At 43.6% G+C, this 72,089-nt stretch overlaps 1 protein-coding gene across 1 annotated transcript; it reads left to right on the plus strand.

Annotated features, from left to right (window-relative positions):
* The first annotated feature begins 9,856 nt into the window (after positions 1-9,856).
* On the plus strand, positions 9,857-31,573 carry SLU7 (SLU7 homolog, splicing factor). The gene is made up of 16 exons (XM_066590695.1): positions 9,857-9,937; positions 12,086-12,261; positions 12,373-12,526; positions 13,354-13,434; positions 13,883-14,047; positions 16,187-16,255; positions 19,532-19,579; positions 21,747-21,878; positions 21,976-22,073; positions 25,772-25,839; positions 26,366-26,505; positions 27,738-27,899; positions 28,445-28,549; positions 29,035-29,103; positions 30,857-30,955; positions 31,231-31,573. Exons 2-16 carry the CDS (start codon positions 12,098-12,100, stop codon positions 31,408-31,410), a joined length of 1,734 nt encoding a protein of 577 aa, XP_066446792.1. The 5' UTR covers positions 9,857-9,937; positions 12,086-12,097; the 3' UTR covers positions 31,411-31,573.
* The last annotated feature ends 40,516 nt before the right edge of the window (positions 31,574-72,089 follow it).

A 72,089-nucleotide genomic window follows, 5' to 3' on the forward strand; every position in this document is an offset into this window, starting at 1 on the left:
CAGTGGATGTGTGAGGGCACACAAGGTGACCGGGCTCAGGATGCGCCCTGCAGACTACCAGTAGAGAGGAGCGTCTGACCAGACTGTTAGGAGGTGTTGGGACCAATGTATGTGTGGGGGCACACAAAGTAACCGGGCTCAGGACGCCCCCTACAGACCACCAGTAGAGAGGAGCGTCTGACCAGACTGTTAGGAGGTGTTGGGACCAGTGGATGTGTGAGGGCACACGAGGCGACCAGGCTCAGGACCTTCTTGACCTACCACTATCAGAAAGGTTCATCTGATCATCTGACAAACTTGAGCAGCTCCAAATGTTTTGTTATCTGCCATCCAGAGACAGGGGGCGCCATCACTTCAGGCACCTGTATCGGAACCATTTCCAGGCGCTTGGCTGAAGTACATTTGGTCTCATGGTGCCCATTACATGTACTGTCTATGATAACCACTATCACCTCCACTTTCAGTGGTGTCATGAATGACAAATCTGGACTACTGTGGAGTGGAACTGGGTTGTCTTCAACAATAGATCCAGGTTTAGTTTGGCCACTGACGATGCCCGTGTTCATGTCTAAAGATCTTGGGGTGAGCGCCTCAATCCTGCCTTTGCTGTGGAGCAGCACACTGCCCCCTGCTGGTGTGATGGCATGGGGGGATATCACATACGACAGTCAGTCCCCCCTAGTAGTAGTAAGATGTACAATGACAGCTCAGCGATATGTTCAGGACATCCCGCAGGCACATGTGTTCCTCTCATGGCGACTTCCAAGAGGCATTTTCCAGCAGGATAGCGCTTGGCTGTATACTGCAAAGGTGTCAGAGGAACGCCGTTACAACATTGCCATGCTTACGGAACCTACCCAGTCACTAGATTTATCACCAATAGAACATGTCTGGGACCATCTGGGATGCCAACTTCCACAGCCTACAAGTTTGCACAATTTAAATGCTCAGTCAGGACTCACACCCACTTGCGTTGTTTTAACGTTGTGATATCGCAGTGTTTATTTAACACATTTGTCAATGGGACTTTCTAATGTTAAAAACGCATTGTAAGTTGGTGCTTTGCAATTTTTGTGCAATGCGTTTTTAACATTAGAAAGTCCCATTGACAATCACGTGAAAAAAACGCAGCGATATCGTAGCATTAAAAAAAACACAAGTGGGTTCTCATGCTTAGGGCTGACACCCACTGGCGTTTTATTCTCTCTTGCCCTGCAAGAGCAAGTGAAAACGCTCGCCTCGCAGCGCAAGAAAAACGCTGGAAAAATGCAGGAATATCGCCAGTGTTTTCAATGGGGCCAGCAGCAGCGCTAGCCCAATTTAAAACATAGGGAGAATACCGCGGACTTCTGTCACAGCTGTCACAACTCTGGCAGCTGTGGCAGGAGTTTCCTTCATCCCCGCGGTGACCGCGGGGATGAAGGAATCCTCTGCCACAGCTGTCACAGCTGTGGCAGAAGTGCAGTATGCTATCCCATTGCTTTCAATGGGGTTGGCGCTGCTGCCGGCCCCATTGAAAGCAGTGGTTTGTGGCAACCCCCGCAAGTATGATTTTCGGTTAGGCCTTGAAATATAAGCCCTTCCCTGAAAATCATCATTAGCTGGATAAAAAAAAACAAAAAAAAATTTACTCACCTCTCCGCCGCTCAGATACGTCCTCTGGCTGGCTCCCCCGCACTGCTGTCCAGCACTTTCAGCAGGCGGGAATTTTAAAATCCCCACCTCCTAAAAGGGCTGTGCTGATTGGCTGAGCGCTCATTGAAAGCAATGGGATAGCATGCTGCACTTCTGCCACAGCTGTGGCAGAAGTCCGCGGTATTCTTCCTATGTTTTCAGTGAGGCTAGCGCTGCTGCCGCTGGCCCCATTAAGAACACTAGTGTTTTCACTTCCTCTCGCAGCGCTCGTGTCCACCCTTAGGCCACGTGCAGACAGCTGGGTCGGATCCTGCTGCGAGAATTCTCGCAGTGGGATGCGGACCCATGCCCCTGCACAGCCCTGTGGCTCACCTGCCCCTGGTGTCTCCTCTCTGCGCTGTGTGCCGGCTTTCGCCCAGCCGGCACATGTGCATAGAGGAGCGGACCTGTCACCACTGACATTTCTGTGCGGGGAGAAATAGAACATGCCGCGATTTGTTTTCACGCTGACAAATCGCGTCCGTCTGCCTAGGACTGCGTTTTGTAATGCAATTCTATGCCAGCGGGCACAGGCAGAACTTCTGCGGGAAATCCTGCCGCGGAATTTCCGCCCGTGTGTAGGGGGCCATATACAGCAACTGTGGAGCGAAGTGCCACGGTATACCATACAGAACATGCATACTTCCATGCCCAATCGTATCACATCTTTCATCCAAGCTAGGGGCGGCTCAACAGATTTCACGTTGCATGCAGTGCTTTTTCTTCCGTCCAAAAGCCAGACAGTTGGGCAGAAATCAGATGGACCCCATTATAGCCAATGGGGTCTATTTGTGGCTGTGCGGTTCAATCCTTAGATAGAGCCATTCGGCTGAGGGAGTTCTACTTTCCTGCTCCCTAAATGGAGCAAGAAAGTGGACTCCCCAATGCAGGTGTGAAGCCATCTTAAGAGGTGTCTTCTCTTCCCTATGATACCTGGAGCATAATCTTGAACATTATCCCTAATTGCACACGTCTTCTTAGACAGAACTGGTGCCAAACTAACAGCCCAATGTGTGAGGTGTCCAGAATCACCAGTTCACCTACTCCATGTTCTTGTGTATGCCCCGTGCGTGGAGATTTGTGGAGGGAAGTGTTGGAATTCATAAGGGTAACCATTCCAAATAAGCCTTTGACCTGCAATTTAAGCTATTTGGATGATATTTCTTTAAATGGACAACAAAATGAACAGAGTCCAAGGTTCTGTACCAAGAAATGAAGCATAGAGCCTTATACTGGTTTAGTTCTACTGCATTTTCTATGGTTGAATTGAAAGGTGTTTTTCCAATATTCTTTGAATAGATAATCAATAAAAGATTGGTGGGGGTCCATCACTGGGATCTCCAGGGGTCAGCTGTTTACTGGGGCCACAGTGCTAATGAACAAGCTGCTGTGTTCTGAATACATTGTGCAGCATGTCGGAACAGTATTGCAGGCGGTCTCCTATTAAAATGAATAGGAACAGTATTACAGAGAGTTTCTGTTCCATGCCAGGCCACTGCACAACCGATGGAGTTTCAAGTGTTTCGGTGCGCTGAACTCCTTCAGTTGATTGGCGGGGTTCCCTGCTGATCTGATATTGATGACCTATCAATGACACATCAATGGCACTGTGATTGGTTCATTGAGCGCTGGCTCTGATTGGCTGAGCTGTGGCGCTCAAGAATCAATCACAGCCAGTGCTTTCCGGAGGCGGGGAATTTAAACCTCCAATCCAGGAAGAGCTGCCTGAAGACTAAAAGTGTGTTGGAGCTGCAGAGGAGCCGCGTGCTGAGGCTAACAGCGCCTCTTAGGTGATGCTTTTTTTTTTAATGCAGATAGGGCTTATTTTCAAGGTACGGCTTATATTTCAAGCCCCCTTGAAAATCCTGGCAAAAGATTGCTACAAAGTCGCGTGACTTTGTAGCGACACAAAATTATGATCTTACCGCTAGAAAACACAGCGATATCGCACAGAACACACATGCGATATTGCTGCGATTTTCTCGTGGCAATATCACATCGCCCGAGTGAAAGCGGCCTAATGGGGTTGTCTGCCCTTTTTTTCACTGATGGCCTATCCTCTGGCACACGGGACAATCCCTGCTCGGACGTTCTATCAGGGCATATCGGTGTGCAATTGGTACCAATAGCTTGATGTGAGCCTTTCAGGCTATAGTGCCTAAAACCTATTTTGTTGAAGTGCGGACGGTTCCCCAATAAGGCTGCTTTCAGATGAGCATATTTCAGTTCCCTATTTGGTCCATGTTTTGCACACTGTAAGGCTGGGTTCACACGGGGCAGAATCACTTTCTGTGCATTCATTCTGCACGGAAGTTCTGCATGCATTTTTAAATGCAAGACTAAGCAGCAACGTGGATGAGATTTGCGGACAAGCCGCGCGGAAACTGACATATGGCACAGAATACAAATCCGCAACATGTCAATTGTATCGTCGTTTCCACTGTGGGCTTTCTTCTCTCTTTGGGGAGAGATTTCCACAGTGGAATACAGGTGGAGAAGCCGCTTCAAACAAGCACCAAATGTTGCGGGTTTTGAAGCAGCCTTTCCACTGCGGAAATCTTGCAGAATTTCCATGCAGTCCCACTGCAGACATTCCGTGAGATACTAGCCTAATACATAGCTAATTTAAATCTATGTATATATTCACATAACTAAGGTAACCAGATTTTCCCAAGGTCAGAGTGGGTGTGGTCAGGGGTGGGGCTTATCACAACGTATGATTTTACCTCAGTCATCATACATACGACAGGGCCATTTCAAAAAAGCCAGGGAGGAATACACCCGCAGATGATTTTATACAATGCGGCGCTCCCCCTCTCCACCTCCGAAGGCTTACTGCTGACAGCGCTAACCAGCTTCCGGTTCCGGTGGGAACCAGAAGCTGGAGAGCGCTAACTCCTCTTGCAGTTAGCGCTCTCCATCTTCTGGTTCCCACTACAGATAACTTGGAACCGGAAGCTGGTTAGCGCTGACAGCGGGAAGCCTTCGGAGGTGGAGAGGGGGAGCGCCGCATAGGATGAAATCAGCTGCGGATATGCGGCTGATTTCCGGTCAATATTTGCACCATTGGTGCGGATTTTGACTATTTTTGGATGCGGAGATGCTACGTTATTTGCCACAGAAATATCCGCTGTGGACATTCTGCAGCACTTTCACCATGTGTAAATATACCCTAGGTCAGCTTAAGGTACGCTGCCATGTGCAGAGCGGCCCCAGTAATAAAAGTGTCCCTAACAGTGGCCTCAGTAGTAATAGTGTCCCCCATATCAGCCCTAGTAGTAATAGTGACCCCCATAGTGGACTCAGTAGTGATAATGTCCCCTATTTAGCCACAGTAGTAAAAGTGACCCCCACAGTGGCTTTAGTAGTAATAGTGTCCCCTGTATCAGCCCCAGTGGCAATAGTGAAAGCCACAGTGACCTCAGCAGTAATAGTGACCCCCACAGTGGCCTCAGTGGTAATAGTGACCCCTATATTAACCCCAGTAGTAATAGCAACCCCCACAGTGGCCTCAGTAGTAATAGTGTCCCCTATATCAACCCTAGTATTAATAGTGACCCCTACAGTGGCCTCAGTAGTAATAGTGTCTCCTATATCAGCCACAATAGTAATGTTAGCCTCTACAGTGACCCCAGTATTAATAGTGACCCCCACAGTGGCCCTAGTATGAAATACTAGCCCCTATATCGGCCCCAAGAGTAATAGTGACCCCCAATATGACCTCAGTAGTAAAAGTGTCCCCTATATCAGCCCCAATAGTAATAGTGACCCCTCCCACAGTGGTCTCAGTAGTAATAGTAACCCCCACAGTAGACTCAGTAATAATACTGTCCCCTATATTGGCCCCCATAGTAATAGTGACCCCCCACAGTGGCTTTAGTAGTAATAGTGTCCCCTATATCAGCACCAGTAGTAATAGTGACCCCCACAGTGGCCTCAGTAGTAATAGTAACCCCCACAGTAGGCTCAGTAATAATACTGTCGCCTATATTGGCCCCCATAGTAATAGTGACCCCCACAGTGGCTTTAGTAGTAATAGTTTCCCCTATATCAGCACCAGTAGTAATAGTGACACCCACAGTGGCCTCAGTAGTAATAGTGGCCTCACTGGTAAGTGACCCCTATATTAACCCTAGTAGTAATAGTGACCCCCACAGTGGCTTCCGTAGTAATAGTATCCCCTGAATCAGCCACAGTAATAGTGACCCCCACAGAGGCCTCAGTAGTAATAGTGACCCCCACAGTGGCCTCAGTGGTAATAGTGTGCCCTGTATCAGCCGCAGTAGTAATAGTGACCCCTACATGGCCTCAGTAGTAATAGTAACCCCCACAGTAGCCTCAGTAATAATACTGTCCCTTATATTGGCCCCAGTAGAAATAGTGACCCCCACAGTGGCCCCAGTAGAAATAGTGACCCCCACAGTGGCCCCAGTAGTAATAGTGACCCCCACAGTAGCCCCAGTAATAATACTGTCCCCTATATTTGCCCCAGTAGTAATAGTGACCCCCACAGTGGCTTCAGTAGTAATAGTGTTCACTGTGTCAGCCACAGTAATAGTGACCCCCACAGTGGCCTTAATAGTAATAGTGACCCCCACAGTGGCCTCAGTGGTAATAGTGTCCCCTATATCAGCCGCAGTAGTAATAGTGACCCCCACAGTAGCCTCAGTAATAATACTGTCCTCTATATTGGCCCCAGTAATAATAATGTCCCCTATATCGGCCCCAAGAGTAATAGTGACCCCCACAGTGATCTCAGTAGTAAAAGTGTCCCCTGTATCAGCCCCAGTAGTAATAGTGACCCCTCAGTGGCCTCAGTAGTAATAGTGTCCCCTATTCAGCCGCAGTAGTAATAGTGACCCCCACAGTGGCCTCAGTAGTAATAATGTTCCCTATATCAGCCCCAGTAGTAATAGTGACCCCCACAGTGGCCTCAGTAGTAATAGTGACCCTTATATTAACCCCAGTAGTAATAGTGACCCCCACAGTGGCTTCAGTAGTAATAGTGACACCCACAGTTGCCTCAGTAGTGATAGTGTCCCCTTTATTGGCCCCAGTAGTAATCGTGACCCCCCACAGTGGCCTCAGTAGTAATAGTGTCTCCTATATCGGCCCCAGTAGTAATCGTGATGCCCACAGTGGCCTCAGTAGTAATACTGTTGCCTATATTAGTCCCAGTAGTAATACTATTATTACTTGGGCCGATATAAGGGACAATAATACTAATAGTGTTGCCTATATCAGTCCCAGTAGTAATAGCGCCCCTCTCGGACCAATATACTTACCTTCTTCTTGTCTTCAGAGCATCACTGCTCTTCTGCTCGATACTGCTGCAGGTGGAAGTGTGTGCAGCTGGACACCTCACTTCTCTTCTCCTCCTGCAAATGTAAAATCCCTGTTGATTTCAACGGGACTTATTTTATTTCAGTTTGTTTTCATTGCGTATGGTGTCACTATTTTTACGGAGACCTGTATACTGCTGACTGATGCTCTCTACAGTCCTGTATTCTGCTAACTGACGCTCTATACAGTCCTGTATTCTGCTGACACTCTCTACAGTCCTGTATTCTGCTGACACTCTCTACAGTCCTGTATTCTGCTGACACTCTATACAGTCCTGTATTCTGCTGACACTCTCTACAGTCCTGTATTCTGCTGACTGATGCTCTCTACAGTACTATATTCTGCTGACTGGCGCTCTCTACAGTACGATATTCTGCTGACTGGTGCTCTTTACAGTCCTGTATTCTGCTGACTGACGCTCTCTACAGTCCCGTATTCTGCTGACACTCTCTACAGTCCTTATATTCTGCTGACTGGCGCTCTCTACAGTCCTGTATTCTGCTCATACTCTCTACAGTCCTGTATTCTGCTCATACTCTCTACAGTCCTTATATTCTGCTGACACTCTCTACAGTCCTGTATTCTGCTGACGCTCTCTACAGTCCTGTATTCTACTGACTGGTGCACTCTCTACAGTCCTGTATTCTGCTGACGCTCTCTACAGTCCTGTATTCTGCTAACTGACGCTCTCTACAGTCCTGTATTCTGCTGATACTCTCTACAGTCCTGTATTCTGCTGACACTCTCTATAGCCCTGTATTCTGTTGACTAACACTCTCTACAGTCCTGTATTCTGCTGACTGGTGCACTCTCTACAATCCTGTATTCTGCTGACACTCTCTACAGTCCTGTATTCTGCTAACTGACGCTCTCTACAGTCCTGTATTCTGCTGATACTCTCTACAGCCCTGTATTCTGCGGACTAACACTCTCTACAGTCCTGTATTCTGCTGACTGATGCTCTCTACAGTACTATATTCTGCTGACTGGTGCTCTCTACAGTACGATATTCTGCTCACTTGTGCTCTCTACAGTCCTGTATTCTGCTGACTGACGCTCTCTACAGTCCTGTATTCTGCTGACACTCTCTACAGTCCTATATTCTGCTGACTGACGCTCTCTACAGTCCTGTATTCTGCTGACTGGTGCACTCTCTACAGTCCTGTATTCTGCTGGCTGATGCGCTCTCTACAGTCCTGTATTCTGCTGACACTCTCTACAGTCCTGTATTCTGCTGACTGGTGCACTCTCTACAGTCCTGTATTCTGCTGGCTGATGCGCTCTCTACAGTCCTGTATTCTGCTGACACTCTCTACAGTCCTGTATTCTGCTGACACTCTCTACAGTTCTGTACTCTGCTGACTGGTGCGCTCTTTACAGTCCTGTATTCTGCTGACACTCTCTACAGTCCTGTATACTGCTGACTGATGCTCTCTACAGTCCTGTATACTGCTGACTGATGCTCTCTACAGTCCTGTATACTGCTGACTGACGCTCCCTACAGTCCTGTATTCTGCTGATACTCTCTACAGTCCTGCATTCTGCTGACTGACGCTCTCTACAGTCCTGTATTCTGCTGACTGGTGCACTCTCTACAGTCCTGCATTCTGCTGACTGACGCTCTCTACGGTCCTGTATTCTGCTGACTGACACTCTCTACAGTCCTGTATTCTGTTGACTGGCGCTCTCTACAGTCCTGTATTCTGCTGACGCTCTCTACAGTCCTGTATTCTGCTGACTGGCGCTCTCTACAGTCCTGTATTCTGCTGATGCTCTCTACAGTCCTGTATTCTGCTGGCTGATGCTCTCCATAGTCCTGTATTCTGCTGGCTGATGCTCTCTACAGTCCTGTATTCTGCTGACTGGTGCACTCTCTACAGTCCTGTATTCTGCTGACTGACACTCTCTACAGTCCTGTATTCTTCTGACTGATGCTCTCTGCACTCCTGTATTCTGCTGACACTCTCTACAGTCCTGTATTCTCCTGACGCTCTCTACAGTCCTGTATTCTGCTGGCGCTCTCTACAGTCCTGTATTCTGCTGACGCTCTCTACAGTCCTGTATTCTGCTGACGTGCTCTCTACAGTCCTGTATTCTGCTGACACTCTCTACAGTCCTGTATTCTGCTGACACTCTCTACAGTCCTGTATTCTGCTGACACTCTCTACAGTCCTGTATTCTCCTGACGCTCTCTACAGTCCTGTATTCTGCTGACGCTCTCTACAGTCCTGTATTCTGCTGACTGGCGCTCTCTACAGTCCTGTATTCTGCTGACTGACGCTCTCTACGGTCCTGTATTCTGCTGACTGGCGCTCTCTACGGTCCTGTATTCTGCTGACTGGCGCTCTCTACGGTCCTGTATTCTGCTGACTGGCGCTCTCTACGGTCCTGTATTCTGCTGACTGGCGCTCTCTACAGTCCTGTATTCTGCTGACTGGCGCTCTCTACAGTCCTGTATTCTGCTGACTGGCGCTCTCTACAGTCCTGTATTCTGCTGACTGGCGCTCTCTACAGTCCTGTATTCTGCTGACTGGCGCTCTCTAGTCCTGTGTTGTTGTGAGGACATTTGGAAGGAAGGTCATTTCCTAGACAATGACTAAAACTAGGACTGGTCACCTCTGTGTAGTCTGTCAACAGAAAGCACCAAGAACCATGAGAACAACACAGTATCAATAAAGTTTTCACGTTTATAATCTTTTTTTTTTACACATTTGACATAACTCAGCACAGACATTGAGTGGTTGCTATGGGCAACTGTCGTAATCCGCAGCATTCGCACTACGATTTACAGATAACGCCGCACCCACCGCTGCAACCGGAACTGGGCTTGTGACGTCACTTCCGGGGTCAGTTGTTTACTTCCGCTTTGAGCTTCGTTCGGCCGCGATTCGGTTTTCTCCGCTTATTACCCCGGCTGCAGGTGAGTAGTGGACGGGGCGCCCGGCTGGCGTGGGTTTTGGCCCCGAATATATCAGACTGGTAGGCGGGCGGCAGAGAAGCGGTTCCCGGCCTGCGGACACTCGTGCCCTGCGGATGTAGGAGCTTCTAATGTGAAGGGCAGCCGGCATCAGGCTGGAGCCCCAGATACTGCGGTACAGGGCCGGAGGGAGGGAGCGGCAGCTGTGCCTCATGCTGGCCGTGTCCTTGTAGGCAGCAGCAGACTGACTCCTGTACATCTCCCATACGGATGAGTATGCGGCGCAGGCAGTCAGGCACACGTGGAACATCTCCCTGGACCCCTGACCTCTAACCCCCATAATGTAGTTGACCCTCTAACCCTGTCCCCGTTCAGTGGGAGCTGTGCCTGCAATACCAGCCACAACCATTGCACTATGGTTGGCGCTTGCTCCGCTGACCATAGCAACAGGAATCAGCTGATCGTCAGGGATGCCGAGACTCGGTACATAGCAGTGAGCTGTGGTAGGGCTCCTTCACACGGGTGTATGCCTGCAATTACATTGTGGCATCGCAGTCTATTCGCTCTGCCAGCAGGGATCGCATACGGGCTGCGGTTGGCACTGTGCATGCCCGGGACTCTGACGTTATGGAAATGCGCAATGTGACTTTTTTTTTAAATTCCCGGTTCTGTGCAGAGCGGTGCTGCGTATTGTAACGCTGCACAATGCCTGCGTCTGGACAGGGTTTACTACACAGGGCTTAGTTTGATGCACGGAGAATTAGAGCATACTGCGCTGTATTTCTCATGCGTATTACACTCCGTGTCCACTCACAGTTCATACGCAGGTGTGAGGTTAAGTATGAACGTCCATAGACTTTCATTGCTTCGGTTCACCACGTGATACGCATGAGAAATAGGTGATAAATGTCCTAATGAGAAAACCCCTTAACACTTGCATAGGGATCAGTCGTTGAATTCAGTGGGAACAGTGCCCCCAATACCAACCTGGGTCACTGCAAAGTGTATGGAGGTGTCTGCTTCCAGGGGTCAAGTGCAGCGACCCCTGCCGACCTATCCTGAGGATGTAGCATTGGTAGTTCCAAGCTGGACAACTCCTTTGAGCAGCACAACTTTCTCTTGTCTTGATAGTTGAATAGGTTTTATCACCTCGGATACAGTCCAGGGTGCTTCTACTTTTTGATGCATTCACATCTCCACTGCTCAGTACTGCTGTATAATGTCCTTCAATCTGCTGCAGCTTCTGAGTGTATTGAGGAGCAGAATCTCCTCTTCTGTGTGTAGTTTATGGAGATGTCCTAGCAGCTAGTTTCTGCTGCTTTTGCATAAGAGTTCGTGGTTAAACAGACGATTAGCAATACTCTGCATGGGCTAAGGCGATTGGAAATGCGTACACCCAGCTGTGTTATGTAAGCAAATGGCAACTTATTCTGGAAATTCACATGGAATGATAGTGCTGCTCTTCATGGCTTGTGCGAGTTGTGCCATTTCTAGACAGCCCCTTCCCCGCTTACTAACATAGCAAACTGTCATATACTCGCCACTCCCGCTGTGTCCTGATGCTCTGCCCTCTGCTCCTGACAGCTGCAGTCCCGCCCGCTTTACTGGACATTACAGGGGCTGCAGCTAATAACAGAACTGGGCGATCGATCATGAGCTCTGCGATTGGCTGCAGCCCCTGTAATGTCCAGTGAAGCGGGCGGGACTGCAGCTGTCAGCAGAGACCGAAGCAGGGAATGAAGCATCATCAGGGGGCACAGCGGGCAAAGGCAAGAATAGGACTATTTTAGTGTACAGGAAATGGTACAACTCCAACAGCCCTTTAACCTTGCGTTATGTCGTCTTGAAAAATACCATTTTTTTTGTTCCCCCCCCCCCCCCCCACCTCCACAACAGTACTACCAGGAGGATATCCCTGCCTCCTCTGGAACGAGTAACAACATGAAAGTCCTTCAAATAACCCCTCTCTACATCTTCTCTACTAATTCTCCTCGTGTCTCAAGAACCTGAAACGATACTCGAAAGCAAAAATATGCAAAAGAAAAAAAACTCTACTTAAAAATTTGAATTTCAGATAGAGAATTAATGCTGGTCTGGAGGTTGATGCAAAATCTGATTACCAGTAAGAGTATTTTTTTCTTTTTTGCGTAGTTCGGCTTGAAAATGTCGGATGGTACAGATATCATGGCTAATAGCGGGGGAGGTGTCGATCCAACTGGCATGGATGAACCCAAAAAGATGACCCGGGAAGACTGGAGGAAGAAGAAGGAGTTGGAAGAACAGAGAAAACTGGGAAATGCTCCAGCTGAGGTGGATGAAGAAGGAAAGTAAGTGGTGTTAATCCAGGGAAGTGTCCGCTCTACGGGTAACAAGTGGTGGCCATTATCGGTCTACATATTAGAAAGCAGAACTAATATTGTGTTCTGTTCACTCTGCAGAGACATCAATCCTCACATCCCTCAGTACATTTCTTCTGTCCCATGGTACGTGGATCCATCTAAAAGGCCAACTTTAAAGCATCAGCGACCACAGGATGAGAAGCAGAGAGAATATACAATAATGGGAGACTGGTATAAGAAAGGAGTTAAAGAGGTAACTGCGTAGCATGTGGAATAAAGTTTCACTCTATCTTTTGTACAATTTGTCAATTGTTGCAAATGTGATTACATTGGTAGTTGCTATGTGCAAAAATGATTGCGGAACGTCTCGGCTTGTGGGAACAGTATAGCTTGCTATGCTACTGCTTTCTAGAACTTTCATTCACTTCTGTGGAAGTTGGGGGAACAGTGTAGAATAGCGGTTTGATTGTTTCTGTATTTCCAGCCAGCAGTCGCTGTGACTGGTTATGGCCACCCATTCTGGTGACAGATGTGGGTCATGTATCTATCAGACATGTAAGCTATATCTTGTGAATATTCAGTTGTTTGGGATGGAATACCCCTTCAAATGAGACTGTGCAATGCATGTAGTATGCCTGCCTAGCATCCTGCTGCTACAGGTCCCAGTTTTTGTTTCACTGCATGCTTGCCATAATATCCTGGATATTATACACAAGCAGTGATCTGCTAGTACCAATAGGTAACGGTAAGGTTCCCTGGTGCAACCACTGAGTCATGCCTGACTCTTAGTGACGTCACATCGTGGCAGACTGTTTTTTGCGGGGTGGTTTGTCATTGTCTTCCACAGTCATCTTTCACGCCCCAGCAAGCTGGGTACTCGCCTCAGAAGGGTAGAGCTCAACCTTGAGCCCCTACCTGAGCCATACGGGGATTGAACCCACAACCTTCAGATCATGAGCAAGCGCTTAGGACTACATTTCTGCTGCCTTAACACTCTGCGCCGCACCAATTACCAATAATGTAACCTTTTAGAATACTTACAGAACAGTAAAATAGCCTCTCTGTATTATTAACTTTTAGGGAACAATTGTAACAAAATATCGCCAAGGAGCTTGTGAAAACTGTGGCGCTATGACACATAAGAAAAAGGACTGTTTTGAGGTGAGTCGGCGCTATTTGGTATTTCTCGTCCGTATCATTGGGGGACACAGCTGTGACCTTGGGTATAGCTTCTGCCACTAGGAGGCGACACTAAGCATAAGTGTTAACGCCTCCCACTAGCTATACTCATCATGCTAGCTCAGTTTTGAGCTTGGTGTCGTAGGAGGCAGACTGTCTCTCCTACAGAGACTATTTTTTTTTTTTTCACGTTTTATTTTTCACGTCAACTTTTTTCCGAAGACCAGGGAATATCTGGCAGGCAGGACTCTCCCTGTTAACCCGCTCATCTGTTTCAATCGGTTTTAACAAAGTGTTGTCATTATTCCTGGCATCTACTACAGTCTTGTTCTTCATATATATTTACGACTGAAATCGGATGACTTTCCTGGCTTCCTCCACCATAATCGGATGTACATGCTTGGTTGCTTATTATCAATTCTCTTTCCAGAGACCTCGGAGAATCGGAGCAAAGTTTAGTGGAGCAAACATTGCTCAAGATGAGTTTGAGCAGCCCCAGCTTATGCTTGACTATGATGGCAAAAGAGATCGATGGAACGGTTACAATCCAGAAGAACACATGAAAATTGTTGAGGAACATGCCAAAGTTGACCTGGTATGTTTATGTTGTCTTACATTATTTAGGCCGTATGCACCCGGGCGGGTCGGATTCCGAATGTGGGAGCCCGCAGCGGCATCTAACCCTGTACCCAGCCAGCATCCGCGCATACCTGTATTTTCTTCTTCTTTTCTGTACTGCAGATGGTCCGCACGGTTCGCTGTCGGACATGCGCAGTACAGATTTTTTTTTTTAAACTGCTTTTCCTGCAGAATCCGCGGCCCATACGCAATGTCAACTGTGGACAGGTCGGATGGCTTCCATTGACTTCAATGGAAGCTGTCCATGCAGAATCCACAGGAAAATGGAGCATGCTGCTATTTTTCATCCGCGAGCGGAAACAGCATTTAGTTTCTGTTCGTGTGCAGGAAGAATCCTTTTTGCATTGAATGTTCTGGGTGGTATTTCCTGCGCGGTCCGAAATTCAAATCCGCTCGTGTGCATTCACCCTTATTGTCAGTTTGAGATCACTATAATAGCAATAATCAAATGTGTCCTGCAGCTGCTCTATTCCCTATGTCATGATTCTGATATAACACAGAGAAGGAATGGTGGGCACCACAAAAATCAGTTGTGGGGTGCAACAATAGTGTTAATGTAACCAGAACAAGAAAAAGTGACACAAAATGTTTGTTTGTACACCTTATATATAAATGTTAATAGACCTAAAGAAACAAAACGGTTAAAATCACTTAAAGGGGTTGTCCCGCGGCAGCAAGTGGGTCTATACACTTCTGTATGGCCATAATAATGCACTTTGTAATGTACATTGTGCATGAATTATGAGCCATACCGAAGTTATCAAAAGTTTTATACTTACCTGCTCCGTTGCTAGCGTCCTCGTCTCCATGGTGCCGACTAATTTTCGGCCTCTAATGGCCAAATTAGCTGCGCTTGCGCAGTCCGGGTCTTCTGCTGTCTTCAATGGGGCCGCTCGTGCAGAATGCCGGCTCCGTGTAGCTCCGCCCCGTCACGTGCCGATTCCAGCCAATCAGGAGGCTGGAATCGGCAATGGACCGCACAGAAGAGCTGCGGTCCACGGAGGGAGCAGACCCCGGCGGCCATCTTCAGCAGGTGAGTATGAAGACGCCGGACCGCCGGGATTCAGGTAAGCACTCTCCGGTTTGTTTTTTTAACCCCTGCATCGGGGTTGTCCCGCGCTGAACGGGGGGGGGGGGGGGGGTTAAAAAAAAACAAAAAAAAAAACGTTGCGGCGCGGGACAACCCCTTTAAACACAGGCAAAAAAATACGTGAAGCATCCATATAATAAAAGGACGGTTTATACTGCAGTCAATCCAGATATAACACACATAATTAATTTAACCCTCTCCAGGCTCAATTTAATTGGTATACTAATTCATAAAGTGCATTATAAACTCCAAATAAAAGGAGTTAACATAAAGTGCAGCAGATAAGTTATCAATAATCCATCAAAAATAAGCCAATAATGTAACATCTATTATATTATGGGGTCTCATAAAAAATAATATTGCTGCTAGAGAGCCAGATGAATAAAGGGCAGAGAGATAAGGCTGTAGAAAAATAATTCAAACCTCCAAAATAACCTAAACTTCGTGCGTAGGGTTTGGGTCATATTTGTACACCCTTATCGCTACCCTTTTTTTTTTTTTTTAAATCTGGCTTCCCAGCACGATTATTTTTTTTTTTCTGGGACTTCATAGTCAAATGTGAGGTAACCTACAATGGATCTGACATTATTGGCTATTGGAGCATTTTTCTGGCCACTCTTGATGGATTATTGATGAATTTGCTGATGCACTTTCTATCTCCTCCTTTTGCGGGTTAAACCTGCACATTATGAATTTAGCATTTTTTATACCAAATATATAATCGTTTTAGTCTCTGCGCTCTTGATGAAATGTTGTATTTATTGGCATTGAGCCTGTTTTTGAGGTTTACATGAATTCTATTTGTTGTATTTGTATTGGCTGTAGTTTGAACTGTCTTTATTTTATGCAGGTTTTGTGTGTTTTTCACTGTTTTTTTTTCTATTAATGTATATATTGGGTGTGCATAAAAGTGTTTTTGCTTCACCTTTCTTATGATGCTAATCTAAGCATAGCTCTGGTTTTAAAAGTGGAATAAAATTATCCCCTTTTCTACCTTTTTAAAAGGCAAAACGTACATTGAAGGCTCAAAAGCTTCAGGAGGAATTGGCATCAGGAAAGCTTTCAGAACAAGTGGTAAGAAAAGTACAATTGGCCTAATATAATGTCATGACTGTTTTGATCTGATATTTTTTTATATCTCACATGTCCAAGTTAGTGGTGTGTAATATAGTCTCTTTAGTTACACGTTGTGTTGTCATGTCACCAAACTGATGTGAGCATACACATACTAGTATCAGACCTCATGATGCCATGCATACAGAGGAATATTGCTGTACTGCCTGAAAGAGGTAGCCTAAATTTGAAGTTAGTTCAATGAACCCTTCTGCACTCATTGTCAAAAAAAATCAGGTACCTAGAAGGAGTTGCTGGAATTGATTGAAACTTTGTCATTTGAAAAATTGTATAAGTAAGTGATTATAATAGAGCAAAAGGATAATTTATGTAAAACTGAGCCCTTGAAGCGAGGCTCTAGTACCCAGTTGTACCGCCTCTAGCTTGGATACAAGAGGTGATAAAGGCTGGCATGGAGGCATATAGGTTCTGTATGGCATCCTGCTGCACATTGGGTCACATTCGCTGTGACCAAGCACCTAGATTATGAAAACTTTTAGGCTGTTGAAGATGGTCCCATACATGTTCTATTGGCGATTAAATCTAGCGACCTGGCAGCCATGGAAGTATTGTAATGTTGAGAGGAACCCATGTGGCTGCAGGATGTCCTGAACATATCGCTGAGCTGTCATTGTCCCTCGTACCACTACTAGGGGGGACTGTCCTATGCGATGGCCTCCAGAGGATCACACCAGCGGGGGGTAGTGTGCTGCTCCACAGTAAAGGCAGGATTAAGGCGCTCACCCCGCGCTCTCCAGACAAAAACACAACCATTATCCGTACCCAAACTAAACCTGGATTCGTTGGTGAAGACCACCTGGTTCCACTCGGTAGTTTATCCAGTTTCATTGTTCACGACATCACTGCAAATGGAAGCAACAGTGGGCGGCAGTGCTGTAGACGTAATGGGCACTGTGAGAACACATGTCCTTCGGCCAAACGTCTGGATATGTTTCAGACAGACACAGCGGCTTGTAACAAAGAAGCCACCTGTCTCTGAATGGTGGACAATGAAACAGTTGGAGCTCCTCGTGCTTGTCACATGATTCCCTCTACTAGTGGTCTGTCGGAGGGCCTGAGCCCGGTTGCCTTGTGTGCCCCTAACAGTCTGGTCAGACGCTCCTCTCTACTGATGCTCTGTAGGAGGCGTCCTGAGCCCGGTTGCCTTGTGCCCTCACACATCCACTTGTCCAAACGCCTCTTAACAGTCTGGACAGAACGGCCCGGTGGAGGACAATTCATCGATACGACCATCCAGCTTCTCACATCCCAATAATGCGCCCCTCTTGGACTCTGGTAACGGGGTGAAATCTCTTCTCTGTGTCGTAGAGGCGTCTAGTGGCCAACAAGCTCTACACAAGCGGAAGAAGACGTCACTATATACAAGGAGCCTCCGAGAGCCTCTTATAGGCCAAGGGGGGAACCACTTTTAGGTCCTCCGGTGGTAGAACCATTCATCTAATTATGCCACAATACTAATTATTTGCATATCTGCCTGAGATGGAACTGCCTGCCGGGTTTTTGCAGCATAACAACTTCTTTTAGGTGAATGATATTTATTCATTACAATATGTATGACTTTCACTGGAATATTTGGAAATCTGTTACAATATTGCACTCTTTCTACATGTACAAATACATGACAAATTTTATTTCATACACACAATACTCAAATGCTGCTGTTTGTGCAAAATGTCTGATTATCACAAGTATTACACAGATGAGTCATAGAAAATCCTACATAATGGAAAATATTCTTACTGCAGATAAATACCCGTATGTTAAGTCAACTGTATATATGTTATATGTATTTTATTTGTACCTTCCCAAGGGAGCTTTGATGGTTTCGATATTAGTGTATCTTGACGCCACCAGGAAGTCGTGGTGGAGTCAAGTTGGACGGGGGTGACGCCCACTGATGCTGATTGGCTGGAGAGCTGGGTTGTCTACAGGTCCTGGCAGCCCAGTAAGAAGGCTGTTTTATCTGCAATCCAGCCCGGCCTGCACCTCCATAGCCTCCCAGCCCGCGCTGCAAGCCCCTTCCCCTCCGGCGTGGCAGAAGGCGGCACCCCGCTGTGTGTGGAAGCGCACAGTGGGGTCGCCATGAGGGAGCGCTGAGTGCTGTGAAGCATCTTTGCATGTGGAGCCGCTGAAGCCGCTCTCCCCATCCCCCAGTAGTGTCTTGAACATACCGCTTGGCTGCAGGGAGGACACAGCGACGGCCTTCCAGAAAGTGACAGAGGACGTCCATCACCAGCAGCACTACAGCACCAAGCTACACGTGCTAATATGCGTCCCCGCACTGTACAAGCGCAGCGGTACGTTGGGAGCAGGGAGGGACAAGCAAAGTAACTCTGCTTTTCCGGGAGCGGCTGTGAGGGACCACTGCTGCCACCGGCGGAACACAGCTGATAGCCGCCCGGGATGGATCCGTGCAGTGGGGGCCGGGACGGAGGGGTGAGGCGTCGGCTGGCTAGGAGGCATGGCTTTTATAGCGTGCGGGACAGAGCACTGACGATGCAGCGTCTGCATTGATTTCTGGCAGCGGTGCTGGCTTAGGCTGAGGGTTACTATTCTTCTTAGCCTTACATTTACACCTAATTAAGTAAGCCTAAGAACAATAACCCTCAGCCTAAGCCAACACCGCTGCCAGAAAATCCATGCACTGTGCTGCTAGGACCTTCGTCCCTTGACCCTATTGGGAGCTAGGGGTGTGTGAAGGGCATTCCTCCTGTCAAACCCCTAGCTTCCAGTGGCATCAAGATACACTAATATCGATGGTTTCCCTATTAACCCCTTCATGCCTCAGGGTGTACAGTTAGGTCCTGAGCATGCGGGGTTTGAATAGAGCGGGGTTGTGAGCTGTACACAGCTGCTGTCTTTGACAGCTGACGCCGGCCTACAACAGCTGTGATCAGCGCTCACCCTTTAAATGCTGCCTTCGATTCTAAGAGCGGTATTTAAATGCCGCGACTTAGTGTTTGTTCACAAACTGTCCCCTTGTGATGAGATCGTGAGGTGCCGTTTGTTTCCGATAGCAGCCTGGAACATTCTGAAGGCATGCAAGGCTGCCATGACTGACTGACTTCCTGTGGCATGTCTTGATAGACTGCCTGTCAGGAGGCAGTATAATGCAATTTTATGGTACTGCATTATACTGTGAGCAATCCCCTATGTAGAAGAAAAAGGCTGTCACTAATGGGTAAACATGACTTTTCCTGTCTTTCTTAACTTCAGAGCTCCCCAAGACACCAGTGGGGAGAAGAGGATCAGAATGCTCAAACTGTAAGTTGTTCTGTTCTGCGGGAAGTCTGTTTGCAGACGGCTTTACTTGCTTGGTTCATGTGTTCAACATTCAGTTTTTGTTTGCTTAAAACCTGCTGCTGAGAAACCTACTGGCATTACTTGAAGCAGACATTTCACATGGCAATTAGAACCAGTCATGGTAACAATAAAGCCACAAGGTGTCCATTAACACCACAGACCTCATGTAGTGTTCATTAAGAGGACAGATCCAAGATTGTCCATGCATGTGGTAAAGAGGTTATGCAGCAGATACGGACATCTTTACACAGATTTTTTTTTTTTTTTTTTTTTTTCATTTCATTTATTTATTATTGGGCAATTAACTAAGCAACTTTTTTGAATAGTATTTTCTGAACGTTTACTACCACTATGCTGTTGTAGAGTTTGTGTAAATCCTTCACCTAGCTAATTGTCCTGCTACTGATTATATCAATCTGACAGCATACTGCCTCTCTGTGTTATGGCCTATTCACACGCAACAATCGTCACTCAAAATTCGTTCAAGTGGGTGAAAGTGAGCGATAATCGTTATGTGTAAACGCAAAGCCATCGTACACTATTAGTTCACTTGTCGGCGGTCGCTGAGTTTTAGCCTGCATAAAAATAGTCGCTAGTTTGCTTCACTTGTCCTTGGTTTTAAACAGCAGTTGTTCAGTCCTTCAATCTTACAAAGAACTGGAGGGGAGGGGTGATTGCCCAGCTAAACAAAATGACTCATTCAAAAGCCAATCCCCATACTGCCACACTAGACATGAATGGGTGAGTGAGAGCTGCCTCTGATTGGCTGAGGGCTGTGACCAATCAGAGGCAGCTCATTCAGCAGGCAGGGATTTTAAATCCCCGTCTGCTGAATACTACAGAGAGCAGTTCAGGAGAACTGCCGGCCGGACACGGCTAAGCTCCGGCTGCAGCAAAAAGGTGAGTATACTTTTTTTTTTTTTTTTTACACATTTTCAGGCTGCTTTTCAGGGAAGGGCTTATATTTTAAGCCCTTCCCCGAAAATTCATACAGCACTTGCCGGAAGCCCATTGCTTTCAATGGAGCCGGCTGTATTGCTGGCTCCATTGAATTCAATGGGCGAACATCGTTCTCCTCTGCCACAGCTGTTACAGCTGTGGCAGAGGATAGCGGGCAGCGCTCGGCCCTTTTGCCGAAAACGCTGCTAGGTGCAGATTTTTCAATGAATCGTCTGCCCCGGTCACGTGATTTGCGGATGCGCATCCGTCATGCGATCCGCAAATCGTGCGAAAAAACGCCCGTCTGACCGAGGCCTAAGGGTTCTTTTACACGGGATGATTTATCGTTCGCATTAGCGAAAAATGACAAAAGTCGCTCCTTTTGTTGTGCGTACAGGCAAATAGTTTGCTCACAAATCATTCAGTTCTAATTCACTTATACAGGGAATATGAACGACTTAATCAAGATTTAAATCGAACTGTTAGCAAAGAAGCAAACAATGATTTTCATGCTTGCATGGAATGAATGATGAACGAACGAATTATCGTTTGATCGTTTGCTGGGGTAACACTGAATGATGTTGTTACAATTCGAATGATTGTGTGTGTTATATATACTTTGGCGGAGGATAAGTGAATCACATAGGCTCCTATCACTGTGGAGAAGGAGTGTAGAAGCAGATATCTGTACAATTATCACAATTACCTGAAAACCCATGTTAATATAACCAGGATACTTCTGCTGTAAATGATGAACTTTTCATCTATGAAGACAACCCCCACTTTCTTAGAGCAGTGAAAATCTATTGTGACTGATGGAATTATTCTTGCATGCATACGTGTGCTGCATATTGTTCTCTGCCCCGGCTACACTAATAGGCTTTGTATCGTGAAGACAGATCCCTTTTGGTAAATGAAAACCAGCTGATTGCTGTTGGTCCAGTTTCTACCCCCACCACCCTGGTGATCAGCTGTTCCTGCAGGGGAAAGCCGTGCCTAGAGGACATTTGAATGTTATGCATGGACATGCTGGGCCTGTCAAAACACCTCATAGCTACAGGCGTCACTGCGGAACAGCTTGGAACTGCAAGGGATGTTATATTGGGGGAGCTAATTTGCACACCTAATGATTGTGTTAGAATGGAAACGCACAGGAGGGCATATTTTATGTTTCATATCTGCTTTTCAGGAGAGAGATCGCAACAGTGAAGATGAGGATGAAGACAAATATGCAGATGACATTGATATGCCGGGACAGAACTTTGATTCCAAGAGACGCATTACAGTCAGAAATCTTCGCATTCGAGAAGACACGGCCAAAGTAAGTGTCAGTGTGAGCAGTGTATGGATGGGGGAGAGGTGCGTTATTTGGGGAATCTGTTTCATATGTGTCTCTTGCATTTTATTTGTCTTCCTAGTACTTAAGGAACTTAAATCCAAATTCTGCATACTACGATCCAAAAACAAGAGCCATGAGGGAAAACCCATATGCTGATGCAGGCAAAAATGCCGATGAGTAAGTTTCAATTTTCTTTGGGTGTTATTTACAAGTTTTTGTTGGCTTTTGTTTTTTCCAGGACCTCCATGAGCGCTTAAGAAAGGGATCCTCTGAGAGAGGCATGCTTGTTCTGGGTTTGATATCTTGTATTCGACAGTTCTTTCTCTTTCCCTTCAATGTCTAATTCTATCATCATAAAATTGAGGCCAGAACTCCTTAAAACAACTATCTCCATCTGCAGCAGTAAATGCTTCTCTGAATTGGGCGATTTTATAAAATTAATCATTGGAAACTCAGCTTTTCCACCCTGATTATCAGAGATGCAAGCCTTTTGGGATTGGCGGTGGCTCAAGTGCATTATCAGTATTCCCTGCTTCCAAAGGGTTTGGCCTCTGAAAATTCGGTGACTCTTCCACCTGCAGAGAACTAAAGGGCGTTTGGAAGTCATTAAAGGCTGCTGATCCCCTCTCGGGAAAATACTCGCTTGAGGAGTGTCTCAGACAGTATGACAAAGTGTGATTGCTTCCCATCAAGGAGGGACAGGACACCATAATTTTCAGTCACTAGTCTCCTATTGGGCAGAGGTCTTGGTTCTCTGCATCTCAGCAGTCTATATAAGAGGATCACAGAATTAAACGGTGGAATTCCTAATCTGTCAAAACATAGATCTGGAGAAAATGGTTTCACAACTACACGGGGCTCTCATCGTGTAGACTTGTTTACCTCTAAAGAAGGGGAACGTCAGTGCCTTCTCCCTGGATCCAAGGGACAAGCTGTCAGCATTGGATGCTCTGTTTCAGACATGGGTTGTGGCTCATGCCCTACCCCAGTTTTTAAAGTGATCTTGATTCTATTGTTTTGAATCAAAAGAAATTGATCCCTAATTCTTTTTTTTTTTTAAAATTCTGGCTCTAGAGGAACACTTTTTTTTTTATTTTTTTTTATTTTTTTATTTTGCAAGTGAAGATTACTTTTATATAACAAATTATATAACAAAATTAACCTGGGAGTTCCAGACCTGGAACCTGAGAGGAACATCTTAAACATGGAATATCATGTGTTGTCATTTCTCTTAAAAAAACAGAGTTGCAAAGGCTTAATATCTTCCATTAATCACAAGGTTTGGAATAAATTAGATCTTTGCAGTGAAGTGGATGTTCCAGACCCCTTATATCTGGCATCCAAAGAAATCTGAATTTTCTATTAGTTAGTTGAAATCTACCATTCAAGAGACTTATGAAATTGAAGGATTTAGTCGTTTCTTTTTCAAATCGGTCTATTCTACCAGAGCCATGCCAGTATCCTAGGCTGAAGGTTTAGAGGCTTCTATTGAGCACATTTGCAGAGCACCTACATGGTCATACATTCCCTAAACAGTATAGATTTGATCTAATCTCACGTGTGCTTCTGGACGTAATAGCCTTCAGGCCTTTCTCACACCCCTGGTTGTATTTACATGGGCAAGAAACTTGGGCAAGTTCTATCCAATACGATATGGATGAAAATCGCCCATTACTATGGGGTGTGAAAAATTGCATCGCACTCACATGCCATGAGGTTTGTATGCGACTGCAATTCATTTTTCGTATCCATATCATCAGGGGATACAGCTGAAGACCGTGGATATAACTATTGCCACTAGGAGGTGGACACTAAGAAAAAAATTTTAGCTCTTCCTATCAGCTATACCCCTCCTGCAGACACTAGCTTAATCAGTTTTAGCTTTGTGTCAATAGGCTGACCTCACTGCCTGTTGTCAACTGTATCTTCTATGCAGCTGGGAATACGGGGCTGACATTAGACTCTCCCTGTTACTCCACCAAAGAGGGCGAACAGAATGTTATCTGCCCAACCCTCAAAAAGGAAGGAGGCACGGTCCTAGGACCCCCTGGCTCGAGCAGTGGATGCTGTCATAATTCCCTGGACCAATATCCAGTTCTCGTACATCTTCCCACTCATCCCACATCTTCTCAAGAAGATCAAACTGGAAGGCCTTTCAGTCCTTATCACTCTGAACTGGCCTCGCCGAACATTAAACATGATCTTGTAGACCTGCTTTTTGACACTCTGTGGTGCCTTCCTCTTTGGGAAGATCTGCTCTTACAGGGACCCGTCTTCCACCTGAATTTGCCCACACTTTGTTTAATGGCGTGGCAGTTAAAGCTGTGGTCTTGAGATCCTGTGGTTTTGCAGAACCTGTTATTGAAATCATCATTAAGGCTAGAAAACCTTCCTCTCTGTTCTACCATCGTGCCTGGGAAGCTTTCTTCCTCTGGTGCAAACAACGCAGCTTCCATCCTATATATTTTTTGCTATCCCAACTCCTGTCCTTCTTCCAGGAGGGGTCTGGGCATGGGTTTGAGACTTAGTTTCCTCAAGGCTCAATTGTTGGCACTGTCCATACTTTTCCAGCTCCCCCTGACTTTTAAATCAACCCTGGTCTTCAATCTGGTACTGGATGCACTTCAATCTCACCCCTTCGAGCTCTTGTGCGACATCCCAGCCTGTCTTTCCTGGTGGTCTTTCCAGTTGCGATCACCTTCATATGCTGGGTTTCTGAACTAGCAGCCTTATCTGCCAAAGCTCCGATCAGTGTTCCATCAGGACAAGGTTTTTCTGCATCTTGTACCCTCCTTCCTGCCTAAGGTGGTGTCGGCCTTCCACATTAATGAAGATATCGCCTTGCCTTCTCTTTGTCCCTCTGCTTCGCATCTAAGAGAACGTTTACTCTCCACAAATTGGATCTCATTCGAGCACTAAGGATGTATCTGACATTGGCTTTTCAGACACTGACTCTCTTTTTGTGACTCCTGATGGCCCACCGTGTGGCCTGACTGCTTTCAAGGCTATCAGGTCAGCGGTGGTGGAGGCTTTTCCCACACCGTTGCAACAGCTGGATTTTCTGGGTCTGTTATTTGACATGACTCAAGTCTGCGTACTATTGTCGATGCTAAAACTATAGATTTTTCAGAAAAACTTAAATCTCTGGAAACTCCAAATCCTGTGGCTTTTTGCCACTGCAGGGGTGCCGGGGCTGATGGTCTCCTGCTTCGAGGCACAGCCTCTCCATTCTATCGAAGTGAGACAATTCTGTGACCTCTCTCGATCAGAAGATCCGACTACCTCTGCATATTCAGAGCACTGTGTTTTGGTGGCTGTAGTTCCTACGGATTCATCTGGGACGTTCCTTTCTGACCCTGTAATGGCAAATACTCGCCATAGATGCAGCCATTCCAGCTGGGGGGTACGCTGAAGAATCTCTTGGGGCAAGGAACTTGGACCAGAAAGGAGACCAAACTACTGATAAACGTTTTGGAACTTCGGATTAGTGCTACAGCGAGTTAGTTTAATAGGTTTGTTGGCATGTTGTCATAAAGGCTGTTATTTGTGTATCCTACTTGTCTGCTCCTACTGTTTGCATACAAACTGGTTAGAATGGTGCCTGCAGGAGGGTATAGCTTGGAGGAGGAGCTAACACTTTTTCTGTTTAGTTACCGCCTCCTAGTGGCATTAGCTATACCCAAGGTCTTCAGCTGTGTCCCTCCCCCCCCCCCCCAACGAACGAAACAAGCTTTTACAGGGAGTACAAAAATCTTGTTATGGGGAATGCAATTATTTACTGAGGCAGGAGAGCCGACAGATCCTCTAAGTTCATATTGAAGACTCACAAATATGTGTTTTGATGCTTGCCTAACTATGGTGGTTCTTGTCTACAGGGTCTGCTACGCTGGAGATAATTTCGTCCGATATACCGGAGATACAATTTCAATGGCACAGACGCAGTGTAAGTCTAATGTTTTCTGCAGGTGGCTGCATGTATGTGGTAATTAATCATATACCGTGTTTCCCCGATAAGTCCTACCCTGACTTTTGGGGAGGGGTTGAAATATAAGCCCTCTCCCAAAAGTACGTCCTAGCTACACTACATGTAAAAAATAAATAAATAAAATTCATACCTAGCAGCCAGCGTTCGCGTACCTCGCGTTGAGCTGCGGCACTGCTGTAGGCTTCCGTGTCCTCCAGCATGCTGACAGAGCAGTACTTCTGGTAGCTAATGCTCTTATTGATGCAATGATCCAGCGCTCAATTAACCAATCACATCCATTCAATTATGTCATTCACTAAAGTTATTGCATGAACAGCCTAAGTTCGCTGGTGAAAGTCGTTACTAGTTAGTGGCTCTCTGCTCTGGCGTCTGCCTCAATAGGGCATATTGAAAGGTGGTGTCCTGATGGAACACAAACCTTTCACCAGTAACTAAAGCCAATTATTTATTGCCATGCATCTAATATATGTATGTATTTTTGCAGTGTTTGCCTGGGAAGCTTATGAAAAAGGTTCAGATGTACATCTTCAGGCGGATCCAACTAAACTGGAAGTTTTATGCAAATCATTCAAAGTTAAGAAAGAAGACTTCAAGGAAGAACAGAAGAAGAGTATTCTGGAAAAAGTTAGTCATTGTATTGTTAAAACGAAACTGTATATAATCTGTAAGCATGAGTAATCTAGTATTATGTACCTAGTAGCTTGATTTACCATTATTTGGGCTCTTTTAAATGGGTTACTTCACACCTTCAATGTTTCCCTGCATGGTACCGCAGGAAACACATCTCAGCATGTTCTACCTCTTTGCAATTAGCGCCCATTGATTTTAATGGGGCTGGTGGCAACTTTCTATCTCCAGCTGAGGCTACGACAGCCGCAGTGGAGTAAAGGGAACCCCGCAGCGATGCAAGTCTGTTTTCAAACGAAAACACCTTGCATCCAGAGGTTTGCACATGTTCTCAATGGGGCCGGCGGCAGCGGGGGTGGCCCCATTAGAAACCATGGAAGAACATTGCAATCTCCTGCCGTAGCTGCTATAGCCCTAGCGGAGATGAAGGGAACCCCCGCAGTGATGCAAGGCTGTTTTTGTGAAAATGCCTCGCATCTAGGGGTTTTCAGGACTGCGAGGGCGATATCGGGCTTTGAATCACGGCCTGATGTCAGACTCACCAGTGTGCAGGAGCCTATAAAGGGAAGGTTTTGTTTTAACAATCGGGTTACATTAACAGCCTTTTACGCGGGTCGAAGATCGTAAAGGAACATTCGTCCACCTGATCATATGCCCTTGTTAAGGTGCTGCTGTTCACAAGAGCATGCGATCGCATCTTTCATGTGGCATCAAAAATCCTCATTGTCCATAGCACATCTGCTCTGAGCAAACTGGGAATATGCTGCCATCGGCGATGAAGCAGAACAGTCATTCAACCCCCATTCAGTCTGAATCCGCTTTTGTGAAGACTAGTTAACTTGCAATGTGGCTCACAATGAGCCGTCTAAAAGGATCTCCGACAGGACATTATTAAAAATTTCCAAATTCGGCTGCAGCTCTCCAGGCTCCCTGACTGTGACTGATTACATTGCCGTGGGTATGTATGCAGCCTTCGGACAAGCTCAATAAACAGTGTGCACTTAGAGCTGATACATAGACGAGTCTGTGGAGGCAAATGTAGCCATACTCTCAGCTAATCTGCCCTGTGACCGTGCGCAGAAGTGTTACTATGTGTACTGCAGGTGCCCAGGCTACCGTGTGAAATGTAAAACCTCCCTTTTATTGTAAAAATTCAGATTAGTTCATATTTGTAAGGAAAAACTGACTTTGCGTAACTTACAGGTTGCTGGTTTTGCTGTGTTTTACAGTATGGAGGACAGGCGCATTTGGATGTCCCACCTGTGGAGCTGCTTCTGGCTCAAACAGAGGACTATGTGGAGTACTCCAGACATGGCACCGTCATTAAGGGACAGGAGAAAGCCGTTGCCCGCTCCAAGTATGAAGAAGATGTTCTCCTAAATAACCACACAGTAAGTGAGCGAACAACCAAAATATCTGCAAACCATTATACATAAAGATGTGGGCGCAGTCAACTATTCATTTGTAGATTATTGCAAGGTTGGCTGCCCCATGTCATTTATACTTAACAGGCATGTTAGATGCAAGCAGCGACTCTAAGCTTGTCTACTACTATAATGTATGCTTTGTAGCCACAGCTATTGACCATGTTAATGCAGAGACATAAATGCTAACACTATATGAATGGTGGTTGTAGAGCTGGTTTACACATGGCATCTGCACACCCCACTATCTGCATCCCTTTTTCTTACCTTTACTTAGACTGGCAGTAAAGGACAACGCCTGTTAGGAAGTGCATAAAGAGATATGGATGGACGTGGCGGACACTTCGCCAGTTTAGTGCACTTGTTTGCCTATTGCGTACCTGTGCTGTTGACATCTAATGTGGTTTCAAGTAGAAAATATAGTACCCTGAAGAGACCTTCGTACGAGTTTATCTTTATTTCAATCTAGAATGTTTTCAGAAATGCTTAATTTTTTTTCCTCTTTTGTCTAGTGTATTTGGGGTTCATATTGGAAAGATGGACGATGGGGCTACAAGTGTTGCCATTCCTTTGTCAAGATGTCTTATTGCACCGGGGAAGCTGGAAAAGACATGAGCGTGAGTTTCTAGCTTTCTAAGTATAATACTTTTCTGTTTTACGAAGGCCGGGCTCAGACAAACGTATGGTAAAACGCAGCTTTTTACTGGGTTGTGGAACGGCGTATCGTTGCTCATTGTCGCGATTTTGCTTGCGCCTCACACACGCTGTCATGCACTGGATAACTGGTGTCTTCTTTTTCTTTTACTTTCTTTCTATTCTCTCTTAGCAACGTTGCGTAAAAATGCCGCACATGTGTAAGAGAACAATTGGGTTCTATCGCACATAATTTGCGGAATACAACATGCTGCGCTCTTTTTTTTTTTACGCATGTATTATATGCAACGAATATACACCAGTGAGTGGAATCGCAAAAATCTATGTATTTGAATTACCGCTATTTTTTTCCAGCATATTTTACGCTATTCAAATCCGCTCGTGTGAGCCCGCCCAGACCGCATGAATTATGGTTATAAATGTTAACTATGTTCTTGTTTTTCACTAGAATACTGATCTTTGTGAAGAAGAACTGGCAGCAGTTGAAGAAATATCCAAGCCAAAGACATTAGTGGAGGTTAGTTGAGATGTCATTAAAGGTGATTAAACTGAGTTTAGAATTTTGTAATGTTACTAAAGTATCTTCCCATGACGGCGAGGAGGCTCGCCCATCCCAGGACAGGGAATCTGAGGATGTACAGGAATGTACAAAGGTTTTAGGCCAGTTAGGAAAAAATGCTGCAAAGTAAGGATGCTTTTTAGAAATAGAAGTGTCCATAGTTTCTTTTTGTCAGTTAACGAGTAAACAGAAGAGAAATCTAAATCAAATCAATATTTGGTGTGACCACGCTTTGACTTCACAACAGCATCAATTTTTTTTAGTGGCACTTGCACAAAGTTAGGAATTTTGTAAGATTATAGTCAGGTACATGATTAACCAGTTATACCAAACATTTGCATATATAGGTTGAAATACAGCCATTAAATGAAATAAACAGCTGTGTGGGCGCTTAAAACAGAGTGAGAAACTGCTACAAAGGTAAGATTGTGGAAGACAGTTTAATGTCACAGGTCATACACCATGGCAAGACTGAGCCCAGCAACAAGACACAAGTTCATATTGCATTAGAAAGGTCTGTTCCAGGCAAATATATTTTAAAGCACATTGGGGTTTCAAGCTGTGCTTTTCAAGCTCTTTTGAAGAAGCACAAAGAAATGGACAACGTTGAGGACCGTAGAGACAGTGGTCAACTAAGGAAACTGGGTGCAGCAGATGAAAGACACATCATGCATGCTTCCTTTTAAAATTGAAAGATGTTCAGCAATGCCATCAGCTTGGAACTGGCCGAAACCAGTGGGACGCGGTACACCCATCTGCTGTTCACAGAAGTCTGGACAGAAGTGTTCTTAATGGAAGTATTGAGGCCCAAAAGCCGCACCTTTTGACGTTCGAAACGGGGCCAAGCAACTCTCCTATACAAAAAACCGTAGAAACTGGCGTGTGGTGCGGAGAGCAATGGCAGCAGGTGCTCTAGACTGATGAGTCAAAGCATGAAATATTTGGCTATAGCAGGCGACTGGCTGGAGAGGGAAATAAGGAGTGTCTGCAGGCAACCGTGAAGCATGCTGGAGGTTCCTTGCAATTTTAGGGCTGCATTTCAGAAATGTAGTTGGGGATTTGGTCAGGGTTAATGGTGTCCTCAATGCTTTGCGGCCCCGTGTACATGAGATTTTTGCAAAATCTCGTCCACTTGGCTGGCTGATCCTGGGATTAGGAGCCGCGGGTGGATTTGCCGCACAGAAATTCCGCGGCAAATCCGTCCCGTGGGAACCCAGCCTTACCAGTAAAATTTTTTTTTTATTTTTTTTTTTCCGGCGCTCAGACACCCAAAATTTTTTTTTCTACCTTTCTTTTTAATTTTTATTAACGATATTGCTGTTTGCTGCTCATAAAAGATTTTAGCATTTGGTCTGTTACCTTTTTCTGTTCACTCCTCTGGGTCTTTTCGTTGCCATCTGACATCGGAGGTGCTGTGACTTTTTATCGCCTAAGGGTTTCTTGTCCTGGGATGGGTGTCCTCCTCATGGGTTCTGTCTTGGGCTTCAGAAAAACATTGAAGAGTGATTTTTGTTTTAGTTTTGTAGCAGGCAGATTCATGCATTCACCCATAGGGGAATGTGACTGTGCGATCCATGTAACCCAGTGCACATAAATTGGTTGGCAACATGTAGTAAAAGTAGAATAGCTCAAATCTGGCTGTTTTCGTGCACATTCTGTTATCGCCTTTATCAAGTAAACTTGTGATTAAAGAAATCTTTCCTGTTGATAGATTCATCAGGAAAAAATGAAGAAAAAGAAGAAAAAGCACCGTAAAAGTGGTTCTGACAGCGAGGGTGAAGAAAAGAAAAAGCAGGAAACTCTTAAGAAGGTAGAGTAGACTTCTCATCTATGCTCTGCCCAGTGCTATATCCTTGTCAGCAGATTAGATCGCAATGTATTGTGCCAGCTGCGGACAAATGTATCACTGCTGCAATGCAAAACACCTTTTGTGTAAATCTTCTGTATTGTCAGACGTTGTGAAGGTTTCAGTGACTAGTCTATACTTTACTGACTCTAGTAACCACCCCATACTGTATATATAGTTTCCTCTGTGATACAGCTGCTGTGACTTACTATTCGTTGTGATTTACTGTCTTGCTGCAGGCGTTGAACGCTGAAGAGGCTCGTCTTAAACACGTCGAAGAAATGCTTCAAATGGACGAAAGGAAGAGATCGTACAACAGTGTATATGAGACAAGGGAGCCTACAGAGGAAGAGATGGAGGCATATAGAATGAAAAGACAAAGGCCTGATGACCCAATGGCCTCGTTCCTTGGACAATGATTCGCCTATGTCCATCATACCTCCACACCACAACGTCCCTCCCCTCCCCCAAACACCCAACTTGTTACCTGTTGTACAGAATTATGTCCTATGTTGCTGCGTCATCTACATTATACTGTGTATAATGGTGAGCGGATCGATCTCATTAAAGATTTGAAGTTAATTATTGTATTTTTGATTTATTGCCAATGTAAACCTACTTTTCTGCACCTATCTGGAGAAATTTAGCCGACCTTTGTAGATGTCAACAGCAACCAATTTCAATTTGATAGGCTGCTGCCCCCCTGCTTGTGTGCTGCAAAAGGAAGTTGTTTGAGTGAACAGGCACATATACCCACTCCTATAGCTCTGGCTGCAGGGAAGAACGTTTGTCCACCTTCAGCTCTAGTTACAGACTATCTTAAAATGACTGGGCTCTGGCAAAGACTGCTCTAAAACGTGCAGGTTGCAAAGGAGTCCCAACTGCCCTTCACAGTTATAGACTAAAATAATAATTTTATTAAGATCCTTTTAAAAAGACATGCACGGGCTAGAAGACTAACATAACAAAAAACAAAAAGGGATGACACAATATCCCTTCACACACAACAGTTCCGTGTTTTTGGGATCAAGAGGTCCTGATGGTAAGTATTAATGACACGATAGTCGGTAATAGGGACGCTCTTAACTGCCAAGCAGCCACTCCACTGTGCAGCATTGGCCATACAGACCTACTGTGTTTCCCCAAGAATAAGACCTACCACTAAAATAAGCCCTGCCCTGATTTTCAGGGGGGGGGGGGGGCTTGAAATATAAGCCTTGCCCTGAAAATAAGCCGTAGCTATACTACATGAAGAAAAAAAAAAAACAATACTTACCTAGTAGGCGCTGTCCGGTTCCTTCCCGCTGTCTCTTCAGTTCTGCAGGTTTCCTTGCAGCTCTCAGCGCCGATCACTGCAGTGCTCAATAAACCAATCACAGCAATCGCATTGAATGGCTGTGATTGGTTCATCGAGCGCCACAGTGATTGGCTGAGCCGCGGCGCTCGAGAACCAATCAGAGCAATCGCTTGCTGGAGGCGGGGTTTAAAAAACCCAGTTGCCAGCAAGCGATCTGTCGTCGGCTGAGAACTGCAAGCAAGCCTGCCGATACTGTGGAGACCAGCGGAGCCCCAACTGCCAGGCAGCCCAGTCATCGCACAACATTGTCCATACAAACATACTGTACATTTCTGTTCAGAGGAAGGGTGCTGCACACCCAGGCCAATGATGCATGGGCACAGCAAAACGAACGATGAGGTGTGTTTTAAAAAGGCACTACTTTGCAAATTAAAAGACTGCAGCAGAGAATTTGGGGAACTGGGAAAAAAGCTCCAGGTCCGACCCTCCTCAGTCACCAGAGACGGCTCATGGCATTACCGTTAACCTTGCTTGCAAGCGACTGTTCCCCACACTGTAAATGTTGAGCAGGCAGGATCTCTACACTACTTATAGCTGCAATGTTACATTATCCTGGGAAATCAGATCGTCTATGGGACGAAAGGCAATTTCAACCAACCTGCGGGGAGTCGTTAATTCTTGGTAAGAAACAGCACCCAAAGAGGCCCCTAATTAGTGCTCCCAGGTAGAGTCTGCATTGGCCAGCAATATGCCAGCCACAAGCTAGTAGCTTGCACTTTAACCTGGTGGTGTGCTTTGAACCTATCCTTACTGCTACTTGAAGCTTCTACCGGAAACTGGGAAAACTGCTGGAGAATCGCAACTTTCCTGAAGTGATTGGAGGTGATTTTGACACAAACGCCTGGCATCCACTGGGACATCGCACAAACACGATATCTGGAAGAGTCTCACGGCCTGAACTTGTGCTTGCTTGTGTAAAATTAGCTTTAAAAATAGATTTCAGAGCGTTGTTAATGGAGTGTATTCTGAATAGGTGACAACACTACACAGGACACACCGTTGTTGGGCGACTAATAATTGATTCATGTTTGGGATCGGGTCCATTTCACCAAAATCGTGAAGTGGGACGGCCAATTCCGACTCTCATTAAAGTCATTGTGAGTAAAAACCAGTGCCACTATTTTGCCCTCCAGAAGGTCCCCAATTGCAGCCAAAGCCCCTTAAATTCCATTGGGACACAGCCACAGATCTAAGGAATATTGTGCTGCTCACAAAAATAGTGTACACTGGTGTAGGGGTCAATCATAGCACAAACAAACAAAAGGAGGCCCCCAACAATTGTGCCAAGGGAGATATCCGCTGCGCTGCTGGTTTTAAAGGCAATGTCATAAATTTTAAAACTTCTACCAGGTGAACACAACACTTAAGGAAAAGCAGTAGAGTTACCAAAAATTACGCCAAAGGAGACGACAGGTGTGGGGCTCATGTTAAAAGCAATGCCATAAACTTTGCAAAAGACAGATTCTACTAGGTGAAGTGAAAAGCCAAGCACGGGCGTTCTCCAAGGAAAAGTTGTAGAGCTACAGTTTCTTGTGCTTTAGAAAATTTTAGTTTTGCAAGGAGGAGAGCAACAACAGTACCACCACCACCAGCAGATGGCGACAGTATGGCCCTTATGTTTGTCTGCGACCAGGGGCGTAGCTAAAAGGCTCATGGGCCCGGGTGCAAAAGTTTATCTTGGGGGGGGGGGGGGGGGTTATCTTTTAACCCCCAGAGGCGTAACGTGAAGCTTCTGGCACCCAATGCAAAACCTGTAACAGGGCCCCCAACTATAATGCTTTATTCATAGTACTGCGGTCCCTATGGAAAAGAGAGGCCTTATGGGCCCCCGAAGGCTCCTGGGCCCGGGTGCAACCACATCCCCTGCATCCCTATAGTTACGCCAGTGTCTGCCCCATTGACATTTATGACATTGAATGATCAAACTGATCCATGTGGACTGCTTTAGAGTGTGCGGAGGATTTAACACAGGGCGAAGTAGAGAGGGGGATGCTCATGGCTGACTGGTGCAGTCAGTGCTGTGTGACTGGGAGGAAAAGGAGGTAGTGCTACTTGGCCCGTCCTCTGCGACCACCATGGACATGTCTCGTAGCCTTCGCTTTCTTCATGTTTCCTTATTTTAATTTTTTTTACTTCGTCCTTTTTTTTTTGGTAACTTTTCAGCTAATTTTGAAGTTTGCAGAAAAATCCATGCAAGCTGCCTAAGGCCTGCAAATGAATCTTAGTAGCCCGACTCATGACCAGACGACGCCTGGCATCACTGAACGATGCCTGGCATCACTGACATGCACTGTCTGCATTTGCTGTTTTTTATTAACAAAAAAACACCACCAGCTGCAATCCCTGGGAGGCACAATATGTGAGAACAGAAGGTCACACAGTATAGCTTGTATATTTGTGCACTGTCCCTGTTTGGCGTAGTTCCCCAAAGCCCACTGCTAGCTGCTTAATGCCTGCAAATAATCCATAGCAGTCGCAGTGGTGACCTTGAACGATCTCTGAGGCCACAAATCGAGAACTGCAAAATTCCTCACGCCAAAGCATAGTTTGTCTGTCTGCTTTGCTGCTATATATGTTGACAGCAGCAGAAATGTACAGTGTACAATGTACAGACTACATTTCATATAGGCATATAAACATGATGCAGCTTCTTTCTCTGCTCCCTCCAACAGAACTCTGTTTAAGTTTTCTGCTGGTAAACAAGCTCTCAAAACTAGCAACAATATATCCTCTGCAGAATATCTGTCCCTAACAACAGACCACCTTTCATATAGGCATATAAACCTGATGCAGCTTCTCTGTACTGTGCTTAACTGTAAAATGGCTGCTAGTTACACTGTGCCTGTGTTATAGATGGCTAGTTTATGGGATGCATGGTCCAATGAAACTGCTTTCCATATGCAAGATGGAGAACACGGCTGGTGACATCAGCAAGGCGCCATGGCTGCTGATTGACTGCACGCTGACTTCTGTAGCAGGGTTATGGGAAATTTTATTTTTACGCAATCTTTGCCAAAAATCAGGTCAGACGTACCTGATTCAATTTGGCGAAAATTGTGTTGATTTTATTGCACAGCTGATCAACACACGCAACACTACACATATATAGGGAAGTTGGGAGGCATAGCTGTTGAGCTATATTAGGTCACTGGATAATTAAAACGTATGGATAGCAGCATTACCCTGACTCACCAATAAAGCGCATACCCAGAGTCGGCAAAGACTGAATGGGAATATATATTAATGCATAGTTTATTGAACATAAAACATCAAAATGCAATGTTAGATTTTGACCACTAGATGTCAGATGTGTTCTTCACATACAGAAAACATAAACTTTTTTTTTATTGCAGTATGTTAAGATGTTCCAGCTCCCTTATTTACATATATTACCCAGAGGAGCGTGCATGGCCGTATAGGTCTCCTCACTCACCTCTCAGATGTCTTCTGGGTGCTCTCCTTGGGAAGAGACGATGCCATTCCCTGACCCACTCACCCCCTAGGTGTCTCCACATACTTTTTGTGTGCTCTCGTTAAGGAGAGACGATACCCCTCTTGACCCAAGTCATTCCCTTGATGTTACAGAAGCTCTGCATTTCAAATTCCACCTATTGAAATAAGGCAATATCTACTTCATGTCTGGCTTGGTGATCTCCCTGAAGCCTGATGGATATAAGGCATATATTTTACATATCATTTTCCATCCTGCTGTCTGGCTCTTTTCCTGAATTAAATAACGCAAAATACTGTGTTATTTTGTCTTAGATTTTTGCAGAAATCAGTGAACTTTCGACGCTGACGAGAACACAACCTTACCCTCATTTTATGACAAATCACATAGCAGAACTAACATGTTAAAGGGTATTTTATTGTAAATAGATATAATGAAAACAAAGATCTGGTACCGTGTTAGCCAGTAGAGCAAAGTGTGATTGTTCTCAGCAAGAGAAACCACATAATCTTGTAGATATGATACCTTTTAATGGCTAACAAAAATACATGATGTAATATAGGGACCATAAAACTTTCACTCCGCTATCAATGCCTAGACAAAAAAAGTTTGTTTGCTGTTGCAGAATTCCTTTTAAGTGCGAACCAATCACAACCATATCTGTGCCTTGTCATAAGTATGTATGTTATAAGTGTGTATAAATATGCATGCCTCTTCAGATCCAATCCATAAGCCTGAAGAAGAACCCTGCGTTGGTTCGGAAGCTCGCTATTATTACATCATGTATTTTTGTTAGCCATTAAAAGGTATCATATCTACAAGATTACGTCGTTTCTCTTGCTGGAAACAATCACATTGTAAATAGACTTACTGCTGAGGCATCTGGGCTGTTTTCTTTTATTGCCGTCATTACAAAAAGAAAGGGTTCAATAATATTATCTTTTCTCCTTAGGGAGAGCACCTAGAAGGTGAGTGAGGAGACTTATAAGGCCATTCATGCTCCTCTGAGTAATATGGAAATAAGGGAGATGGAACAATACCCCTGCAGTGCCGTCTATTGGAAGGTGAAAAAAATAAACTTAGTTATAAAAAAACTTTTTGCGCTCATAGGGTTTGCACAGAAATAAAAGTTCTCATAGATGTTAATGTCACTATTGAGACACTTACTTCGGAGGAGGGGGATATGATAGTGTCAATAGTGACATTAACATCTATGAGAACTTTTATTTCTGTGCAAACCCTATGAGCGCAAAAAGTTTTTTATCATTAAGTTTATTTTTTTTCATTTTACATATGGGGGGGTATCCTCTTTGGGAGGACCCCTAAAACCTTTGCAACTCTCCCCTGATCTAGAGAATGCCATCAGGCATAGGAATAGCACAATGGAAATATCCTCATAATGAAGGTGAGACAGCCAATACCACAGAGTGCTGCGTTGTCCACACCAGGTGAGAATATATAAAGAATCTCTTTTATCTTTGATGCTCTCTGTTTTTTTCTGAAAACTTATTAGAAGGTGGCATTCCTGCAAGTCAATGTCAGAATCTTTAGAGAAGCCTTGTAACAATGACTAGGAATAAAAACCTCTGTAAGGACCTTGTGAATATTTTTGGCCAGTATGATTGGCTGGACATAGCAATCATGAATGGAGAAACATAACTGTACACATTTCTTATGACATCACAAACAGAGCCTTTATAGTACTCATTAATGTCAAACAGCATATTTGTCTCCAGACCCCTGAAGTTGGTTTGAATAGGTGAAACGTGTGTGTCTAATTTTCATGAGATCTCGGCTCTGTGCTGTTGTCTCTTCTCAGGCCAGTAACAATCATGTTCATCAGTCACATGGCCCAATAGCAGATCCGTTCCATTCAAGTGAATGGGATTCAGCTGCAATACCAGTCACAACTTCTATACAATATACGGACTGAAGTGATAGCATCCACCACCCGAGTGCTGCCGTCACTTCAATCAGCTGATCAGCAGGGATCCCAAGTGACAGACCACAGCGAACCAACTATTGATGGCCTATCCTGAGAATTAGCCATCAATAGGGTAGTCCCAGAAAACCCCTTTAAATCACTCCCTACCGCGGTAGCAACCATCTAGTTGTCCTTTCACTAAGAAACCCATCACTGGCCATTATCTATTAAATTAGATTTGCATATATGATGTAAATCACATGCAATACATAATATCGCCATCACTTACCAGTAGGGTTGCCACCTGTGTAAAAAAAAAACCCACAGCCATGGTAAAAAAGGGGGGCGTAGCTTATCATGGAATTTTTTTTAGGAGATAGATAGATAATTTGATATGAGATGACAGATTGATGGATAGATATGAGATAGATAAATTAAATTTATAGAGGTAGACAGGATATATAGATATCAGATAGATAGATACATTTATAGATCGATAGATGAAAGGTAGAAGGTAAAAAAATAGATGGAGTGAGTTATAGAGAAAGGAGACAAGGGAGGAAAATAGATAGATAGATAGATAGATCTATCTCATATATTCAGTCTTATTCTATATATCTATCTTGTCTTATTCTATCATTGTCCCCTCATCAGCCACATTGGTGGCTGATGAGGGGACAATGTGGAAGAAGGTACGAGCTACTCACATTAGCTGTACGCCCCGCAGGCTCGCACTAATGATGCAGCCACCCAGCACTGACTCACCCAGCCATGGCCCATATAGAATAATCATCGGCTGTGTACACGTCCCGTCCTGTCCAAGTCCCGACTACTGCCACAGGCTGTCTGCTGCGCGCTAGTCCAGCGTTCCCAAAGCGCAAGAAACTTCCTGTGCTCTCGCGGCCACCCGCGTCATCAGCATAGTCTCTCTGCGACTGTGGTATTTTTGTCGCAGCCCGCTGCAGTCCCTGGGGCCCACCAAAAATACTGGCCTGTAATAGGGCCGGTTAAAAAAAAACACCGGCACTGGCGGTAAAAATACCGGCCGGGTGGCAAACCTACTTACCACTCATCACTCTTGTCTACCTCTCAGTGTCAATGCAGTAACTCCCTTTGCGTCCTGCGGCACACAAGGCACTGATGCTGGGCAGCACATCATCTTGTCTGGTCTGAAGTCTGACTTTAAAGGGGTTGTCTCGCGGCGAAAGCGGAAAAAAAATTTTTTCACTTACCCCCGCATTCTGCCCTGTTAAAAAGAAAGCATAGGTTAGTTTTTAAAAAGCACATTGCGCTTACCTGCATCAGCGTTCTGCAGCTTCTTCTATTCTTCTTTTAAATATGGCGCCGCTGGTCTTCTCCCACGGTGCACCGCGGGTCTTCTCCCATGGTGCACCGTGGATTTTCTTCTCCTTCCTTGCGTTCCATTGCTGATTCCAGCCTCCTGATTGGCTGGAATCGGCACACGTGACGGGGCGGAGCTACGATGACGACGCGGTGACCAGCTCTCCGGCACGAGCGGCCCCATTCACCAGCCAGAAGACCGCACAGTGCAAGCGCGTCTAAAATGTGATAGACATGATGATTATTTATAAAATGTCTATCGATTAATATAACCCAAATGTATTTTGTTGTTGTAATGACTTTTAGCTCAAGAGTTTAAAGGACACACACACAATCTAATCATGGTATTTGCTAGCCAATGGATGGGTGATGTATTTGCTCTAAGTACATAGAAGTTGCTCAACCAGTTTCTAAGAGTTAAAAGGCCATAGTGTCGTGTATATCCTGTGTTCAATACTGAGTGTTTACCTAGGCCCCCTTCCACTCTCATCCTGAAGCTAGGTAAACAATGATTCATCACTACACGGAGATGACTTCAGCTAGGACAAAAGTCCACATTATACTGGACTTGAGAGGGGGTGGGCAGAGAGGTGGGGGATTCTATATGATCCAACAAATGAGAATCTTATATGTTACTGATGTAATCTGTTGCACGCCCATTGAAGGGCGGTTGTCATGTGTTATAATAAAAAGCCTGAGCCTCTACACAGTGTAGAGACTCTCCCGGTTTTAGACAAGCATTTGTGTCTGATTCTGGTCGACGATGTGTGCACACGACACTCAATTCGGAAAGCGACAAAATACCCCAAAGCCTGCTGGAGAAATCATAATCCAGATCAGTGGAGTCCCTGGGTGAGCGAGTGGATCTGTGAGGTCACAGCCTGGAACGTACAGAGATCGGCAGATGGCACGCAGAACTCAGGGGCCCGAAAATCTACAGAACACGGTAAGATTGCTTTATGTAAATCTACCGATGTGAGCTGGGTTCTGACTGCTTTTCTGCCTGTTCCTGATCCAGACTGGACCTTCACTGAAAGACAGGTCTGTCCACTCGGAAAAACCACCGTTTTTACCTGTCTAGGGGTATTTTGTACGCTGTGTATGCTGTTGTGTCTGAGACGGTTAAAAATTGTTTATGCAAGACCAAGAGATAAATTCTGTGAGGGTTAATGTGTCAGGAGGGCGGACTCGGCTGTTTAAGTCTGAGGGAACACGCCAGTGACACGTGCTCCTAGGTAAAACTAGTGTGAGGTTAGGAAGATTTATGATACGTATACTTAACTTTATGATTGAGCGTGTTATGTTCTCATATGTGGAAAGGTATATACGTATGAAGTATAGTCGTGCTTTGTGACGGCTGATTTCTCCAGAATATTATTGAGGTTTTGGTCATTGAAAATAATTGTCAGTCTCTGTGTATAGCTAAATGTCCTGTCTAGATCGTGTATAAGGAGTGCTCTTGGGGATTACTAGTAGAGGTTGGTTGATATAAAGGTGGATGAGATATATATATACCTTGAGCCGTTGTGGGTATTCTCCAGTAATCCCGTCTGTCTGGTATTATAGAAAGAATGTGCAGTGTTGATTATTGGGGGAGGGGTGCTGGTAAGAGAGTGAACTGAAAGCTTTTTCAATTAACCCTTTCTGTTTCCTTTGTCTTTTCTGAGTGGGAAAGAGAGGTTATATGGGAAGGATTTGAAGAAAGCAGATTTTAGAAGAGGAACACTATTGTGTCCAGAAACTTCGAATAGGCTAGAATAAGCAGGTAGCATAGAGTTGAGCAAAGTGAGCAAGGACAAAGGTCATAGAGCTTGTGATCTGGTTGCTGAAGGGAGCAGAGTTTACTGAACAATGGGAAAGGACCAGGAAAAGTTGCAGAAAGAAATGTTAGGTCATGGACAGATAAGCAGAAATGAGTATGGACAGGAAGATAGACTGTAGAAAGTTTTCAGAAGATGAGCAGGAAGCCTAGCAGAAAGAAAGGTGTTTTTAGATTGCTAGGAGGAGGTATAACATAGTTGAGAGATTGAAGAGGGGAAAGCATGTAGGGGGGTATGTGTATTGCTAATGAACAATGTAATGTCTTTGTGTTGACTACAGCCCCTCCCTGTAATGGCGGCCCTGCTTGCAATGTTTACAATCCAACATAGTGTGACTCTGCAGTAAATGTAGTGAGGCCTGCCCCCACCCTGAAGTTACTTCCCCCCATGTGCTCACTTTCAGGGTGTGTGATGTTACTTCCGGTCCCTCCCCATCCGGGACAGGACCTGGCCCCGCCCCTTCCTCCTCCAGTGGCCATCTTGCCTCACCTGGAAGTGCTGCTGCCCCTGGCCCCGCCCGGTCCTCCGGCAGCCATTTTGCCTCACCTGGGAGATTTGTAGCCCCGCCCCTTTCTGCCTCTGGCGGCCATTTTGCTGCACTTGGGAGGCCTATATTCCCCAATGCCACTGTATCCAGTGCTAACATCATGATTGTCTGAAGTAAAGTTTTGTTTGACCAGACTTTGTTACGCTCCAAGATGTGGCCACTTTGGATGTGTGATAAGTTCAGGGAAACAAACCTTTGTGGAGATGCAGCTTGGGACATAGTAGATGACTAAGCTGGTTTATAGTGCATGGAAGAATGGAGTTGATGCATGGGGGGCAGAGACCAGGAATACATGACAGGGGACGCTCTCTCATGTTTCCAGGGGCTCTGTTTTCCACTGCCCGCTTCTCCAATGGATGCTCAGACAGATGATGTTATGGAAGGCTCCTACAGATGGAATAATTTCCCTATAGTCACCCAGCAAACTTTTTCATGCAATTTGATGAAGTAATTTTACTTTTAATGTGAAGAAAGAGGGACTGAATTGCCCAGAGTAGGATGTTAATTCATCCGTATTCTTTAGTTTTTCTTTAAGTCTTTTGTATATTCTAGTGTCAGTCTACACTGAAGCTATAATTATATTCCGACAGGAGAGTAAAAGCTAAACGCTGGCCATACCCTGAAATACTATTACACTGGGTGACGTAAAATTTGAATTGTGTGGCGCCCCCTTGTGTTAAAAAATACTAACTGCGACCTGAAAGGGAAAAAAAAAAAAAAAACAACATTTTTTTTGTAAGGAGATTTTCGCTCAGACTTTGCTGTATACAATGTCACCTTGACCTACAAAGTGCTTGTTTTTGTGCCTCTTGGTTTACTAGTTTGAACGCAATGACTCTTTTTCCATTGAGTATTCCGCTTCAAAAGGGGGGAGGCATAGGTGATCTGGGTCATAGATGATCTAGGTGTTGTAGATCAGCTATTGGGTTTGAAAAAAATAAAATAAATAAATGGAATAAGATAACAAGATTCCGAGCCATGTGAAATAGAACATCAGCACGATTATTTAGTACTAATACAGTAAGAAACTGCAGGTATGCAAACAGTTATCAGAACCTCTGTTGATAATGCATATGTTGAGCTTTTTGCAGATGGTACCAGGGTGAGGATTGATGACTCCACATCGGATATGCAGTGGTCACACAACAAGATGTCCTAGAAGCAGAAGCTCTGCCTCCGCATGTCACAGTACAATAAGCGGAATTGAAGGCCCTCACTGAGGCGAGTAGAGTGGCGAGAGGTAAGACCGGCAACCCTTTACACTGACTCCTGGTATGCATTTGGCACAGCTCATGATTACGGCCCAATATGGAAGGCCAGACAGTTTTTTTACCTTAGCAGGACAACCAATTGAGAATGGTGCAGCGGTACAGAGTCGCATGGAGGCCCTACTTCTACCTGACAAAGTTGAGAGTTCGCACCGAGTCCTACACTGGAGAGGCGAGAGACGACACCCTCGCTGACAGCGCAGCAAAGGCAGCGGCCCTCAAGCCGTGGAAGAAAGAAGAAAGATACTGACAGCATGAGTCAGTGGTAAAAAACTTTGGACATTGACAAAAATTTGGACTTTGATATGCTAAAAGACTTTTACAGTTACAAGCCAGCAAGGAAGAAAAGAATAAATGGACTAATATGGGAGCAGCAGAAACAGGACAGCGTGTGGTGAACGGTCAACAGCACTTGCCCACCACAGTTCCTGTATCCCATGATGGCCCAGCTGATGGACGCAAAGACCCACCTAGTAAAGCAGCACTGACGACGACGCTTGAAAGAGGTTGGGCGACTTCTGGGTTCTCTGTAGCTGCTGCATCATTTGTCCGGTTTAGCATGATCTATGCCATAGGTGAGTCAGGGCAGAAGTAAATTTGCCACATCACACTTGCCGGGACCACTCTACCCATTTCAGGGATTGCAAATTGACTACGTTCAGCTCCCACTTGTTGGGAAGTATGAATACGTGCTTGTTGTTGTTGATGTCTTTGCAGGTTGGAGGCCGACCCTGTTACCAAGGCAAACAAGTAGGTAACCGCAAAGAAGCTCATGAACGAGGTAAACTGTGAATATGGGGTACCAGAAGTGATTCAGAGTCAGACAGAGGTATAAACTTCACAGGTGAATGTAACATGTCATGTCTGCTCTGGGTGTATCCCAGGCCTTTTACATACTGTACCACCTTTAGTGTAGTGGAAAGGTGGAGAGACGTAGTGGCACGCTAAAAAGTAAGATACTTAAAAATGACGCCACTTTGGAAAGACTGTCATCCAATAGCCTTATACAGTGTTAGATATGAACCTAGGGGGGATTATACATTATCTCCCTACGAGATTGTTTGGGCTAGCCCCAAGGCTAGGTCTTTACTATCCTCAGTAGTTACAATTACAATCTGATGTGTTGACTAAGTATGTGATTTCCGTTGTTAAAGAACTAACCAAAGCCTATGCACAGGTGTTCTCTTCCAGACTCAGAGGCAGACACTGGGACACATATCTTGCAGCCTGGGGATTGGGTGTGCGTCAAGAAGTTCCTCAGGAAGCACCCTCTTGAGCCCCGATTTGATGGCCCCTACCAGGTGCTTCTGACTACTGCCACAGCTGTGAAACTAGCCGAAAGACTTACATGGATCCATGCTTCATACTGTAAGAAAGCTTCAGATCCGGGAGACCAGTCTTAGTTGTGCCAAAGACGTTACTCTGGTTAGGGCTAGTGAGAGAGGAGGGTGGCAACTGGAATCCTTAGTCGGAAGAATATGAGGGTATGGTTACCTTCTAGTATAACTCGTCCAATGCTCAAGTAACCGCATATTCCTTCGACTATTGTACTGTGGTCCCGTGTCTAGGCGCAAGATCCCACCGCAGGCCAGATTTAGCCCAGTCCGGCTGGTTATATGACTTATATACCCGGGGAATACAATATGTTTGCGCCACTGATAACGTCTGGGGAGAAGACTGCCGTTATTGGGGATTAGTGGGATGTAACGCAGGAACAGACTAGTCCTATAAACCGCGAAGTGCCTTAAATAAGAAAGATAAGAGCGGGAAATCCCTAATTAGTCGTATAACCCTCCTTGAGAATAATAAGGACAGCAGGTATTGGAAGGCTGAACTTAGTATGTTGCTTGGTTTTAATGCGGTTTTTACATTAACCATGGGAGATCCAAGCCCGGGGGACGGGGAGACTTATAGTCTGGGGACATACCGGTACGGGAGGACAGATCCCTTAGGGAAGTTTAAAATAAGGGATATGGTAGATGCAGCCGAATGGAAGCCTTCACTTAGTCCCGTGCCCATAATTAACCCCCTCCGCCGTAAGATAAAGACCTTGACGAACATGATGATCATAGCCGACCCTACCTTTGAGGACACCTTGACAGTAGCGACTGGCTACTCTGACCAGAATCTCTGGTTGGAGTTGATGAGGTACAATGCTAACAGGAGCAACAAGTCTAACTGTTGCGTGTGCGGTAGTGCCCGACTACACTCGGGGATGGTCCCCCTAAATCTCCCTGTAGATGCTGAAGAGTGGTTTATTAGTCTCTTCACGAACATTTCCGCTAATTACACTGTCCGTGAGAAATGGAAGAAGGAATACTCTATAACTACTTAAGTGTTTTGCACCGGAGAGAGTATTACTGACTACCCTGGAAACCACACCTGCCAGGCAATTAGGCAGGGTGGAGGGAGATTTTTGGGGAACTCACCAACGGGTATTGCTCCTCCTACAGTATGATAGGAGGGGAATAGATGCAGAATCAGGTCCAGTCCTTAGGAGACGTTTACTGGCTTTGTGGAGACATGAGGTAGAGGACCCGCCTGGAGGGTAATTGGACAGGGGAGTGTGCCTTAGTAAAGCCCTTATGCTCCTCCACATCCTGTCAGACACCAACGTTTCCCTTGTTTGAAAAAGATGAAGAGCCAGTTCCGATAATGCCAACCACATACGCTACCAAAGAAAAGGAGAAATGTACTAGTACTGTGCCTGCCCCGATCTCCTAAGATGGATTGTCAGTGGAATTCCCATTTGCCTAGGGATAGTGCAGAAGACCTTAGGTTCTGGCGAGGGCACACCCTGTGGGGTGTTAACTTGTACAGATAGAGGGTATGGATGCCCGGAAATGAGCCCAGGGAATCCATGGCCTCCCTCTGAGGTAAGGTAGGGATCCCCCCCCCCTCCTAGGAGTAGGGACTTACGGGCAGTGGGAAAACCCTGACACAAGGGTGAGGCGACTTGGACGTGTTCACCATTAGGACTATCTCCAGGAGGGACTTTGGTGTGGGTGAAGATTAGGGAGTCCCACGCCGTGCGTACCTGTTCACGCTACTAGTATTGTAACATTATGCTAGAGCGAGAAGAGAGACCCCTGGTGGTAGTTTTGATCTACACGTGTACATTGACGTCATAGGATAGCCAAGGGGGGTACCTGACAAGTTTTAAAAATTAGAGACCAAGTTAAAACTAGATTCGAGTCCATTTTCCTGATCATTAGGGTAAATAAATGTTGACTGGATTAATTATGTTTATTATAATTAGCAGTGGTTTATAAATTATACTAGAGACGCCTTATAGGGACTAGTCGACCAATAGGACCTACCTCGACTATGACTTTTTTTAAAATAGAGTGACCTTAGATATGACTTTAGCTAAAAAGGGGAGTGTCTGTAAGATGATAGGGGAGACTTGTTGTACCTACATCCTAGACGACACGTGACCCGCGGGTAAAGACGCAGTTGTCATTAAGAAGATGACCGTACTAACTAAAAAGAGCTAACTTTTGGGACCAGCACTCGCCATGGATGAGCGGGTGGTAAAGGATCCTGGCACAGACGGGCGTCGCTGTTGTATGTGAACTGATGGTTACCTTTTCTGTTCTAGTCTGCTGTGTTATCCCCTGTGTCAGAGAGACCTGTGAAACTGATGCTGGAAAAGCCGCCCCCACCATGAGTTTGCTGGATGCATCCCCAGAAGGAGTGGACAAGTCCTACACCCCCTTGAAGACCCTAAAACGAACCTTCAACGCGCTCATGCGCAGAAAACTGTGAAAATTAGATAGAGAATTAGAGGATAGACATTTTAAGGGGGGATTGTGATAGACATGATGATTATTTATAAAATGTCTATCGATTAATATAACCCAAATGTATTTTGTTGTTGTAATGACTTTTAGCTCAAGAGTTTAAAGGACACACACACAATCTAATCATGGTATTTGCTAGCCAATGGATGGGTGATGTATTTGCTCTAAGTACATAGAAGTTGCTCAACCAGTTTCTAAGAGTTAAAAGGCCATAGTGTCGTGTATATCCTGTGTTCAATACTGAGTGTTTACCTAGGCCCCCTTCCACTCTCATCCTGAAGCTAGGTAAACAATGATTCATCACTACACGGAGATGACTTCAGCTAGGACAAAAGTCCACATTATACTGGACTTGAGAGGGGGTGGGCAGAGAGGTGGGGGATTCTATATGATCCAACAAATGAGAATCTTATATGTTACTGATGTAATCTGTTGCACGCCCATTGAAGGGCGGTTGTCATGTGTTATAATAAAAAGCCTGAGCCTCTACACAGTGTAGAGACTCTCCCGGTTTTAGACAAGCATTTGTGTCTGATTCTGGTCGACGATGTGTGCACACGACACTCAATTCGGAAAGCGACAAAATACCCCAAAGCCTGCTGGAGAAATCATAATCCAGATCAAAAAAAGCAAGAAGCCAGCGAAATTAGAGGGATCCATGGAGACGGGGACGCCAGCAACGGAGCAGGTGAGTGAATAACTTCTGTATGGCTCATATTTAATGCACGATGTATATTACAAAGTGCATTAATATGGCCATACAGAAGTGTATAACCCCACTTGCTTTCGCGAGACAACCCCTTTAATTTTAGTCTGGGATCTGTATTCATTTTAGAATCAGGTCTAAACCAGAATTTATTTTAAGGGCTTTTCCCATAAAAACATTTATAACTATCCACATGATTGCTTGGGGTCTGACTGCTGGGACCCCATGAGTGAATAGAATAGTCGTGATAATATATATGACCACCGCTTCATTTACTGTATCAAGATAGCTGAGCATCTTATTGTGCAAAAGCAGTAAAATATAAAAAAAGCTGAAAAATATGATTACAATTATCTTGTCATTTATTCAGTACCTAAGGCCGGCTGCACATGAACAGCTGAAGGAAATGTGGGCCACTGTAGCCTCTACCCAAAAGGTGATACAAACCTGATATTTGTACCATGTATTATACTAGTGGGAGTCACTAGTCTGGGGAATCTTCAGCTCCACACGTACCTGTCACTTTTCTTCATAAGGACCTTGTGTGACACAGAGTGTTAAGGCAGCAGAATGCAGTCCTAAGCTCTAGCTCATGACCTGAAGGTTGCAAGTTCAATCCCCACATGGTTGAGGTAGCCGGCTGTATGTCAACTCAGCTTGGTGGGGGGTAATAAATAAAAATTACCTGAAAGCACTGTGGAATAAGTTGGCACTATACAAATAACAAGTCAGCCCACCTGGCTCCCAGGCCCCACCATGGACCTACATTGAGGCAATTCAATTCTCTCCTTGTAACTGGCCATCCCTACTCTGGACTAAGCTACCCTTTCTGCCTAACTTTAGAAGCATAGCACCATTTTCGTTTTTCTCTATTTTGTTGTGGAGACAGGTTAGGTTCATATTGTCCCCCAGTAATATCCCATCCGCTCTCACCCCACTGCTGTATAATCCGGCCTTTTCACCTGACTTAGATGCTGCACACTTTATGTGGTGGCAAACAAATAAGCTTACCTCTTTATATGGTTTTCTCATACATGGTAAATTGATCTCGTTATCATTCTTTAATAGCCAATATAAACCTCCTCCAGAAGAATGGTGGAAAACAATGCAGGTCTTTAATTTTTGGTCCTCTATTATGCCATCATCGACAAAAGTAGAGATAAACCGCATGGAAGCCATATGTGAATTTTGTCCCATACATCCAGGCACCTTATCTCACTTCTATAATATCCTGAATGAGACATTACTGGATTCCAAGCTTTTCTTCATGCTTCAATCGGAGTCAGAATTACACTCCTCACTGACATTAGAGTGTTGGCACCACTGTTGTGAGACTATGAGCAAAAATAGAGCTGGCAAGTCTCCCTGACCGAGACATCCTTAAAGGTGCTGCACAGAGCTTATCTCGTTCCCACAAGGCTTCATGCTATTTACCCGGAGGTCTCCAGTTTATGTTTCCATGGCTGTGATGACGAGGGCTCACACCACCATATTTGGTGGACCTGCTCAATTGCACAGACTTACTGGAAAAGAGTCTCTCACCTCACAGCCTCTGTTACTGGGAAGAGTCCTGGACTCAACCCTTTTGTCTTATTACTAGGAGACAAACCTGCGGGTATGCGCAATGCCCCCTTCAAACTTCTGCAGTACATTACAATGGCAGCACAACAGTGGCGAAAACCAACATCCCACTGGAGCCACTTATATCTCGCATGAACAAAATTCTGTTAAACAAAAAACTTACTGCTATACGTCAGGATAAAATCATTCAGTGTGAAAGGACATGGGAGCCTTGGATCGCTTATGTTAATGTGCCACACCTCCATTATTTTGTGAGAATCTAATAGGCAGAATTGGTTAATAAATCACCCGAAGATGAACGGTAATATACAAGCTGAACTGGACCTACTCGATTTAAACTTCCCAGACAAGGTGACACTCTGATATATCCCTTCCTCGTATAATATATAGGGTTATTTGTAATATTCCCTGCATACAATTTATACTTTTTCTATTGCTTTCCTCCTTTTTTTAATGTTAAAATGCTGATGAATCTCTGTACTCCATTGAAAACCGTCTTCTCCCCCTGCGTGGGGTCTTTGTGGCACAGAGAGTTGCAGTAGTTAAATCTCAATAAATTCTTTTGACACATAACAAGTCCCTCCCCCTTCCGTTCATAATCTGTACAGCGGATGGGCGCGCCGAGCCGACATGTGCAGTACAGATTTTTTTTTTAAATGTTTGTTTTTCCGTACCTAGGCGATGACGTGGAAACTGCAAACTTTCTGCAATATCAATTGCGGAAGGGCCATGGTTCGGACTCCTTCCATTGACTTCTATGAAAGCCATCGGAGCGGACACCGTGCGAAAATAGAACATGCTGTGATTGATTTATTTATTTCCTCCACTCGTGGAAATCACAGCTCGATCCTCAAGTGTGCAGGAAAAAGCGATTTTTCAATAGCATGTAAGGAACGGCATTTACTGCAAATCCACCGTGGGGACGCTGAGTGTGGATTCTACAATGCAAATCCTTCTTTGTGTAGTCAGCCTAAGGGCGCCTACCCACTTGCGTTGCCGATTTTCACGCGTGAAAAACGCGGTGTTTTCGCACGTTTTTTGCGCGTTTTCCGTGGCGTTTTTTGCGGCGTTTTTTTGCAGCCCTCCATTGACAATCATGGATGCATTAAGAGAAAAATAAGGAGACATATGCAACTGACAGTTCCTATGTGAAAAAACCCCACGAAACGGAAAAAAACCCCAGATGGACAAGAGCACATTCTATACTAATTGCTCTTGAGAAAAAACGCAAAACATCACAGGAACAAAAATCGCAAGTGGGTAGGCGCCCTAAGGGTGATTGGTGTACAATGAAAAAAAATCTGTTAGGCCACTCTCACACACAGTCGGCAAAACACCACAATTATGATCACAGCAGTTTGCCACCATTTTACCACTGTTTTTAATGCATCCCATCATTGTGAAGGGCGATGAGGTGCGTTAAAAGCGCAAAAATGCAGTAAAATAGAGCAGACGGCGCTCGAAAATCATGGAGTTAGGAAACGCTACGTTTGAACGCATGCCTGTGAGGCTCCACTGAAATCAATAAGAGCTTTCTACTGCGATGTTCAAAACGCTGCGGTAATCGTGGTTAAAAGCGCATGTGTGAGAGCGGCCTTGGAGTTGCGGGTTAAAGTACAATATGTCACGATCAAACAATCTCAGAATGGCTTTGATGAGAAAAAGCATTCCACATAAAAGTGACACATGACGGATTTTAAAAATGGGGCGACGGCACAAAGGTCAAAACTGGCTGCAGGTGGTTATAAAAACCACAAAAACCTGTATGGATCCCTGTCTTATGAATCAGTTAAAGAGGGACCTAATATCAGTGTTGGGTTCACATGGGGAGGATTTGCTGTGGATCTTGCGTGTGGACTCTCCGCATGGAAATTCCTCAGCATTTACAGTAGCAGCAAAGTTGATGAGAGAAATAACCTGCAAAAAAACGTGCAGAAACGGACATGTGGTGTGAAATTCAATCCCGTATTATGTCAATTTTATTAGTTTCCACTGCGGAATTCACCTCTCCTCAATTAAGGGGTGAATTCTGTACAGAAATTCACAGTAAAACCCAAATGGTGCGAGTTTAGAGGCAGGTTTCCTGCGGCTGATCTGCAATGGAATGCCCCCTGCAGACATTCCTCTGGAAATCAGCCCCCGTGTAGCCCCAGCTTTAAAGTTCAATTAGGGCAAGTTCATCTGTGCTGCAATCTTTGTCGCAAATTCTGGCACAAAATACCGGAAGAAATAGAGCTGCATGCAGCACTTTTTCTCCTGGTTAAATGCCGGGCAGTTGAGCGGAAATCGAGTGGACCACATTATAGCCAATGTTTCCGTCATAAGGTAGTGAGATTCAAAGACACCAAGGCAGGTTCTACAGCAAATATGGGTTTTTTAATTGTATGTGTAGTGGCCGGGGTAGCCACATAGTCAGCAGTTCTGACGCACCTGGCTATGTGCTCCTGCGGAGACATAGAAGGTATTATACCTGTCTTTCCCTTTTCTTCACGGGCTTAAGCCATCTGCCCGTCAAACAGCTTGCTCCTGATTGGCTGCTTTTGATTCTATCCCTGATTGATAGAGAGGAAAGGTTAAGATTGTAGAGTGGGAAAATGAGCAGGGTGAGGCAGGATGTGAGGAGGAGTTTGGAGAGAGTGCGGGAGTTAAGACAGGAAGTGAAGGAGGAGTTAGAGGGAGTAGTGAGGAAGTTGTCATCGGGGGAGGATGTGCGAGGCAGTTTGAAGCAGAGCTGCAGAGGATTAACGTTGTCCGGAGTAGAAAGCAAGCATTTACAAGTTTCCAAAACAAGCGCAGTGTGGAGGAGAAAGATTGGGACCCATCTACACAACAGTGGGTTGCACGAGCCCCTGTAAAAACTGAAGCCAGGGAAAAGTAAGAGGTTCACTTTTAAGATAACTTCACCAACTGCATAGTAATCTTCTGGAAATCAACCGTTAGATAACTAGGACTGTGGGAATTCTTACTGAGTAACCTTTAAATGTAAAGAGAGAGAGCGTTAAAGTTAAACTGTATTATGTTAAACTAAAACTTGGAGCAACATTATTTTCAATGCAAAGAACTACCTCTGCATTACTGATGAACTCTTTGTGTTGTTTTTTGAGTTTTACAAATAAGCTGAAGTAAACTGCGAATCTCCGGTTTGCAAACAAAACTACAAAGACTCATGTCATTTATTTCTTACTTGATGACTGGAGTCAAGAAGTACTGTCGTCACGTAACAAACCACCATTGATAGTTGCTAACCGTAGTAAACCCTTTGCCACTGCGTGAGACAGGTCCTTTGCTGTCATTTCAGGGAGAGATCGTAGAGCCACTCGTGACATCCATCTTATTTACTCATGGTCTCCCCCCACCTTGGCTCCCCTCTGCTCGGCCACCACATATGGATAAAGGTTCAAAAGAGTAATTTCGTATTCTGAACAGCAAACACTGGGGATATACACTTTTTATACAACTTGCTCAATAGCAATTCTTTTCTTATCTATATATATGCTGATTAGTGACATTTTGCCGCATTGCTACGCAGGCATAGTAAACTTTTCTTCATACAAACTGCTGTCTCATTTCCTTGCCCTTAAAATAGAGGGCGGAAATATGTCTGTTTATGGCATCTGCCATTTTGCTTGCATTAACGTTTTCCTCTCGACTACCATAATAAGATAGATCTGTTTAGCCAGGGGATTCCCCTCCCCTGCCTCCTTAGTGGAGCAGAAAAACAAAACCCCTACCACAGATGTGAAAGCAGCCTTAATCTCATTAATCTCTTGAGCAAGATTGGAAAAAGGCTTATTTTGTTCTGTGGAGATACCGTATTTTTCACTTTATAAGACATACCCCCCCCCCCCATGTCTTGGGGAGTGGGGAGTCAGTGCATCCTATAAAGCAAACAAGCCGAAATCGGACCCAGTTGACAGCTGAAAAGGTTTGCAAGTCCTTCTCACAAAGATAATGACTGAGACCGCAGGTATAGCAGGAGAACAGGGCCACTCGTACGAACAGCTGATTGGTGGTGGCAGGGGAGCAGCAGGGTGCTCAGTAATTAGCTGTTGTACAGGCGGGCAGGCGGCTGGTTCGCGTGCTATGGAGCAGACAGTGTGATAAGGATCGCACATCCGCCCCATAGCAGTGCCCGTAAAAACAGCTGAGAGGGAACTGCTGTTCCCTAGATCCTGAATGGCAGGTTGACAAGTAGTATATACTTCATTCCGAGACGGTACTACTGCTTTTTATTCCTCTTGTAATACCTCCCTCCCATTCTACCTGGTTGGAGATCAAAATTTGTTTCCTATTTTCCTCCTCTAAAACCCAGGTGCGTCAGGTCAGGTGCAAAGTACGGTAGTTAACATTTTGCCATTGATGGACAAGTTAGTTAACTAGGTCTATCTATATATTTCAATGAACAATGATGGTTAGGTTGTACTGCTAGTCTCTATGATTCAATAACCTTGCAGCCTTGTTTATAACAGTGATTAAGACATGGGATCAAAAACATTCAGAATTTCTATGCTAATTGTTTTCTTCTTATCGCCTACTGGTTAACAAGACTGCAGTGGTGGTTTATTCATAGTTTATTATCACATGGCAGCCACTGGACAAAATAACCTTGGGACATTTTAACATTCTGGACACAATGTCACAATGGCCTAGTTAACACATTCGCCAACAGATGCAGGAGTCGGGGAAGAAAAGGAAAGACTAAGGTTAATGAAGGTATATTGTAAAAGTGGTACAACTTACATCTATCTCATATATGGTAGAGCTTCACTTTACAACAATAACCTCTTAATCTTCTTATCCTCTCATATCTACTGTTAGGTCTTACAATTTACCGCATACAGACCCACATTCAAGGAGAATGTCAAGAAAAATACAGACAGTTAGTGCAGGTGTTCAAGGCTTCACCGCAGAAAAATCCAGTTCTTAAAGTTAATATGAAGTTGTGTCAAGATTGAACAGGTGTTATAAAATTATATATTTCATACTTTATTTTCATGTGAAGGTTCTTGCATTCAAGGTATCTTTCTATCAAAGACCTATTTAAAGGCCGGTCGATTCTATCCAGGGTTGCCAACCATCCTTCAATTTCTGGATAGTCCTTAAAAATAGGAAACATTTTCGAGTGTCTGTAGAAACAATTTCATATGACCTAGATATCATATTATGTCTGTCCATGATGTTTATACAAATATACCAGAACAGGGTGCAACCCTAATTCTGTTTGAGTTATCGGATAAGTTTAATGAAAAAAAATTCTAACATTTTGTAACAAAGACATAACCCTCATCACAAAACAAAAGAGAAAAATGGTACAGAGTTTACACTAACTTCATTACTTGTGTTCATAAAAAAAGCTATTCCAAAAAGCATTTTTTAAACCGACATTTACAAATCCTGATGAACACCAATCACTTATAATAGAGTTTATCAGACACACCAAGAACCCTGGATTTCACCAGTTGGCTCCCTCGGATGTCTCGAAGGAAGCTAACTGGCAAAACCTAAGGTCAGTGGCTGCTTTATGTGTCGGCTGCTACTTGCATGTGATATGACTTTTGATAGACTTTGTTAGTATGGTGAATTAATGGATTGTCACATTGCCAATGTAGTTCCAATATACAAAAAGGGGTCCAAAAGTGTGCCTGGTAACTACAGCCCAGTAAGTCTCACTTCAATAACTGGAAAATATTCGAGGGGTTTCTGAGAAACGCCATCCTGGAATACCTCAAGAAGAACAATGGAATAACTCCTCACCAGCATGGGTTCATGAGGGGTCGATTATGTCAGACCAATCTGATCAGCTTCTACAATGAAGTAAGTTCTAGGCTGGACCTGGGAGAGTCTATTGATCTTGTATATCTGGACTTCTCTAAAGCATTTGACACCGTGCCACATAATAGGCTGATGTATAAAATGAGACAGCTCGTCTTGGGTGAAAACGTGTGTATCTGGGTAAAGAACTGGCTCAGAGATAGAAAACAGAGGGTGGTAATGAATGGATCATACTCTGATTGGGCCACCATCTCTTGTGGGATGCCACAAGGTTCAGTATTAGGCCCCATTCTGTTCAATAAATTTATCAATGACCTGATAGAGGGACTGCACAGCAAAATATCAATATTTGCAGATGATACAAAATTATACAAGATAATCAATGAAGTAGAAATTGCCCTTCTAGCTTTCAAATTACAAAATTATGATATAATAATTCACTGGTCTACATTTGAATAAAAATTCTGCTGACCTAAGTATTTTTGCTGATTTTACCCTAATGAAAGGTGCTGATTCCACATATGAAATCCAAAAATATGCAATACGTCAAATTGTTTCGCAAATAACAACTGTTTGATTAGATGTTACAAAGTCAAATATCAGGGATAATAAGTTCTGCAGAAGCGATAGCACATGATATATTTGTTTCAAGCAAAAAAAGTCTATCGTCTAACCAAGAGAACAATGGTTATGTAAATTTTAATTCTTAGGGAGAAATTTCCTTTTTTTGGATGCTTTGGAATAGTTCTGTCCAGGATCGCACCGCTGTAAACACCAGCAGTAGTCGGCCATCATGTTTGTGTTCCATCTGCCTTGATATTGATGTTCCATGGTTTTGATGTCTTGGTGAAAACGTTCTCCTTGTTCCTCACTAGAGATGAGCGAACACCAAAATGCTCGGGTGCTCGTTACTCGGCACGAAATTTTCGCAATGCTCGAGGGTTCGTTTCGAGTAACGAACCCCATTGAAGTCAATGGGCGACCGGAGCATTTTTGTATTTCGCCGATGCTCGCTAAGGTTTTCATGTGTGAAAATCTGGGCAATTCAAGAAAGTGATGGGAACGACACAGCAACGGATAGGGCAGGCGAGGGGCTACATGTTGGGCTGCATCTCAAGTTCACAGGTCCCACTATTAAGCCACAATAGCGGCAAGAGTGGGCCCCCCCCCGCACTGTCAGCGTAAAGATCGTTCTCCTCTGGCACAGCTGTAACAGCTGTAGCAGAGAAGAACGATGTTAGCCCATTGAATTCAAGAAGTGAGTAATGCTTTTTATTCTTTGCTCCACTGTATTACCGGCGTATAAGGTGACAGTTGGGGGGGTCGTCTTATACGCCCCGTCGCCTTATACGCCGGTATATATTTTTAGTGTATCACATTTCTGGATGAATTGCAGGGAAGGGGTTATATATTTAACCCCTTCCCGACCATTCATCCTGCGATCGCCGGCAGCCCATTGCATTCAGTGGAACCTGCTGTATTGCTGGTTCCATTGAATTCAATGGGCTAACATCGTTCTTCTCTGCTACAGCTGTTACAGCTGTGGCAGAAAAGAAGGATTTGTCTTCTATATGTTCTCAATGGGGTCGGCGCTGCTGCCGCCGGCCCCACTGAGCGCATATAGAGACGATTTATGGCCTTTAGAAGGACCGTTGGGGTTCTTGAAGCCTACAATACACCTAACACTCTCCCTATAGCAGCTCCAACACGATACCACTTTCCCTGAACTAATGTCAGAATACATCCGTAGCGAGCCGCGGGAAGGGCAGATTTCAATACTCGGGTGACACCTTATCTCCCCAGCCACTCACAGCAGGGGGGTGGTATAGGGCTTAAACGTTGCAGGGGGAAGTTGTAATGCCTTCCCTGTCTTTCAATTGGCCAGAAAAGCGCGCTAACGTCTCAGACAGGAAAGTGAAAGTAACCCGAACACCGCGTGGTGCTCGTTAAGAGTAACGAGCATCCCGAACACCCTAATATTCGCACGAATATCAAGCTCGGACGAGTACGTTCGCTCATCTCTATTCCTCACTCATAGATCCAAAATTTGAGGGGAAGTAGTTCAGGTATCTATGAAGGAAATGCAATTTGACACGTTTCCTTCTAGTCTAACTATACAGTTATAATTTTCGGCCCTAAAGTTGCCAAGGAAATCTGTAACAACATCAGAAAAAGCAGACCAAGCATTCTTTTCTATGGTTTTCATGGTATGAAGAAATCCTCTGTCTTTGATTAGAAGCCTTTTTTGTGGGCCATCTAATATGCCAGCTTTTAACTTTTCGTGTGAAAGAGCAGGAAATTTGGTGCAGGTGTACTTGAAGCACTCACCATCCTGATCCAGAGCCCTAACAAACTGTTTCATAAGTCCCAATTTTATATGCAGTTGGGGGGAGCAACACTTTATGAGGATTTAACAAGTGGTTCATTCTTGATATTCTTTACACCAATTGTACAATTCTCTCTAGCTGCCCATTCTGTCCTTGTATAATGTTCTGCCTTTACTCGGCTATCCTAAAGGCACAAGAAGCAAGGAAATTTTGTGCATCCACTTTGCTGTTCTAGAAGAATCCATATAACTTTCAGGTCATTATATTAGATTTTTTTTTGGAGAATCGTTCTCAAGGATTCATACGTTTCTCTCATATTTACCAAGTGAGCAATAGGAATGGAAGCTAATATATTTCAATTGTGAAGCAACAGACTTTAAACTTCTCTTTAAACTGTCCATAAAAAGCCTCCATTCTGCAGGTAGATAACTATCACATCCCATTGACTCAATAGGTCCTTTGACGTCCATGCAGTATACAAGCTCCTCATCCATATGGAAATACTTCAGAAGGTCTTTCTTTGTGACGATACATAAATGTGGTACCAGGAGCCAACAGGTTCTTCTCCTTTAGCCTCGAATCAAGTAACTCTGCTAATGATATTGGCAGATCAAGATCTCTTAACAGTTCATTCCACTCAGCTTGAGTGAATGGCTGGCACATTCTGCCATCAACTTCTCAGGCCACAAAATCTTTGTCATTAGTGACTTTAGAAAAATCGGAATGACAAAGTTCATCATTGGAAATTTCCAAAGTTGTGAAGATAGGAACAGGAACTTTGTTGCAGTGAAGAGATTTGGGTACTGGATGAAAGATTTTGTCCTTATGTTCATGCCTGTAATATTTACCATGCAGAAGTAGCAGTCATCAACATGGTTCTGAGGTTCTCTACGCACCAAGGAACTCCAAAGCTTAGACTTTTTCTCTGACCCTTAGTCCACTCTCAGATTTTTAATGCACGTCCTGCACAGTTTATGTGGTGGCCAAGGTTTTTCCTGGTCACTCAGTTTAACACCGAAATATGCGTGAGAAGCTTTAGGTCTCATGTCCACGGGGAAAATCCGGCCCACTCCGGATTCTCCATGGAGAATCCGTAGCGGGTCCCTCCTGCCCCGCGGACATGAGCGCTAAAAATAAGAATAAACTTATCTCTCGCCCGCTCCAGATCTTCCCTTCGCCGCGGCGTCATCTTCTCTGCGTCGTGGCCGGATCTACTTTCTTCGACCCGGCGGATGCACAGGATGATGTTGGTGACGTGCCCCGCGCATGCGCCAGCCCGAAGAAAAAAGATCCGGCCGCGATGGAGAGAAGATGGAGCCTCAGCGAAGGGAAGAACCGGAGCGGGTGAGTAAATTCCTATTTTAGGTCTCCCGCGGATCCGGACGGCTTCCATAGGCCTCAATAGAAGCCCGCGGGAGCCGTCCCCGCGGGAGACCCGCACGAAAATGGAGGATGGTCCACATTTTTTCATGCTCCATTTTTTTTTAAATCACTTTTATTGACCATCCGCGGGTATTTATCTACCCGCGGGTGGTCAATGCATCCCTATGGGGTGCGGATCCACAGGCAGGAGAAGAGTTAAAATCCGCTGCGGATTTTAATTCTTCTTTTGCCTGTGGACATGAGGCCTAAAGCACAAAGTCAGATATATTTGTCCTTTGTTTTGGTGTTGTAAAACAACCACAAATGTAACAATATATCAGGATGACTCCTATACCGTCCACGAATTGTTTGAGTGTTGGATATATATATATAATGTTACTGATAGTGCTAAAGCTAGCCTTTTACAACGTATATTCTGTTGACTAGATAATTTAAATAATGAATGAACCGGTTCAGCTTATGAAACACACAGCAGCATGTGCAGTTCCAAAAAGAGTGTTTATATCAGTTCAGCCAGATTTATAACATGTTGAACAAAAGGGGCTGGAACATCTTACATAGTATGATTTCATTGGTTACTGAACTTTTGTGGGCAGGAACCTCTTTCTAGGCAACACAGTTTAGTCACTGTGTAACATGGGCTCTTGAAGGACATATGTGCTGTGCACCAGGCTTTTATCTGGTGTTAAGACAGTAATAATGAACCCCTCTGTGGCCCCCAATTGCAAAAACTCTTCTGTGGCCTCACTTAGTAGTTGGACCATCTGGGTGTCGTAACTTATTAACTGAACCTCTTCTGTGCCCCAGTGCCTGTTTAGGGCCACGTGGTCCACTTCCTAATACTCCAGCCACTGGATGGGATTATATGCATGAATACACACAAACACACTACGTCTCATACACAAATAGTCACAGGACAGCACACAACATGGATGATGCAATAATGCGTACATTTTAGTAAACACTCCAGTGTTGCCAAGGTAAACAGACGAACATTTCGGATTGAAATGACCCTTTTTAAACTGAATTGCTAGTCAGTGAAAGGAGATCGGAAGGTCATATTAACCTCCCAGAAAATTGAATGCTGTCGTACTGTATATGCCAATTAGCCATAACATTACTTGCATGCTGTGCTGATCTGCCACTACAGTATCAATATTCTAAAGGACAGGTCATTGATATAAAAGTTCTGGATAACCCCTCCAATAATGGATTCAGAACACTTATGACATATCCTAATAACATCTGTTAATTTGGTCTAATTTCCACCTAGGGTTCTGGTGTATTTGACAAAAATTTTCCTGCAAATTACAATATTCTTGCTGACAAAAATACTAGTATGCTTGACAAAAAGTGGATAATGCCAATGTGAACGAAAAGTTTTAATAAATGAAGCCAGATATTGTCTAAGGGGAAAACTGTCCTAGTTGGCCATTGAAACCAATGACATTGTATCCAGCAGATTAGGTAATTAATGTTGAGCTCTTAATGGTTGGTCCGGGCGAAAAGGTCAGTTTTTCTCTTAGACACTTTTGTATAAATGAGGCCCAATTTGTTTATATTTGTTCACTTTTAATGTGATGTACGGATCTCTTTCTAGATCTTTATTTTTTATTTTCCCATTTATATACGTCCTTTAGGATGATTAGAGGCAGATAATATAAGAAGCTTTAATGTGACTAAGGAAAAATATATTTTGTGTCAAGCCGCATGAGGATTATTTTGCAATGATTAAAATAATTTTGTCACAACAAAAAATCAGTTCCACCCAAATCACTATCAAAATAAGAAGTAAAATAAGAATTCTCAAGCTGAAATATGTAAATTATGCAATTACTTAAACTAACATTAACTATTAGAAATGTAAAGCAGATTGAAGTTGAGGGAACACTAAAACTAGAAATGGATGATAAAAAATAACTTGGAGATACATTTATCAGTCTTCTGCATTTTTTTGCATGAGCCAAAAACAGTCTCACAAAAAACGTAAGAATTTCCTGCTGAACTGTTTCATCTTTGGTTGGCGAACAACTGAGAGGTGGGTCTTAGAAGAGGGGTGGGGCTTAACAATCCTTGTGTCTTACCCCAGATGGGGGCGGTGGAGGAGGCCCCTGCTGCAGCCAGTTGTCTAACTGTGAAGGCATAGGATGATGAGGGAAACGAGTACGACTGATCTCTTGGAAAAAAAATAAAGTTTATATATATTTTTTTCTCTGTTTTAATTGTACTATGAGGCAAAATAGATTCAAAAGAAAGGGGACATTGAGGGAAGGTTTTTCTTCTGTGCATTTTCTACCTTTAGTGTTCCTTTAATCATTGTCTTTATCATGTCATAATAAAAACAGAAATTAAAAATTGAGACAATTTTTGGAATTCCAGTTTCACCTTATAATGCATCTATATTGTGCTATCAACATGCTTTGGTTCAATGGACTGACCATTGGCACAAAACAATGAAAACTTCTAGATTCCAATTGGATAGTTGCAGCAGACATTAGATGTGTCTATAGGCTGTGATGACTCTTATGTATAACAAAAGAAAATGCTTTTGGCATGTTTGGATGGATATTTGTGTAGTCGAATTCAGCTTTTTAACACACTTGGTATAAGTTCGTTTTTCTTCTTTATACCATGGGATCCATTGGACAGGGTAGGTTACTCAATGATAGGTGCATATGTAGGAGCTATATGTTCAGAGAAAATGTTGGGAAAGCCTAAGCGAGCTGAAACTTTGATATATTTATATTGAAATTTGATTTATCTCAGTCTTTAGATTTTCTTAGTTTTTTTTAACAATGTAGAGGAAACTCCCCATATTTTGTATACAATGTAAACTGAGGCAAAAAATACATCAGTCATATATTTAGTCTATATTTACAGAAGCCCCTCCTCTCCATAAATAAAATTGCAGGCCTTTGTCAATACCTATTTTTCATTTTTGCTAAAAAAAGATCCATGAAAAAATCCCATTCATTTCCATTTTATGGGAATTAAGCTGCAATTAAACCTTAAACAATAGTGCTAGTGGAGACAGAACACCTTCTATGTCCTGAAAATACAATCCGGTACAAAAACTGATGGGAACTTGATTTTATTGTCTAGGCTCTGTTCACGCTTACAACCAGCTCTGTATCTTCATGGTTCTGGTGTCTATGAAGGTAAAGTGTATTCTGCTGTCAACAACACTGGTATCTCAACAGAAGCCTTACAATTCTAAATGATTCAGATCCATTAGGATTTGGCAGGATCCATTAGGAAACGGGCTAAATTTGGAAGCTACGATGGTGATGTGAACAGTCTTCGAGCAGTTGCAAATACATGCAATAATAAAAGCATACAGTATGGTACAAATACACCTTAGCTCTACTTAATCATCCCTTTATTTCACACAGTTTTACTACACAAGACAAGATACTTGTTCACAAGGTATACTTTAAAAGGGATACAAAATGAAAGAGTTAAAGTTTGCTATATCTAATCTTGTAATGTCTGCGGTGAACTAGTAACTGAAAGTAAGACAGCAACTCGTTGTGCGTATTTCCTATAGCCTATCATAAAAAATTACATCTGTTTTTAAAGGTATATAAAATATAAAGTATAACCGTTTTACAGATGCTGTTTAGGTGAAGCAGGCAAAAGTCGTGTTATCAGACACTTCGGGTAAGGAGAAACTATCATTGATATAGTGTTTTCTTTTACTAAGAATGAAGTTGGGTGCCAGGGTGTTTTTTAATATGGTGTGATTGTTTTCAGCAAGGGAAACCAAGTAATCTTGTAGATATGATACCTTTCAATGGCTAACAAAAATACATGATGTTATAGCGAGCTTTCAAACGTACGCAGGGTTCTTCCGCAGGCTAATGGGGTAGATCAGGCTACTCCATAAGCCTGAGGAAGAACCCTGCGTCGGTTGGAAAGCTCGCTATAATATCATGTATTTTTGTTAGCCATTAAAAGGTATCATATCTACAAGATTACTTGGTTTCTTTTGCTGAGAACAGACACTTTGCTCTACTGGCTAACACTGGACTAAACTTTTTTGTTTTAATATGGTGGTGATAATGTAATATTTTATATAGTATGATTCAATCCACCATCATAGAAATGCAAGAAGAGTTGTAAGAAGATGCTATAAATTTTGTGTCCTCGTAATAGTAGGAATATTTATTTGCTCTCGCTCAAAAAGAGGAGTTTGGACGTTAGTATTTTTTTCACTGATTCACTATCCTGAAATGCGTAGTCGTACAAAATGTGTCTCTTTACTAACTGTCCGGATATAGGTAACTGGAAGGTCTTTTACTGTCTTCAAGCTGAAACAGACTGGTGCATGTGAAGATATGCCGCCACTACAGAGCATATCTGTACATGCACCAGCCTTTTTTTGCGCATGATTAAAAAAAAGCCGAAAGATAGGGCAAGTCCTATCTTTTCTCGCACGCAGTTCTTGTGCTCGGGAAGCACAGCAGTCACAACAAAGCCATTGACAAATCTTGATAGTCTGTTTAAGCCCTTTCTGTGGCTAAATTGATGCTATTTAAAGTTTTTGTGTGCTAACAATTCCAAAATTGTTATGGATTTCTATATATACCGTTCAGTTCCCCATTTGTAGGAAATAGCGTGCAATGTAATGCTAGTTCCTGTTAAAGCTTGTGATGTCACAGAGGTCAAAGTGATATCAGCAGTTTCTCTTGCAGTAGAAGGCAGGCCTGAGGATTGTCCTATAGTAGTGTTACAAAATAACTGTTTTGCTAGGTCCAGGCTAAATTTATCAGATTATTTAAAAATCTGAGATTGAAAATCACATGCATTTTATAAATCATACAATGAAGAATATAAAAAATATATTGTCTTTAAACTGAGTTCAAAAAGAAAAAAAAGATGTCTTAAGTGGTTGCTTTTCATGCTGTTTTTTTGATCCAAAGCCAGAAGGAGATTTAAAGGGAGTGAGTAAAAGAAGGTCTTATACTTCCCTGTCCCACTGGATCCACTTCTGACTTTATCAAATACTGCCACAAAAAGTGTGTTTTTCTTTAAGAGAAAACCTGTGTAGGAATCCACCCCTGGGGACCTTTCACATGGGTGGCATTGCTCTACAGGATGGAATGGAATTTGCTGTCCTGCAGAAAAATCTGCACCAAAATCTACATGTGAAATATGCGGATTTTGATGCAGAATTGAAAATGGCTTAATTCTGCTGGCAATTCCGCCCCTTAGATGTGCGGATTTTGGTTCAGAGTTCCAAACAGCCAATTCCGTTCAACCCTGCGAAACAATGTGCATTCATGGTAAAGGTCCCTAAAAGTAAGAGTTTGTTTTGGTAATTTTTCAGGTGACTTCTTAAATGTTAGTTTAACTGGAAACCAAAAAGACACATCTGTAAAATGATCAAACCCTGACTAGTATATGGTTAAGGCTTTACAGAAACTATCAGCCAAGTTATGTCAAATAGTTTCACTAACGATTATGAAATATAAAATCTGGAACATTAAAAATCTTCTTAACATGAAAGTTTCTCAGTTCAAGATAAGAGAAACCAAAAATATTCCGCATCTAACCCAGGTGTATCTCATCTGATAAATGTTGTGAAGTTGCATCCTATATAAGCAAATGCACAGCAGTCTGTGATGCTCCCCGTTACACAGAGCGACCTAGTGTGATGGAAATGTACATTCTAATTGTAAACAAAATATTTTGTAGGTAAAATCTATCTAAAGTAATAACAGCTAATTAACTCGAAGAAAACAAAATGAGTTTAAAAGGAATATTTCAAATTTCTTCAAAGCCAATGAGAAATTTAATTTCAAATTTTAAATAAAATTTTTTTTACTAAACTTTAACAAAACTTGAAATAATGTAAAAGTTTGCTCCCCTGTGCTGAAAACATTGAATAGCAAGCAATAGTGACATCTGCAGGTTTTTACTAAGATGCTAACAGTATATGGAGAATAACTGAAAAAATGATAATCTAACTTAAAAGAAAAAGGGGAAAATACTATAAGTATTTTTTTTTATATTAGTCTTTGTAATTAAAGGCTTATAATAGACATGTTTTTATTGGTTTTTATTGTAATAGATGTTCCGCAGTACATTGTTATAAAAAGGGTCTCATATAGTAATACAAATATACTAATGTTATGCCAACAAGAGGGTTTGATATGAAACAAAGTGAGTATTAAAATGTAAACTGTTTAAAGTTTTCAAATATGAATAACATTTTGAAACAAATCTACCAATGTGATTGTGGCAGACTTGTCAAAAATTGCTGCATTTTGGGGACATAATGTTGCATCAAGTTTTTGATCTTTTTATGAAGCAAATGCACCAATAGGAATCTACTGCATGTCTTTGACAAGCTGCATGGTTTATTGGTAAGTGTGTGGCTTTGTAGGAAAGGGACGTAGTCTAAATATAACCACGTATGATGGTAAAACATTACACAAATATGTGTAAAGATACGCCACATACATCATCAAGAGTTAGTCCTTGTGATAAGTTTGGGGCATATTTAGACAGCCTCTTCCATATTTACACTTATCTGACAGAATGGGTAAATCTGCCCTGATGTGTATACAATTATGCTAAACTTGTCTGTCTGTCTGAACTCAAAGTATCTCTTAATCAATGACCCATCTCCAGGTATCTAGTACCCATAACGTTTAATACTGTATCATGTAAGAAAGGCATCTAGACCCATCTTGCACTGGTAAATTCAGTCTAATATAGCATATAAAGCTCCAACATGTGTCAAGTATCTTCTGGCCACCCAATGCCTGTACTTATGTGCGTTCTCCTTAACACCACAGGATATAAGTTTACATCCTAGGTGAATGGTACTTAATGCAACAGAAGCTGAACCGGCACCATCCACAGTGGCAGCCAGCTTTGACTAACAGCTGGCCTCTTGCTGCAAGAGGGAATTAATGAAAACACCGATCCATGCTGTTACCCCATACATGCTGCCATCAATGTGGAGCGTGGCATTAAACAGGTCACAGAGGGTATGCGCACTCTGTAATGTCATTGGTCCTCCGCTATTTAGTCACGGAGGAAAAAGGGGGTACCATGATAACTGCATGACAGACAATGGTGTCCGGGCCTGCCATGGCCTGTGATTGCTACTGTAAGCGATAAAACATTGCAGTATAAAAGGAACAACCGCCCCTCCCCTTTTTTCGTTCACTATCCCCTCTTTGTCTAAATGTAAAAAAAACACATTCGGTATCATCAAAGCTGTAGCAACCTGTACAATAAATCGAACGCACTAGTTATCTTACACTGCAAATATTGTAAAAAAAAGAAATCGAGCCAATATGCTTATTTCGCTCATTTCACCTCCCAAAAAAATGAAATGAAAGTAATCAAAAATGATGATTTGAAAAGTGGAGATGAAAATCCCCCCCAAAAAACATTGTGCCCTTAAGGTTTTTAGAAAGGATATGTCATGTCCTTAAGTCAGCGAGGCCGGCTGCATAGCTCTGTAGGCTCAGCCGGCTGATTCTACTCCTTGTTTTCTTTTTTGGCTACTCACTCCTGTTAAAGAATTGTGAGAAGGTCCAGCTCATCCAAAGTGTGGCAAAAATTAAAAACTGAAAAATGTTATTAATTCATATTTAAAAATGTTATAAAAATACAACATGAATACTCTGCAGACTCATTTCTGGAGTCGGCAGGTGAGCTGGATCTTTTTATAACAAGTTCTACTCCCTTTGGTTTCCTTGTACCGACTCTCTTTAGATATTTCTCCTGGTGCTTTGAATGAGTGATCTCCACTGCTCAATGTCAATCAAATCTGACACCACCCATTCGCAGGGAACTATGGGGACTGCCCACTTGACAAATCCATAGAAATCTGATATAAAGGAATGGGAGTGAGTAGCAACAAAAGTGACATTGTTGGCATTTGTGGGGCTAAGGGCTTAAACAGACAGGCGGATGTGTTAATACGCTCACTGCTACAGAATGTATTAGCACATGAACCAGTGAGTGTGTTTTTGACTATTCAAACTTCACGCTATTATACGGGAGTTTGAAAATAATAAAAACAGGGCACGACCTATCCTCCCACTAGCTTTGTTGCACTTGCGAAAAAGATAGGGCAAGTGCTATCTTTTCTCGCACGTAATATTAACACGCAGAAATCTTGAAATCAATGGTTTGGTTTTGTTCCATTTTGCGGCCGTGATTTTCCCAGCTGCAAAATAAGACAAGGACATGCCCATCTGTTTAAGCCCTAAAGCTACAATGCTATATAGCTAATCCCTCTAACATGAGGACAAAACAATTCTTGTTTAAGACCTCCTGCCAACTAAGTATATTTGCTATGAATATTCCACGCAGATTCTAGGATGGAAAATCTGCAGCATTTCAAAGGTTTGGTTTTCACTATTGGGATTCATTAATGCGCGAGAAAATCATAGGATCATAGAATGGTGGAGTTGGAAGGGACCTCCAGGGTCATCGGGTCCAACCCCCTGCTCAGTGCAGGATTTACTAGATCATCCCAGACAGATATTTGTCTAACCTTTGTTTGAACACTTCCATTGAGGGTGAACTCACCACCTCCTGTGGTAACCTGTTCCACTCATTGATCACCCTCACTGTCAGAAAGTTTTTTCTAATATCTAATCTGTGTCTCCTCCCTTTCAGTTTCATCCCATTGCTTCTAGTCTTTCCTTGTGCAGATGAGAATAGGGCTGACAGCCCTTCAGATATTTGTAGACAGCTATTAAGTCTCCTCTCAGCCTTCTTTTTTGCTGGCTAAACATTCCCAGATCCTTTAACCGTTCCTCATAGGACATGATTTGCAGACCGCTCACCTTCTTGGTAACTCCTCTCCGAACTTGCTCCAATTTGTCTATGTCTTTTTTAAACTGGGGTGCCCAGAACTGGACATAGTATTACAGATGAGGTTTGACTAAGGAAGAGTAGAGGGGGGATGATGACCTCACGTGATCTAGACTCTATGCTTCTCTTAATACATCCCAGAATTGTGTTTGCCTTTTCGTCTACTGCATCACATTGTTGATTCATGTTCAGTCTACGATCTATTAGTATACCCAAGTCTAATCTTTTTTGCACATAGTTAATACTACACGTGAAAAACATTGGGCAGGACCTACCTTCCTGCTTTTATTTTTTTTCAAACTCGCGCAGTTTGAATAGTCCAAAAAAAATATCCCAGTTCATGCACTTGTATGCTCTGTCGTGGCGAGCGCATTAAGGCATGCCCCATTTGTTTTTTCCCTAATACAAAAATAAATCTCATCCAGATGGGGCTGAAGGTTTCCAACTGAAAATTATCCTGCAGTGCACATCATGTCAATTCTACTGTGCGTTTTCACTGTGATTTTCACCTTTTTCTATGTAGATGGGGTGAAATCTGCATGTGTGGCATGATTGTCTAAGCGTATATGTCTAAACAAGACAGAATTTGCTGCAGAGTGTCTGCAATGAAGATTCCACAGCAGATCCACACTGCAAAATCGGCATAAAAAAATTAAAAATGTTAATGCCGAGTCAAATTTGAGTACATATGCTGTGTGAGTTCTGTGTAACTTGTGTACCAAGAAGTCAGTGCTATACTGTCTGTAGTATGCAGGCTGAGTGCTCCTTGACATGGGCTGGTTCTTTGCCCATAAGGGCTTCTTCACATGGGTGTCATTTAGTCCCATTATGCGGCTGTGATAATCATGGCCACATAACTGGCTGAAATGAAACCATTGATCGGTGCATTGTTGTTTGGGGTGTTTTAATCTTAAGTAGATGTTAAATGATATGCTGATTAAATTCTTAAAACCTTTCCCAGCTGTCAGAGCTCCATTATTTAGTTACAGATTCCAAATCCTCCACTTTTTTCAGTCATAGAGTTCATTCCTTGGCTAGTTGATGCCAACTCAACAGGGTGATTACCGAAAACAGATTTATATTGCTCATATAAAGAAAACTTGTAAATTCCTAACTTAAGAGAAGGCACAGCGGACACAGGACCCCCATCCTTGGAAAAGGTAGGGGTCTCAGTGATGAAACCCCCACTGATCAGACTTTTATCACCTATTCTAATGGATAGGTGAAAAAGTAAAGTTTGGGACAAATCCCTTCAAGGGAAGGAAAGCATCTAAGTTACATTATATAATAAATTGGCACAATTTTTAGCTTTAAAAAAATAAATTAAGTTAAATCAAAAAATGTTCAGACACCCTGTGAAAATATGAAATAGATGGTATTTACAAAAAGGCAATACCATTTTCACAGCACTACAGAGTTTTGTATATCGCACCGTTACATGAATATTTACTCTAGTCCTCATTATTCTTTTACTGGGACTTGAATTTAGCTGAAACACTTTACAAGCCAAGGTATACCCGAAGGATTCCTAAGAGTGCATCCACCGTTTGGGATCCACATATGGTACTAGATTTATATAAGAGCTGGACGCACAGATTATCTGATAATTTAGCCAATTAAGTAGGACGCACATTAAGGGTGGGCTCCCACGAGCGTGTTTTTGTGCGTGCAGAGGCACGCACAAAAACACGCTTGTATTTACAACAATGCATTCCCTATGATGTGTTCACATGTCCGTGTTTTACAGGTGCGTGCCTGCAAAGATAGGACATGCGTGCACCACAGGGAATGCACGCATTGTTTTCAATGGAGCTGCGGCTGCTGCCTGTGGCTCCATTGAAAACAATGCTCTGTCGGCCCCCTGCTTTCTTTTTCAGGGAAGGGCTTTACATATAAGCTCTTCCCTGAAAAAGAAACATTTTAGTGCAAAAAAACTAAACAAAAAAAAACGTACCTCTCCGCTGCTGCAGTGACTCCCGCGGGCATGAAGAACACATGCGGCAGATGTTTCATTCACCCCTGCTAGATAAAAGAATTCCCTGCTGCTACATCTGCCACATCTGTGGCAGATGCAGAAGAGGAATTCTTCAATTCTCAACCGCAGCTGTCACACATGAGCAGTTCACCCAATCACAATCAGAGCTACCAGCAGGCGGGGCTTTTAAATCCCCGGCTGCTGATAGCTCAGCAGCGCTACAGAGCTGGGGACAGCGGCAGAAGTCGCCACTGAGCCCCGGCAGCTGTCAATGGCTTTTCAGGGAAGGGCTTCATAGGTACTAACTGGGTACTGAGCAAAAATTCAGTAGTTGCTAGTAGTTTGTTTTGCTCAGAAGTTGTTCAATCTTTGAATGGCTGTTCAATAGGAATGGAGGGGGACTGCCAGAAGAGATCTCTAGTGCGCTGCGCCTCCATTCACTGAAAGATTATCGCTGCTGCGAGAAAGCATAGGAGCATGTGCTGAGAGGTGTCCTTTGAAAAAGTACCTTTAGGGCTTTGATAGACGAGCATGTCACACAACACACACGCTCCTGCGCAATTTTGTTATGCTGTAAACAAGTGTATTTTGCACACCTGAACAAATATTGAGGTATTTGCCCTTATTTAAATGGCTAATTATCCTAATTCTGTGCCCTGATCACAGATATGCACGGTGTTTAGCGCATACCTGCGTGGGAAGATGTGCGTGTTTGCACCCTCCCATAGACCTCTATGGGGCTCTTTGGTGCGCAAAAACACACAAGATAGAGTTATTTTTGGGCCCGCAAAAAAAAAAAGGCAATGGGTTCTATTTTCTGCTTTAAGTGTACAAGATTTTCCTGCTGCAAAATCACATCCCTTAGGGTGGGTTCACACGAGAATGTTTTTGTGCGTACTTAGGTAAGTTTACGTCCAGGCAGCAGGGTACTTCCCGCAACAGGGCGTAAACTTACGTCCTGGGGATAGCGCGGGATCACATATGTGTCTTCGGCCAGGTCTCGCGATGTTATCATGAGAGCCTGGCCTCTCTCCATGGCAACAGGATGCCAAACACTGGCATCCTGTGTTGCCAGTGCCCATGATCGCTGTATAAGGGATAAGGCATGGCAGGGCAGTAGCCCTGCCATGCCCTATCACAGTGATCATCAGGGCTGTGGTGAAAGTCCCCCAGTGGGACACAAATGTTGTAAAAAAAAATGATAAAAAAAATAAATTTGAAAAAAATTTAAAAAAAGTTCAAAAAACCCTTTTTTCATGCTTTTTCTCAGATTAGCATAAAAAAAGGTAAAAAAAAATTAAACCCCCACATATTTGGTATTGTCGCGTCCGTAACGACACATACAATAAGTTGCACATGCTTTTGACTGCACGGAAAAAAGCGTAAAAAAAAAACGCTAAAAAAACTGAGGCAAAATGCTAATTTTAGCATTTCAACTCCCTAATAACGCAATAAAAGTGATCAAAAAAGCTGTATGTACCCCAAAATGGTACCAATAAAAACTACAGCTCGTCTCGCAAAAAATAAGCCCTCATAGAGCTCCGTACATCAAAAAGTAAAAAAGTTACAGGACTTTAAATGCAGCGATCTAGAAAAAAAAAAGATTTCCAAAAACAGGGTTTTTTATTGCAGAAAAGTGGAAAAACCTAAAAAAAATGTAAGAATTTTGGTATCGTTGTAACCGTATTGACCCGCAGAAAAAAATAATTGTCTTATTTATTCTGCATGATTAACGCTGTAAAAAAAAAAAATCTATGGCAGAATTGATGCGTTTTCTCTCACTGTTATCTTAAAAAAAAATAAATAAAAGTTTTACAATATAGTCAATGTATCAAAAGTGGCACCGATAAAAACTACAGTTCGCCACGCAAAAAACAAGCCCTTATACGGCCGTGTCGATGGAAAAATACAAAAATTATGACTTTTGATAAATGGAGAAGAAAATCCTCTAAAAATCCTTGTGTCCTTAAGCCCAAAATAGGCCATGTCCTTAAGGGGTTATAGGAAATGAGATTCTCCATCTCTTTACCCTTTTTAAAGCAAATGTGTCATCAGAAAATGACCTATTATGTAAATCACGCTTTTGTGTTAAATACATTTAAGAGTTTTTGGCAATTTCCTTTTTAACTTTCGATCACATCTGTATTTTTATTTTTTTTTAAATCCTAATATTCTACATTTTTCACACTGACCACAGAGCCTAAAGGCCCATTTACATGGAGCAATGGTCGCTCAATGGTCGCTCAAACATTTGAGTGACAGCTTTGAGTGATCATTTTGCATAAGCTATTAAGTAGTTACTGAGCAAATGAAGCCTTTAGCTGAATGCAGTTAATAGCCCGAGGGCTCTTATCTGCTTTCAGTTCCTTTGTTCTCCGACGGGAAACAATGCTATCAGCACTCCCCATGGAGAATTGCTGATAGGGCTGACTGACAAATTTTTGGGTTGGACTGAATTTTATGATCAGCTAGCAGTGCACGAAAAGTACACCATGGACGTGCGTTTAGACGCAACGATGATCGATCAAACAATCGCTTTTTAGCGATTTTTGAGCGATTATTGTTGCATGTAAATGGGCCTTAACAGTCTGTCACTTCCTGATCTGTAAAGATCGCTTGGCAGCAGTCATATCAGTAACATCCCAGGTAGGATTTAATTGAAAGGTAACACCTATACGTAGATAATACAGGATCCACCATTCACAAGAGGTATAAGCTTTGACTATCTACTACCTTTTTCTGCAAAATCACCTATGCACACGACACTGAACATGTCTAGAACAGTCTCCCATAAGTCATGGGTCTCCTCCTGTCCATTGTGTGAATGGTCTATTAAGCATAAGTCTATTCATTACGTGCTCTCCCTAAAGAGAAACCATAGTGTTTCTGACCTACCAGCAAACCTACTGCACATTGATGGGGAGTAAATACCCTGAAACAGCTGTCTGTGTATGATTTATTTGTTCCTTCAGGAGAAGACTCTGGTTTATATTCTCGGT

This window comes from Eleutherodactylus coqui, chromosome 2, assembly GCF_035609145.1.
Source record: "Eleutherodactylus coqui strain aEleCoq1 chromosome 2, aEleCoq1.hap1, whole genome shotgun sequence".
In the NCBI taxonomy this organism is placed as follows: Eukaryota; Metazoa; Chordata; class Amphibia; order Anura; family Eleutherodactylidae; genus Eleutherodactylus; species Eleutherodactylus coqui.

Coding starts and splice junctions, on each gene's coding strand:
- SLU7 (XM_066590695.1), top strand. CDS start 12,098: ATGTCGGATGGTACAGATATCATGGCTAATAGCGGGGGAGGTGTCGAT. Junction 12,262..12,372: donor GAGGTGGATGAAGAAGGAAA/GTAAGTGGTGTT, acceptor TTCACTCTGCAG/AGACATCAATCCTCACATCC. Junction 21,879..21,975: donor TTCGAGAAGACACGGCCAAA/GTAAGTGTCAGT, acceptor TTGTCTTCCTAG/TACTTAAGGAACTTAAATCC.